Here is a 72,089-nt window from a genome sequence, read left to right as displayed (position 1 = left end):
TAAGAAGGCCGAGCCTCAGCCATAATTCGCAGATTTGTCACTTTTAGCCCATTTTTGATATTTTTAACATTTTAAGCCCGTTTTTCGTGATTTTAAAGCGGGATTTTCTCCAGAAATTTTATTTTAACATAATAAACCCTTAATATTCATAATTTAAACATTTTTTTTTATGAAAATCATTATCTAAATAATAAAGATCTAATGGGGGATTTATTTAAGGTGGAGTGTTGACTTTGCCTTAACTTATGACACAAGCAACCACCCCACACCCACTCTATGACCAGCCATACCTCCCCACCTTACCTATGTCACTTCAATGTTCCCTTACACTCAAATTTCACTCACTCCCACGTTTTTGAGCTGGAACAAACAACCACACTCCTCATTTTCTCTCATTTCTCTCATTCCACTAAGTAACAAACACCACTTTTCTCTCAAACTCTTCTACACAAATTTTCGAGATCCAAGGCCGATTTCAAGTGTTCTTCCACACTTAGTAAGTAAAAATTTATCCTCCCTATTATTATTTCACTTCATTCTACTCAAGTCTTTGATTGCTTACACAAACTCCCTAACTATAATGTTAGATTCTCGAAAACCTTCAAGGCATCTCCAAGTGTTCTTGAATTAAACACTTCCATTCTTCAACAATCATCTACTGAAATCACTTAAGGTGAGTTCATACCCCTACATTTTCATGTTTTCTCAAGTTTTCAGGGGGGGAATACAAGTTAAAATACTAAGAACATAACTAAATTTTTCTAACAGCCTTCATCAGAAAAGTTCAACTCCATTCACGGACTGTTTTGGGCATCTTAAACATTTTTGTTTTCAAAACTGTACAAGGTGCAAATAGTTCAAGTTTTTAGCTTTAAAATGGCTACTTGCACATCTCCATACGATTTTTCTACAATTTATGGTGATTTTTACAAAACTACCTATCATTTCAAACAACAATCCGGACCAGTCTGTGATTTTGGACTTTTTCACCCAAGTTGGAGGTCATTAAAAATTGTGATAAAGATTATGAGTAAACTAGACACATTTTGTGGACTCTCAGAATTTACGGATCTAGTTTTCGACTTCGTATGATTTTTCCAAAAACAGGGCAGAATGGCTAAAGTTAGCCAACAGCATGTAAATATCATAACACTTTGTATTATGTTGAGCAAAGTGTATAATCATAAGTTCAAATATTTGAATGTGTTTCCTTATTAGTTTATCATTATGAGCTGAAACTAAGACATTCATATTAAATATTATTCATTCATTTTGGAACACGTATTATTTAACTATAAAAAGTATAGTTTGAATATATTTATAACACTAATACATTTCCATAAAAGGGTTCATACATATTACATACATTTTAGATAAACTATAATAGGTATAGTTTATGATACATCACTCAACGCACTCGTACAAGAAGGGTACATTCATACAAGAAAGATTTATATTCACACACATTTCACGTAAACTTGTTACCCTATATTGTGAGACTCTCTCTCTCTCTCTCTCTCTCTCTCTCCCCGTACGTCCGAGTGCGGGATATAATTCCTGGTAGTTATAATCAGAATCTCCTTGAGGGAGAACGTGATACTTGTATATAGATCTATATTGGGTTTGACACCCCACACCTTGCTGCTAGCTACAGTGGGACCTGCAGGTCTACGGGTGACAAATGTCATTTCATTTTCGCAACGCCTGAGAAACGTTGTGGTAGGTTCACATAGTCACAGTATGATTATAGCGACTCACCTAGGGAGATAACAATTCATAAAGTTTACGGGGTTTCATAAAACCGAAGTAGGTTTTAGATTGATAAAGAAATTTACTTTCCATATCATTTTAAACTCACGACGTTTCTACTAAGAAATGATGATTTCTTATACATTTTAGTCTTTGGTTATAAGGCTACATTTTTCGGATTTCAAGGAAAATATCGGATTTTTCTGACACAAATGCGACATTTACATGTGATAGACTTCTACTAAGTTTATTAATAAAAGCTTATGAACTCACCAACCTTTGTGTTGACACTTTTCAAACAACTCGTATTCTCAGGGAAACACTAAACAGGTAATCAAGTGCTTTTGAGGATGGGACGTTAAGACGTCAAACTTTTCATATTTTGTCAACATATTGTAATTGATTTTGAAACATGTAATTCATACAAGTGATGTAACTTTTTCAATTATATATATATGTTGGTTGTGTTTGCTTAAATTACTATTGAAATTGTGGTTATGATACTATACATGAAGTCCTCCACCCCCGGACGTTTCCGCCATCCTTGGTTTGGGGGTGTGACACTTTCGTAGTACAATTCGCGTAACCGATCGTCGTTCCGACTTCGATTTCCGATCTTCCGTTTAATTAAGTCATTATCTGGTACACATTTAAAATGACTTAATGGGTGTCTTAATACATTTAAAAACCATTTTAACACTCAACTTTAGTGATCGGAATATTTCTAGATATTACCGTATCGGGTTACGGTAACTTAATCGGGTACGACCAAAAACCCCGTCTAACACCGGTATCGGATAGAATTCCACTGTGTTCAAAACTTAAACACTATATAAACGTGTTTAAGACTTCATTTGAAGCCTTTTGGCAAGTTTCTCACTAAACTCTTACAACCTCTCTCCTCAAGCTAAAATTAAGGTCCAAATCTCAAGTTTAAGGCTTCAAATCTTTAAGGTAACCTCCCTAGCATGTTATTCAGCATCTTTAACCTTCAAATTGATGAAATAATTGAGTTTTCGGTCCAAGAACATGATTTTACGGCCAAGGAACAAGCTTGGGCTGTAAACTCCATTAAATGGGGTTTTAAGCCCTTAAACTCCTTCCTAAACTCAATTGGACTTTAGATATGGCTATGGGACTTCAAGATTTGGACTCTAAACATTTAAAACATAGATTTTGAGCCATTTGAAGGAGTTTATGGCCAAGGAACATTCTTGGGCCGTAAACTCATATAATTAGGGTTTTCATGCCCTTAAAACCTTCCAAATCACTTCTATGGCTTAGATATGAATTATAGGACCTTGGTTTTAGCATTTGGACACTTGAAACATGAATTTTATGGGACTTATGTGAGTTTACGGCCAATGAGAGTGCTTAGGCCGTAAACTCCCCAAAATGTGACATAAATCCAATTCTAAGGTGTTAGAAAGCCATCCAACACCACCAAAAGCCTTGGAATAAATCAAGGGACCAACCAAAAATACTTTAAGGGCCTAAAACACATCATTTGTGGGATTTATAAGAGTTTACAGCCAAGGCTTGTTCTTGGGCCGTAAACTCCAAAACTTTTGGTGTTAGAATGCAAACTAAACACCCCTAAAGCCTTTAGATGAATTTTAGAAGCCCTTCTATACAAGTTTTAGGCCTTGAAACACTTTGTATGACCCTACATAAGAGTTTACGGCCATGAGGAAGGTCTCATGGGCCGTAAACTCCATAACACCCCTCAAATGTCCCATAAAACTCATGTAAGGTCTTGGAATAATTCTAGTAATCACATGTGATTTGTTTTAACAACATTAAACATCATTTTCATGAAGATTAAGGAGTTTACGGCCAGGAGCCTATACTGGGCCGTAAACTCCCATAAAATAATCATTTTTGATGATTTAAACTCATTCCAAGTGTTCCAAGGCAATTTAGATAATCCATTCTAGCAACCCCTATGTCCATTTGAGCCCATAAACCATCAAAACCACACCCATATGAGTTTACGGTCGTAAACTCATGTATGTGTGTGTTCCATACTTGTAAACTCATTTAAATGTTTACTTATGGAGAGTAAACTCAAGTCCCAAGTCCCTAGTGCCATTACAAGTCCGAAGATGTCACCCGGGTCACTCCAAACGCTCGTTTTGAGGTGTTTAACCTCATTGGAGTGTAATGTTCCATATGATTAGTGAATGTGTAACAGCCCGGAATTTCAGGTATTTCTTTAAATTATTTTCGGGGCACATTTAGGGGGGGGGGACTCGGCGAGTTGGTGCATGACTCGCCGAGTAGGGCCATGGTCCTGGTCGCAGATACGCGACTGGACTCGACGAGTCCAAATAGGGACTCGGCGAGTCGACGCTGATTCAGCTGAACCCTAGCCGTTTCAATTCTGGATCGTATATAATGATCTTATGGCCGTCATGTCGCGTCTTTTGGCCGATTGAAGATACCTTGGGAGTTTGTGGGCATCTGGAGCAAGAGTGAGGGCTAGAGGAAGCTTGAAGAGATTGTTAGACAAGGAGGGGCAAGGTGGTGATCAAAGGAAGTCCAAGGAGTCGAGTACTGGAGGTTGGGGACACAGGGAACGCGTTTCCAGGTAATCTTCGGATCATAATCTGTAGCTTTTACGTTGTATGCGAATTTAGGGTTTAGGAAACCCATTTAAGGAATTGTTAGATTATAGTGTTGTTATAAGTGTTTTAAAAACCCCTGTAATAGTATATGTGAAAGTCCAGGAAGCCCCATATCTATATACTTCGAAATCATGCGAAATACAGGAGGCAGATTGACTGCATGGCTAGGACTCGCCGAGTTATTCTTCAGACTCGGCGAGTAGCTTGAAGATTCACTAGGACTCGCCGAGTTGTTCTTCAGACTCGGCGAGTAGCTTGAAGATCTACTAGAACTCGTCGAGTCGTTCTTTAGACTCGGCGAGTGGAGTCGGGGTGCCTATACTCGCCGAGTTGCCCTTTGCACTCGACGAGTCTGGTCAAGATTGACCGTTGACCTGCATGTAACTTAGTAGGGTCAGTTGTCTTGTTTGATAAGATCATTAATAAAGGTATGTGGTATTATAGGGAACCTGCGGATTAGCGGATCGAGTGCGAGTAGCTCGAAGGGTTTATAGCTTGCATACTACGAGGTGAGTCTTCTCACTATACTTCACCCGGAAGGGTTTGACTGTGAGACCGGAAGGTCGTATGTGTTATATTTATGCTATGTCTAGAGAGGTAGATGCTTTATATGTGATGTATGCTTATATGTGATGTATGCTTATACGGGCCGGAAGGCGAGACTTTATGTGATAGAAAGAACGGTATGATGTATGACTTATGTGTTATGTGCGTTATGTTACATGTGTTATGTTTTATTCTATTATGGGCCGGAAGGCAAAATACTATGGGCCGGAAGGCAATTTAATACGGGCCGGAAGGCGATATGTTATGGGCCGGAAGGCGATTATGTTACGGGCCGGAAGGCAATGTTATGTGGACCGAAAGGTCCGGGCCGGAAGGCGTATGTGGGTAAGTCGTATACTGGGGAACTCACTAAGCATTTATGCTTACTAGTTGTGTTTACGTTTTTCAGGTACTAGTGATGACCGTGGGAAGGCGTCGGCGTGACACGTACACACTGCCATTGTTGAAGATCTTGGAGATTTATTATTTATACTTTTGCAATAAACTTGGAATACACTCTTTTGTCGAATAATGATGTTTTGTTTTAAATGAAAATTTTATTTGAAAATTTGAGCCGTTACAATTGGTATCAGAGCCTTGGTTTGAGGGATTCGGGTGTACTTTTGGGTGCAACTGAACTCAGACCGGGGATTTGAGGAAAAACCTTTTTAAATAATAAGGACAACATTTTATAAATGGTAATGCGGTAAAACAAGGATGGAGCAGTGTGTACGAGCAGCCAGCGCCCGAACGGTAAAGATCCCCAGAATACCTTACAATGTTATGTTATGCACTGAATTATGAATTGTTATGCATGCTAGAAGACTAGGTATACATGATAGGACTAAAATTGCCTGTTTTGTGATGCCTTAGTCTAGGGAGATGTTTTTATGAGATACTTGGTAGCGTGCAAGTAGATAGTGCATACTAGAGGTAGAGTACTCATTATTCGGAATTTGGGGAGGAAGATTTGGGACTAATACTGATGCGGTGTGGTCGGTAGTATTGGGCCCGTACTACCAAAGACACTGGATCGGTGGAAGACCCAAGTAAGAATCCCTGGAAATCGGAGACTGAGTAGGGCGCGTATCGAGTACAATTGTACTTGGTGGAGTCTCTGATGAATTTATGTTATATTTCAGAGACATCATGGTCATCACACGCAATGGGGCGAGTTCGAGCGGTGCGAGTGACGAGGAGATTCGGCAGATTATTCAAGAAGAGGTAGCTGCGGCGGTTCGGGCTGAGATCCCGGAGATGTTTGGGTCTATTAAGACCACGCTGATGGAGGAGTTTGAGGAGCGGTACGCCGCACTTACTGAAGCTGCAGTTGCAGCCGCTACCGCAGCTGTGGCTGCTGCTAGGCCGCAAGGGGGTGATTCATTACTATTCAGGGAATTCAGCAACACGAAACCTCCTGAATTTGATGGGACGCAGGATCCGATTGCAGCTATGAGGTGGATCGCCGACATCGAGGGGTGCTTCTATACCTGCTCATGCCCGGAGCACTTGAGGGTACGGTTCGCCTTGAACCAGCTTCGTCTGGGAGCGAAGGATTGGTGGAAGTTCGTGACGGCGAACTTCACTCAGGCAGAGATTTCGGCGGTGACATGGGAGAGGTTTACGGAGATGTTCAGGGATGAGTACGTTCCCCCGGTAGAGAGGGAGCGATTGATTCAGGAGTTCTTGACCCTTAAGCAGGGTACTGATTCCGTGGCAGTGATCACACGGAAGTTTCATGAGAGGGCAATGTTCTGCCCCGAGCTGGTATCTACGGAGCAGTCGCGGATGAGCCGCTATTTGGGTGTTTTGAAGAGGGAGATCCGGGAGTTTGTGTCAAACTCCACCTATCGTACTTTCACTGAGCTTCAGGCAAACGCCAGGAAGCGCGAGATCGAGCTGGAGACTCAAGCGAGGGAGGAGGCTGAGTCTCGGCAGGTGGATCGACGGCCGGCCCAGTCTCAGCCGGCAGCCAAGCGGACTAAGTTCGCTGATTCGAGGATGGGAGGTTCGAAGGGTCGCACTTACGCGAAGTGCGGCAAGAGTCACGAGGGGGCGTGTCGAGCTGGTGGTTGCTACAAGTGTGGCAAGGAGGGACATATTGCCAGGGATTGCCCTAAGGGGTTTATGGTTTGCTTTCACTGCAACCAGACAGGCCATCGGAAGGCCGAGTGTCCGCAACTTCGTCAGGGAGCTACACCTACTACCCGGACTACTGAGACCCGACCGGCGAAGGTCGAGGCCCCGAGGGCTCGCGGGAGAGCCTTTCAGCTGACTGCGGAGGAAGTCCGCGCTGCGCCCGATGTTGTGGCATGTATGTTATCATTCACGTATTTACTTAAAGGTCGAAATGATATGCTTATGTTAATGTATGTGTAGGTACTTTCCTTGTGAACTCTATGCCTGCTCTAGTGTTATTTGATTCGGGTGCGAGTAGATCGTTTGTATCGTTAGCTTTTAGTCAGCACATCGGCATTAGTCGTGAGCCGTTAAGTCGTCCTTTGAGCGTTTCTATTGCGGCTGAGAGGGTGATTTGTGCTACGGAGGTTCTTCGGGGATGTGTACTAGAGATCTTCGGGGTCGCGTTTCCGATTGACCTAATTCCTATTGCGATGGGGGATGTCTGTGTCATCGTAGGCATGGACTGGTTGAGCCGATTCAGCGCTGTCATCGACTGCGAGCGTCAGCTGGTGACTATACGAGACCCTAGTGGGGGAGTTCTTACGGTATACGGCGAGGGTACCCGTTCGAGATCAGCTTTTTGTTCGGCCGCTAGGGCGAGGCAATGCCTACAGCGGGGATGTAACGGTTTTGTGGCGTATGTGATGGATACGCGGGAGAGTTCCGAGAGACCGAAGACACTGAAGGAGGTTCCAGTGGTGTGCGAGTTCCCAGATGTTTTTCCCGAGGATTTGCCGGGAGTACCTCCTGCGAGGCAAGTAGAGTTTGGTATCGATCTAGTTCCAGGGGCTGCGCCTATTGCGAAGGTGCCTTATCGTCTTGCACCTCCAGAGATGCAAGAACTGTACTCGCAACTTCAAGAGTTGTTGGGGAAGGGATTTATTCGGCCGAGTAGCTCGCCGTGGGGAGCACCGATTCTGTTCGTCAAGAAGAAGGATGGTTCACACCGGATGTGTATCGACTACCGGGAGCTGAACAAGGTGACGGTCAAGAACCGCTATCCGTTACCGAGGATCGATGATCTATTCGATCAGTTGCAAGGGGCATCTTGGTTTTCCAAGATCGATCTGAGATCAGGGTACCATCAGGTAAGAGTGCGGGATGAGGACGTCCAGAAGACAGCCTTTAGGATGCGGTATGGGCATTACGAGTTCGTGGTGATGCCTTTTGGGCTCACCAATGCCCCAGCAGTGTTCATGGATCTCATTTAGGGGCACATCCCGGAATTTCAGGTATTTCTTTAAATTATTTTCGGGGCACATTTAGGGGGGGGGGGACTCGGCGAGTTGGTGCATGACTCGCCGAGTAGGGCCATGGTCCTGGTCGCAGATACGCGACTGGACTCGACGAGTCCAAATAGGGACTTGGCGAGTCGACGCTGATTCAGCTGAACCCTAGCCGTTTCAATTCTGGATCGTATATAATGATCTTATGGCCGTCATGTCGCGTCTTTTGGCCGATTGAAGATACCTTGGGAGTTTGTGGGCATCTGGAGCAAGAGTGAGGGCTAGAGGAAGCTTGAAGAGATTGTTAGACAAGGAGGGGCAAGGTGGTGATCAAAGGAAGTCCAAGGAGTCGAGTACTGGAGGTTGGGGACACAGGGAACGCGTTTCCAGGTAATCTTCGGATCATAATCTGTAGCTTTTACGTTGTATGCGAATTTAGGGTTTAGGAAACCCATTTAAGGAATTGTTAGATTATAGTGTTGTTATAAGTGTTTTAAAAACCCCTGTAATAGTATATGTGAAAGTCCAGGAAGCCCCATATCTATATACTTCGAAATCATGCGAAATACAGGAGGCAGATTGACTGCATGGCTAGGACTCGCCGAGTTATTCTTCAGACTCGGCGAGTAGCTTGAAGATTCACTAGGACTCGCCGAGTTGTTCTTCAGACTCGGCGAGTAGCTTGAAGATCTACTAGAACTCGTCGAGTCGTTCTTTAGACTCGGCGAGTGGAGTCGGGGTGCCTATACTCGCCGAGTTGCCCTTTGCACTCGACGAGTCTGGTCAAGATTGACCGTTGACCTGCATGTAACTTAGTAGGGTCAGTTGTCTTGTTTGATAAGATCATTAATAAAGGTATGTGGTATTATAGGGAACCTGCGGATTAGCGGATCGAGTGCGAGTAGCTCGAAGGGTTTATAGCTTGCATACTACGAGGTGAGTCTTCTCACTATACTTCACCCGGAAGGGTTTGACTGTGAGACCGGAAGGTCGTATGTGTTATATTTATGCTATGTCTAGAGAGGTAGATGCTTTATATGTGATGTATGCTTATATGTGATGTATGCTTATACGGGCCGGAAGGCGAGACTTTATGTGATAGAAAGAACGGTATGATGTATGACTTATGTGTTATGTGCGTTATGTTACATGTGTTATGTTTTATTCTATTATGGGCCGGAAGGCAAAATACTATGGGCCGGAAGGCAATTTAATACGGGCCGGAAGGCGATATGTTATGGGCCGGAAGGCGATTATGTTACGGGCCGGAAGGCAATGTTATGTGGACCGAAAGGTCCGGGCCGGAAGGCGTATGTGGGTAAGTCGTATACTGGGGAACTCACTAAGCATTTATGCTTACTAGTTGTGTTTACGTTTTTCAGGTACTAGTGATGACCGTGGGAAGGCGTCGGCGTGACACGTACACACTGCCATTGTTGAAGATCTTGGAGATTTATTATTTATACTTTTGCAATAAACTTGGAATACACTCTTTTGTCGAATAATGATGTTTTGTTTTAAATGAAAAATTTATTTGAAAATTTGAGCCGTTACAGAATGTATCTCTAATTGTATATATATGGACATTATATCATTTTACATAGGGTCATCGCGAGTAATCAAACCCCGAACCGACGTATAGATTTCAAAACCGACACGTTTCCGAGTCCGGTGAGTTCATACCCCTAGCCTTTTTCACTGTTTTCCACTATTTTCAGGGGGGGGGGGGGGGGAACACAAGCAAAGTACAAGGGAATTCTTGTACTCAAAACATGTTTTCAAATGTGTGTTTCATATTCTTATGCTTTTATAATTGATATTACAACTGATAACAGATTAAACATACAGATCACGTAACATATATTTGTGAAATAAGTCTTTAAACTAGTATGTTTTACATGTATTTCACAAATGGTTTTCCACATTTTATCAGTTAAAAGCACGACATTAAAACATTTGAACATAATACCTGTACACTGTTTTGTCCTCGGTAACACTCCCCACACATATACGAGTGGAGGACTATCATATTACTACTAGTAAATTTGTTATTCCTGTATGATTGGAGACACGTCCTCGGAGAACACTCCACCCAGATTACGCGAGTGGAGGACTACACCCATAACCAGAATCTCTGGTATTTAGAGAGCGTGACTTGAGTGTATAGATCTATACGAGGCTGACTACCCCACACCTGGCTGCTAGCTATAGCCGAACCGAAATGGTTCAAGGGTGACAAAAGTCATAAGTATGTGGACGACTTATTGCCACATGTGGACTACTTATTGCCATAGGTTTCAGTCTATTGTATGGTTATGGAACTCGCAATTAGGATAACAGAGATTTACTTACAGTAATAATGGATTACTTTATACATCGTTTACATCTTTGACATCTTTTACATCTTTTACTTACTGTAACCAACATTCAGGAGGGTACGGGACTTTCCTGGGGAAAACATAGAACCTAATCACGATTACATCTTTTACATCTTTAACATCGTTTACATTAGATACATACATACAGGAAAGCATGGGGCTTTCCTGGGTAACATTTACATAACTAGAAAGGGTAACAAATTGGATAACATTACATCTTTTACAATTTGTAACATACAATAAGGAAAGTATGGGACTTTCCTGGTAACACATGATAAGTAAACAGAACAGTTCAACCAGTCAGATAACCAACAATACATTTTCACAGGAATAAACATATTTTCAGTGTACAAACTTACTATACTTTACATTTGTGAAACAATAACTAACTTTTAAGAAAATACGGGATTTTCTTGTTGTACATAACATTTCAGAAACAGAAAGGAAACCGATACATTTTCGTAAAACAAAACCGCTTATGAACTCACCAGCTTTATGCTGATTTTCAAACCACTTGTGTTCTCAGGTCAGCGTTAGAACAGGTACCTGAAGATCCTTTTGCTCGAAGACGGAGTACATGAAGATCCGTTTCATTTTGTCTATATATACTATGTATCACAACTGTACAAACTTTACTTTTGAACAACTGTAAAACTTTTATTATGTAATGTAATGGTTTCTTTACTTTACTTACTATGTACATTGGATTTGATACTCAACGTGGTAGTCAATGTCACACCCCCAAACCAAGGATGGTGGAAATGTCCGGGGGTGGAGGACTTTATGTATAGCATCATAACCACAATTTTAATAGTAATTTAAGCAAACACAACCAACATATATATAATTGAAAAAGTTACATCACTTGTATGAATTACATGTTTCAAAATCAATTACAATATGTTGTCAAAATATGAAAAGTTTGACGCCTTAACGTCCCATCCTCAAAAGCACTTGATAACCTGATTAGTGTTTTCCTGTGAATACAAGTGGTTTGAAAAGTGTCAACACAAAGGTTGGTGAGTTCATAAGCTTTTATTAATAAACTTAGTAGAAGTCTTTCACATGTAAATGTCGCGTTTGTTTCAGAAAAATCCGATATTTTCCTTGAAATCCGAAAAATGTAGCCTTACAACCAAAGACTAGAATGTATGAGGAATCATCGTTTCTTAGTAGAAATGTTGTGAGTTTAAAATGAGATGGAAAGTAAATTTATTTTATCAACCTAAAACCTACTTCGGTTTTATGAAACCCCGTAAACTTTATGAATTATTGTCTCCCTAAGTGAGTCGCTATAATCATACTGTGACTATGTGAACCTGCCACAACGTTTCTCAGGCGTCGCGAAAATGAAATGACATTTGTCACACGTAGACCTGCAGGTCCCACTGTAGCTAGCAGCAAGGTGTGGGGTGTCAAACCCAATATAGATCTATATACAAGTATCACGTTCTCCCTCAAGGAGATTCTGATTATAACTACCAGGAATTATATCCCGCACTCGGACGTACGGGGAGAGAGAGAGAGTCTCACAACATAGGTTAACAAGTTTACTTGAAATGTGTGGGAATATAAATCTTTCTTGTATGAATGTACCCTTTTTGTACGAGTGCGTTGAGTGATGTATCACAAACTATACCTATTATAGTTTATCTAAAATGTATGTAATATGTATGAACTCTTTTATGGAAATGTATTAGTGTTATGAATTTATCAAACTATACTTTTTATAGTTAAATAATCCGTGTTCTAAAATGAATGAATAATATTTAATATGAATGTCTTAGTTTCAGTTCATAATGATAAACTAGCAAGGAAACACATTCAAATATTAGAACTTATGATTATACACTTTGCTCAACATAATACAAAGTGTTATGATATTTACATGCTGCTGGCTAAATTTAGCCATTCTGCCCTGTTTTTGGAAAAATCATAGAAATATCATACGAAGTCAAAAACTAGATCCGTAAATTCTGAGAGTTCACAAAATGTGTCTAGTTTGCTCATAATTTTTATCACAATTTATAATGACCTCTAGCTTGGGTGAAAAATTCCATAATCACAGACTGGTCCGGATTGTTGTTTGAAATGATAGGCAGTTTTGTAAAAATCGCCATAAATTGTAGAAAAATCGTATGGAGATGTACAAGTAGCCATTTTAAAGCTAAAAACTTGAACTACTTGCACCTTGTACAGTTTTGAAAACAAAAATGTTTAAGATGCCCAAAACAGTCCGTGAATGGAGTTGAACTTTTCTAATGAAAGCTGTTAGCAAAATTTAGTTATGTTCTTAGTGTTTTAACTTGTATTCCCCCCCCCCCCCCCTGAAAACTTGAGAAAACATGAAAATGTAGGGGTATGAACTCACCTTAAGTGATTTCAGTAGATGATTGTTGAAGAATGGAAGTGTCTAATTCAAGAACACTTGGAGATGCCTTGAAGGTTTTCGAGAATCTAACATCATAGTTAGGGAGTTTGTGTAAGCAATCAAAGATTTGAGTAGAATTGTAACAGCCCGGATCCCCAGGTACCTTCATTTCTTATATATTTTGGCATTTTGTATGGGGACTCGGCGAGTTGGTGGTTGAACTCGTCGAGTCGGGTCGCGGTTTTTAGCGGGGGTTCGCGTCCGGACTCGGCGAGTCCAAGGGATGGACTCGACGAGTCCGTGCTGTTTAATGAAACCCTAATTCCCCGGCCCTAAGCTCTATTTAAAGGACCTTATGGCCCTCATATGCGGCCACCTTGAACCCTAAGAGCCTCCATATGTCTGTAAGCCCTTGTGTGTGTGTTTGAAGGCCTCTTGTTCTTCATTTTGTGTGTTAGTGCAAGGAAAGGAGGGAGAGGAGCAAGCTTGAAGTGTTGGGGAGCTTAGATCTGTTGCCATTTCATCAAGGGGGGTCTTCTTGAGGTAACTTTCTGAGCCAATCTTCGTGTTTTGTGTTGATGGGCCAAATCTAGGGTTTCTTCTTGCCTTTCTTGGCTTGAATAAGAAGTATGAGAGGTCCCATGGAGACATGGAACCTAGATCTGGACTTTAGCAGGTCCAGGAGACCCCTTATGACAAGCTTTATGCCCATCCATTTGAGTTAGAAGTTATACTTGCCATATTGAAGGTTGTTTCTTCAAAATAAGCCTTGTATGCATTGCATGGCAACCAAGACTGAGACTTTACGTGACAAATAAGCTTGGGAAGGCCAGATCTATGTATTTATGGAACGGATCTGACCGCAAGAGCCAGTTTTAGCTGGTGCATGGCATGGACTCGCCGAGTCTGAAAAACAGACTCGACGAGTCACTTGAAGATTGTCCTTGAGACCATCTTGTGTGTAGACTGGACCGAGTTGTGGGCGACTCAGTGGGTCGCAGAGAGTTGGAAAGGTTTTGACAGGTGGACCGAGTCAGGATGGGACTCGCCGAGTTGGCCTTAGACTCGGCGAGTTGAGTCGCGGTGACCCTGTGATTCAGGCCCAGGTGGAACTCGTCGAGTCAAGGGAGTACTCGACGAGTCAAAGGGAAAATTCTTGAGAGTTGGTAAAAACGCGTAGACTCGCTGAGTCACTATTGTGCACTCGCCGAGTCTAGCCCTAATTAACTAAAGACTGCTGACCGGGTCAACCGGTGTTGACTTGAGCTGAATGGTTCACCTTAGTGGTACAAGTAATATTTATAGATTTATATATATATATCGTAGGAGGATTTCAGCTCGAGGGTTCGAGCCCGAGTGATTCCAGGATTTACGGGTAGCAACTTAGCGAAGCATACGAGGTGAGTCTTCTCACTATACTGTACCCGGAAGGGTTTTGACTATGTGACCGGAAGGTCGAATATGATATGGAATATATGTTTTATGTGTATTAAATTAATTGCTATATGTGATATGTGTGATACGTTCGATATGGGCCGGAAGGCGTGGTCATATGGACTGCAAGAATTGATGTGGGTAGGACCGGAAGGTTTACCCAGTCGGGACGGAAGTCCCCTGAAATACATGGACCGGAAGGTCAAGGCCTGGAAAGGCGTATGTGCGTATGTTGTATTTTGGGAACTCACTAAGCTTTATGCTTACAGTTGTTGCTTATGTGTTTCAGGTGCGAGTGAGGACCGTGGGAAGGCGCCAGCGTGATCGTACACACACTCGGGGAAAACTATTTTATTTTTGTTATGTAATCGTTGGAGACTACGACGTTATTTTGGAAATCTAAATTAATTACTCCTATCTTAATGGTTGTAAAAATGAAAATTTTGGGTGGAAATTTTATGACGTAACAAGTTGGTATCAGAGCCTTGGTTTGAGGGATTCGGGTACACCTTCGGGTGTAACTGGACTCAAACCGGGATTGAAGAAAATTGTTTTTACAAAAATTTAATTTAAGTAAATAAAATTTAAATTTTGAAGGATGAGACGACCAAAGAAGAGAAAGTGTGTACGGTCAGCCAGCGCCCGAACGGTAAAAATCCCCAAAATACTCTTATTATATGTGTTACGATATATGATATGATATGATACGCATGCTAGTAGACTAGGTATACATATTAGGGCTAGAGTGGCCTGATTTTGTGATGCCTTAGTCTAGGAAAAAACTTGCTTCTATGGGGTGCTCGAGAGCGAGTGAGTAACAAGAGTATGAAAAGAATAGTGTGCTCAGGATTCGAGGATGGGGAGGATGACTTGGGTGAATACCGACGCGGGGTAACTGGCAGTATTGGGCCCGTACTGCTAAGGACACCGGGTCAGTAGGCAGCCAAGCGGGAACCCCTGAGTGTCGAAAACTGAGCAGGACTGCGTTATCGAGTGCGATTTTTGCCGATAGGGCCTCTGATATTCTTTTGTTGTATTTCAGAGACATCATGGTGGGACCACGACACAGACCTGGCACGAGTGGGGTGACTGACGAGGAGCTCCGTCAGATGATCCATGAGGAGGTAGCCGCAGCAATCCGGGCCGAGATTCCAGAAATGTTTGGGTCTATCAAGACCACGCTGATGGAGACGTTTGATGAGCGGTATGCCGCGTTGTCTGAGGCTGCCGCTGCTGCAGCTACCGCAGCTGTGGCTGCTGCCAGGCCACAGGGGGGTGACTCGTTGCTGTTCCGGGAGTTCAGCAACACGAAGCCACCAGAGTTTGACGGGACTCAGGATCCGATTGCTGCGATGAGGTGGATTGCCGATATTGAGGGATGCTTCTATACTTGTTCATGTCCGGAGCATCTGAGGGTGCGGTTCGCCCTGAACCAGCTCCGCCTGGGAGCGAAGGATTGGTGGAAGTTCGTGACGGCGAACTTCACTCTCGCGGAGGTTTCAGCCTTGACTTGGGAGAGATTCACTGCTATGTTCAGAGACGAGTATGTTCCCCCGGTAGAGAGGGAACGGTTGGTTCAGGAGTTCTTGACCCTCAAGCAGGGTAGTGATTCGGTTGCAGTGATCACGCGGAAGTTTCATGAGAGGGCGATGTTTTGCCCCGAGCAGGTGACCTCGGAGCAGGCTCGGATGAGCCGGTATTTGGGAGTGCTGAGGAGAGACATCCGGGAGTTCGTATCGAACTCATCATATCAGACTTTTGCTGAGCTTCAGGCGAATGCCAGGAAGCGGGAGATCGAGTTGGAGACCCAGGCCAGGGAGGAGGCCGAGTCTCAGCGGATGGATCGGCGGCCGATGCAGTCGCAGCCGGCAGCCAAGCGGACCAAGTCCGCTGATTTGAGATCTGGAGGACAGAAGAGCCGTACGTGTGGGAAGTGCGGCAAGGGTCATGAGGGGGCGTGTCGATTGGGTGCTTGCTACAAGTGTGGCAAGGAGGGGCACATTGCGAGGGATTGCCCCAAGGGATTTATGGTTTGCTTCCATTGCAACCAGACTGGCCATCGGAGGGCCGAGTGCCCCCAGCTTCGCCAGGGATCTTCGCCTGCTGCCAGGGTTCCTGAGGTTCGGCCAGTGAAAACCGAGGCCCCGAAGGCTCGTGGGAGAGCTTTCCAGTTGACTGCGGAAGAGGTCCGCGCGGCGCCTGACGTAGTGGCCGGTATGTATTCTTTCACGTATTTATATTTACGCTGAGACATTATGCTTATATTCCTATATGCGTAGGTACTTTTCTTGTGAATCATGTGCCTGCTTTGGTATTGTTCGACTCAGGTGCGAGTCGGTCCTTTGTTTCGCTGGCCTTTAGCCAGTACATCGATATCGATCGGGAGACGATGAGTCGTCCCCTGCGAGTTGCTATAGCAGACGAGAGAGCAATATATGCCACCGAGGTGATTCGAGGATGCGTACTTGAGATTTTTGGGGTCGAGTTTCCTATAGACTTAGTCCCTATAGCTATGGGGGATGTTTGCATTATCGTGGGCATGGATTGGTTGAGTAAGTTTGGAGCTGTCATTGACTGCGAGAGACAGCTGGTGATGATTAGAGACCCTAGTGGGGGAGTGCTCACGGTTTATGGCGAAGGGACCCGGTGTGGGTCAGCATTTTGTTCGGCGGCCAGGGCAAGGCAGAGTTTGCAGCAGGGCTGTGATGGATTCATAGCCTATGTGATGGATACTCGTGTGACCGCGGAGAGGCCCAATTCGATTGATGACGTTCCGGTTGTACGCGAGTTTGCAGATGTGTTCCCCGAGGAGTTACCAGGCGTGCCTCCGGAGAGGCAAGTGGAGTTTCGTATCGATTTGGTTCCGGGGGCGGCGCCCATCACCAAGGCGCCTTACCGTCTCGCTCCACCGGAAATGCAGGAATTATCCTCGCAGCTTCAGGAGCTGTTGGGGAAGGGATTCATTCGACCCAGTAGCTCGCCTTGGGGAGCGCTGATTTTGTTCGTTAAAAAGAAGGATGGTTCACATCGGATGTGTATCGATTATCGGGAGTTAAACAAGTTGACGATTAAGAACCGGTACCCGTTACCTAGGATCGACGATCTATTCGATCAGTTGCAGGGGGCATCTTGGTTTTCCAAGATTGACTTGAGGTCGGGATATCATCAGATGAGGGTTCGCGAAGAGGATATCCAAAAGACTGCCTTCAGGACTCGTTATGGGCATTATGAGTTTGTAGTGATGCCTTTTGGGCTCACCAATGCCCCGGCTGCATTCATGGATCTCATGAACAGGGTGTGCCGACCGATGCTGGATCGGTCGGTGATCGTATTCATCGATGATATTTTGGTATATTCGAGGACTAGGGACCAGCATGAGGGGCATTTGCGGGAGATTCTTCGGGTTTTGAGATCAGAGAGGCTGTATGCCAAGTTCTCCAAGTGTGATTTCTGGTTGCGAGAGGTCCAATTCCTCGGGCATCTTGTGAACCAGAAGGGGATATTGGTCGACCCGGCCAAGATTGAGGCGGTGTTGAGGTGGGAGGTACCGAGATCGCCCACCGAAATCAGGAGTTTTCTGGGTTTGGCTGGATATTACCGCAGATTTATCAAGGATTTCTCCAAGATCGCTGTGCCACTTACTAGGATGACCCGGAAGGGTGTTGCGTTTTCATGGGGTCCGGAGCAGCAGTCTTCGTTTGAGACGCTGCGTCAGAAATTGTGCGAGGCTCCAGTGCTTGCACTCCCGGAAGGGATGGAGGATTTTGTGGTATATTGTGATGCCTCTATATCGGGTTTGGGGGCGGTACTTATGCAGAGGGGTCATGTGATAGCGTACGCTTCGAGGCAGTTGAAGCCTCATGAGTCGAGATATCCCACGCACGACCTGGAATTGGGGGCGGTGGTGTTTGCCCTCAAAATCTGGCGACACTATTTGTACGGGGTTCGGTGTACGATTTACACGGATCATAAGAGCTTGAAATACTTGATGGATCAGACATTTGTATGAGATTGACGGTTTTGACCCCGATTCTGGATATTATTCGAGGGGCTCAGATGGAGGCTTCAAGGCCGGAACACCAGAAGAAGGAGCGGGTGGTAGGTCAAGTACCAGGATTTATCACGGATGGTCGGGGGCTTATGACTTTTCAGGGGCGGATTTGGGTGCCGTTCGTGGGCGGTGCGCGCACTATTTTGATGGAGGAAGCACATCGATCGAAATTCTCGATTCACCCTGGTGCCACGAAAATGTATTTGGATCTCAAGAAGGAGTATTGGTGGCCATGTATGAAAAGGGATGTCGCTTGGTTCGTCGAGAGGTGCTTGACTTGTCGGCAGGTCAAGGCCGAACACCAGCGACCGCACGGTAAGCTGCAACCGCTAGAGATCCCCGAATGGAAGTGGGAACAAATCTCTATGGATTTCATTACCAAGTTACCGCGAACGGCGAGAGGAGTCGATGCGATTTGGGTAATCGTGGATCGACTAACAAAGAGCGCTCATTTTCTAGCTATAAGTGAGAGCTCTTCTGCGGAAAAGTTGGCTGAGTTATATGTGAGGGAAGTAGTATCGCGGCATGGGGTGCCAATCTCGATTATTTCAGACCGCGACGTACGTTTCACTTCCAGGTTCTGGAAGAAATTCCATGAAGAGTTGGGTACTAGGTTACATTTCAGTACGGCATATCATCCTCAGACAGACGGCCAGAGTGAGCGGACCATTCAGACGCTCGAGGACATGCTTCGGGCATGTGTGTTGGATTTCGGAGGGTGCTGGGATACCTACCTACCTTTAGCAGAGTTCTCGTATAACAACAGCCATCATTCGAGCATTGGTATGCCGCCTTTTGAGCTGTTGTACGGGCGGAGGTGTCGCACCCCCATCTGTTGGGGTGAGGTGGGACAGCAGGTTATGGGTAGCATGGAGATCGTGCTTCAGACGACCGAGTAAATTCAGATGGTCAGGCAGAGGTTGCTGACCGCTCAGAGCCGGCAGAAAAGTTATGCAGACAGGCGACGGTCCGAGCTTGAGTTTCAGGTTGGTGATCTCGTGCTCCTGAAAGTCTCTCCTTGGAAAGGAGTGATTCGATTCAGGAAGAGGGGCAAGTTGGGGCCCCGGTATATTGGTCCTTTTCGTGTGGTTGCAAGGGTGGGACGGGTATCCTACCGTTTAGACTTGCCAGTAGAGTTGGGACAGATTCACGACACTTTCCATGTGTCGCAGCTGCGGAAATGTATAGCCGACGAATCAGCGGTGGTTCCGCTAGGAGATATTCAGGTGGATGCAAGTCTGAATTATGCAGAAAAACCTGTAGCCATCAGAGATAGGAAGATCAAGGTTTTGAGAAACAAGGAGGTGCCCCTGGTATTGGTTCAGTGGCAGCATCGGAAGGGATCAAAGATGACTTGGGAGCCGGAGCGGGAGATGCGGGAGCAGCATCCGGAACTTTTTGACTAAGCGGGACTTCGAGGGCGAAGTCTTATTCTAGTGGGGCAGATTTGTAACAGCCCGGATCCCCAGGTACCTTCATTTCTTATATATTTTGGCATTTTGTGAGGGGACTCGACGAGTTGGTGGTTGAACTCGTCGAGTCGGGTCGCGGTTTTTAGCGGGGGTTCGCGTCCGGACTCGGCGAGTCCAAGGGATGGACTCGACGAGTCCGTGCTGTTTAATGAAACCCTAATTCCCCGGCCCTAAGCTCTATTTAAAGGACCTTATGGCCCTCATATGCGGCCACCTTGAACCCTAAGAGCCTCCATACGTCTGTAAGCCCTTGTGTGTGTGTGTTTGAAGGCCTCTTGTTCTTCATTTTGTGTGTTAGTGCAAGGAAAGGAGGGAGAGGAGCAAGCTTGAAGTGTTGGGGAGCTTAGATCTGTTGCCATTTCATCAAGGGGGGTCTTCTTGAGGTAACTTTCTGAGCCAATCTTCGTGTTTTGTGTTGATGGGCCAAATCTAGGGTTTCTTCTTGCCTTTCTTGGCTTGAATAAGAAGTATGAGAGGTCCCATGGAGACATGGAACCTAGATCTGGACTTTAGCAGGTCTAGGAGACCCCTTATGACAAGCTTTATGCCCATCCATTTGAGTTAGAAGTTATACTTGCCATATTGAAGGTTGTTTCTTCAAAATAAGCCTTGTATGCATTGCATGGCAACCAAGACTGAGACTTTACGTGACAAATAAGCTTGGGAAGGCCAGATCTATGTATTTATGGAACGGATCTGACCGCAAGAGCCAGTTTTAGCTGGTGCATGGCATGGACTCGCCGAGTCTGAAGAACAGACTCGACGAGTCACTTGAAGATTGTCCTTGAGACCATCTTGTGTGTAGACTGGACCGAGTTGTGGGCGACTCAGTGGGTCGCAGAGAGTTGGAAAGGTTTTGACAGGTGGACCGAGTCAGGATGGGACTCGCCGAGTTGGCCTTAGACTCGGCGAGTTGAGTCGCGGTGACCCTGTGATTCAGGCCCAGGTGGAACTCGTCGAGTCAAGGGAGTACTCGACGAGTCAAAGGGAAAATTCTTGAGAGTTGGTAAAAACGCGTAGACTCACCGAGTCACTATTGTGCACTCGCCGAGTCTAGCCCTAATTAACTAAAGACTGCTGACCGGGTCAACCGGTGTTGACTTGAGCTGAATGGTTCACCTTAGTGGTACAAGTAATATTTATAGATTTATATATATATATATATATATATATATATATATATATATATATATATCGTAGGAGGATTTCAGCTCGAGGGTTCGAGCCCGAGTGATTCCAGGATTTACGGGTAGCAACTTAGCGAAGCATACGAGGTGAGTCTTCTCACTATACTGTACCCGGAAGGGTTTTGACTATGTGACCGGAAGGTCGAATATGATATGGAATATATGTTTTATGTGTATTAAATTAATTGCTATATGTGATATGTGTGATACGTTCGATATGGGCCGGAAGGCGTGGTCATATGGACTGCAAGAATTGATGTGGGTAGGACCGGAAGGTTTACCCAGTCGGGACGGAAGTCCCCTGAAATACATGGACCGGAAGGTCAAGGCCTGGAAAGGCGTATGTGCGTATGTTGTATTTTGGGAACTCACTAAGCTTTATGCTTACAGTTGTTGCTTATGTGTTTCAGGTGCGAGTGAGGACCGTGGGAAGGCGCCAGCGTGATCGTACACACACTCGGGGAAAACTATTTTATTTTTGTTATGTAATCGTTGGAGACTACGACGTTATTTTGGAAATCTAAATTAATTACTCCTGTCTTAATGGTTGTAAAAATGAAAATTTTGGGTGGAAATTTTATGACGTAACAAGAATGAAGTGAAATAATAATAGGGAGGATGAATTTTTACTTACTAAGTGTGGAAGAACACTTGAAACCAGCCTTGGATCTCGAAAATTTGTGTAGAAGAGTTTGAGAGAAAAAGTGATGTTTGTTACTTAGTGGAATGAGAGAAATGAGAGAAAATGAGGAGTGTGGTTGTTTGTTCCAGCTCAAAAACGTGGGAGTGAGTGAAATTTGAGTGTAAGGGAACATTGAAGTGACATAGGTAAGGTGGGGAGGTATGGCTGGTCATAGAGTGGGTGTGGGGTGGTTGCTTGTGTCATAAGTTAAGGCAAAGTCAACACTCCACCTTAAATAAATCCCCCATTAGATCTTTATTATTTAGATAATGATTTTCATAAAAATATGTTTAAATTATGAATATTTAGGGTTTATTATGTTAAAATATAATTTCTGGAGAAAATCCCGCTTTAAAATCATGAAAAACGGGCTTAAAATGTCAAAAATATCAAAAATGGGCTAAAAGTGACAAATATGCGAAATCTGGCCGAGGCTCGGCCTTCTGGTGCTGAACCGAGAGAGAGGGAGGCAGAAACCGAGAGAAGAAGAAGAGAGAAGGGAAGGAACCGAGAGGGGAGAAGAGGGAGAGAAGGAACCGAGCGCGCGAAGAGAACCGAGAGGAGAGAAAGGGAACCGAGCGCGGAGGCGGACCGAGAGGCACCGAGAGTGGAGGCGGACCGAGAGGCACCGAGAATGGAGGCGGACCGAGAGGCACCGAGAGGGACCGATCGCTCAGTTGGTCTCGGGTCTCTTAGCCACCAGAGGCTCGGTCTCTGGTCTCTTAGCCACCAGAGGCTCGGTCTCTGGTCCTAAGAAGCCTCTCATTCCGGTTTCGGTTCCTAAAGCCTATTTTTCTCGTTTTCGCCCCGTTTTAAGCCGTTTTTGACCCGGTTAAGGGCCGGAATGATCCGAATGATTCTAAAAAGTTACGGGAAACTTTTGAGAGAGATTTGGGAGAGATTTCTCACACTTGGAGAGATTTGGGAGAGTTTTGACATTCTTGGAGAGATTTCTCGTACGAAGAGATATTTGAGAGAGGTTTCACATACTTGGAGAGATTTGAGAGAGATTTGACATTCTTGGAGAGATTTCTCATACAAAGAGATATTTGAGAGAGATTTCACATACTTGGAGAGATTTGGGAGAGATTTGACATTCTTGGAGAGATTTCTCATACAAAGAGATATTTGAGAGAAATTTCACATACTTGGAGAGATTTGGGAGAGATTTGACATTCTTGGAGAGATTTCTCATACAAAGAGATATTTGAGAGAGATTTCACATACTCGGAGAGATTTGGGAGAGATTTCAAATAGAGAGAGGTAGAGTGAAAACGATTGAGAGAGGTTTCGAGTGTGGCATGTGTGAGTGTCCGGCTTCACAATGCAAGGTTTGTAAACCCTATTAGGCCTTGTTTAAGGATCTTACACACTCCCGATGAGTATGCATCATTGTTTTTATCAGTTTAGTTCATTGATTAGCATTAGGGCTTAGGAAATTTTTAACACAAGACTTTTCTCAAGTGATGTTTTCCCATTAATATAGCAAGTTATACAGTACGAACATAACACAAACCCTAATACACAAGGTTTAATAGAGTTGACCGGATTGACTTGATGACTTGACTTGACTCAAGATTGACGATTGTCACATCATCCCCCCGTTAGAGGGAATTTCGTCCTGAAATTTAGATTCGGCTGGGACTTCGAGGGTTTGGGAAAAGATGTGGATACTTTTGCTTCATTTGATCTTCACGTTCCCAGGTAAACTCAGGCCCTCGTTTCGCGTTCCAACAAACCTTCACTATGGGAATGCGACTTTGTTTTGTTCTCTTGATCTCTCGATCCATGATCTCGACGGGTTCCTCCACAAAGTGGAGATTTTCATTAACTTCGATTTCTTCGAGTGGTATTACGAGTGTCTCGTCAGACAGACATTTCTTTAAGTTGGACACGTGGAAGGTAGGGTGTACATTACTAAGTTCTTGTGGTAGTCAGAGTTTGTATGCCACAGGACCAATCCTAGCAAGGATTTCGAACGGACCGATGTATCTTGGGTTTAGTTTCCCTCGTTTACCGAAACGTATCATCCCTTTCCAGGGGGAAACTTTTAGTAGTACCCAGTCTCCAACCTGGAATTCTAAAGGTTTGCGTCGCCTATCCGCGTAACTCTTTTGTCGATCACGAGACGCTTTTAGTCTTTCCCGAATTTGAATGATCTTTTCTGTGGTTTCCCTTATGATTTCCGGCCCAGTAAGGGTGCTATCAAGGATTTGCCCTCTGGCTAGCTGAGTATCTCCAACTTCGGCCCAACACAGTGGTGATCTACACTTGCGACCGTAGAGAGCTTCGAATGGAGCAACTCCAATGCTAGTGTGATAACTGTTATTATAAGAGAATTCGATAAGCGGTAGATGGGTATCCCATGCCTTACCGAAATCTATCACGCAGGCTCTCAGCATGTCTTCCAACGTCTGGATGGTTCTTTCGCTTTGTCCGTCCGTTTGTGGATGGTAGGCCGTACTCATGTCTAGCCTGGTTCCCAGAGACTTCTGTAGGGACTGCCAGAAACGTGAGGTGAATCTACTATCTCGATCAGAGATAATGGATGTTGGTACACCATGTAGTCGCACGATCTCTTTAATGTACGTCCTGGTTAACTTCTCCATCTTGTCTGTTTCCTTTATTGGCAGGAAGTGCGCGGACTTGGTCAATCTGTCCACAACCACCCATATGGTATCCATCCCACCTAATGTCTTAGGCAGTTTGGTTACGAAGTCCATGGTTATTCGCTCCCATTTCCACTCGGGTATATCCGGTTGTTGAAGTAGTCCTGATGGTTTCTGATATTCCACCTTGACCTTGGCGCAAGTGAGGCACTTGCTCACATAAGTAGCAATTTCAGCCTTCATGTTTGGCCACCAGTATAACCTTTTGAGGTCTAGGTACATCTTATCTAACCCCGGATGAATGGAGTATCGAGTCTTGTGGGCCTCGTTCATTACAACGTCTCGGTACCCACCGAACTTCGGTGTCGAAATTCGATTCATGAGATAACGAGCTCCATCCCCTTTGACTTCCAAGTTCTTATCCATCCCTCTTAGTGCTTCGCTTGCCACGTTTTCTGGTTTCAGGGCTTCTAATTGGGCGTCCTTGATCTGGGTGGCCAGTTGGGAATGGATGGTCATGGTTAGGGATTTTACTCGGCGACCCGAGTATTCCTTCCTGCTTAAGGCATCGGCTACTACATTAGCCTTGCCCGGGTGGTAGCGAATTTCACATTCGTAGTCATTCAGCAATTCCACCCATCTCCTTTGGCGCATGTTAAGTTCTTTTTGATTGAGAATGTGCTGAAGACTTTTGTGATCAGTGAAGATGGTGCACTTGGTGCCGTAGAGGTAGTGCCTCCAGATCTTCAGGGCAAACACCACAGCTCCCAATTCAAGGTCGTGGGTTGTGTAATTAACTTCATGTGTCTTCAGTTGCCTTGATGCATAAGCGATGACCTTTCCCCTTTGCATGAGCACACAGCCGAGGCCTTGATTTGAAGCATCGCAATACACCACAAAATCATCAGTTCCTTCTGGAAGAGACAAGACTGGTGCGCTGCATAGGGCTTGCTTTAGTGTCTGGAAGGCGGCTTCTTGTTTATCTTCCCATTCGAACACCACCCCTTTCTGAGTCAAGGTGGTGAGAGGCTTAGCGATTTTGGAGAAGTTTTGTATGAATCTTCGATAGTAGCCTGCGAGTCCCAAAAACTGTCGGATTTCTGTTGGCGTTGTAGGTGTTGACCAATCTTCGATTGCTTTGATCTTCGAGGGGTCCACATGTATTCCTTCCTTGCTTACTACGTGGCCAAGGAATCCTACTTCTCGGAGCCAAAATTCACACTTTGAGAATTTAGCGTAAAGCTTCTCGGTCCTTAAAACCTCCAGAACTAGTCGTAGGTGATGTCTGTGCTCTTCTTCGCTCCTCGAATAGACCAGGATATCGTTGATGAATACGATGACGAATTTATCTAAGAAGGGTCGACACACTCGATTCATCAAATCCATGAACACCGCAGGCGCATTTGTTAACCCGAATGGCATCACTACAAACTCATAGTGCCCATAATGAGTGCTGAATGCCGTCTTGGGGATATCCTCTTCCTGAACTCGCAGTTGATGATAGCCCGACCTCAGGTCGATTTTTGAAAAGTAGCTGGCTCCTTGGAGCTGGTCGAAGAGGTCGTCGATTCGGGGTAGGGGATAACGGTTCTTGATAGTGAGCTTGTTTAGTTCTCGATAGTCTATGCACATGCGAAAAGACCCATCCTTCTTCTTTACAAATAAGACTGGTGCTCCCCAGGGCGAGAAGCTTGGCCTGATGAACCCTTTGCTCAATAGTTCATTCAACTGGCTGGATAGTTCTTGCATTTCTGCCGGTGCTAAGCGATAGGGAGCCCTGGCGACGGGGGTAGCTCCTGGGATTAAGTCGATCCGAAATTCGACTTGTCGTGCGAGTGGTACACCAGGCAGATCGTCTGGGAAAACATCAAGGAAGTTGCATACTTCTGGAATTTCTTTGATGTCCTTCACCTGCTGTTTCTTGTCTACGATGTGGGCTAAGAAAACATGGTATTGCTTTCGGAGGTACTTTTGGGTTTTAACACAAGAGATGATTTGTAGGTTCGCACTAGGTTTATTGCCATAAACGGTGAGAACGTTGCCATTCGGTAGATTGAGGCGGACGGCCCTTTCGTAACATAAAATGTCGGCACGATGAAGGCTTAGCCAATCCATACCAATGATTATATCGAAGCTTTTAATGGTGACCGGCATAAGGTCGATTTTGAATAAATGGTTGTCTAGAGTGAGAGTACACCCTATGTAAATATCATTAGCGCGCTCAACCTTTCCATTTGCCATTTCTACGATGTAAGAATCTTCTAGTGGTTGAGAATTTTGCTTAAGTATATGTTTGAATTGGTGACTTATGAAGCTTCTTTCTGCCCCACTATCGAAAAGTACGCATGCATAAGAGTTATTGAGGAGGAACGTACCAGTAACCACAGAGGGATCCTTGACTGCTTCTCCCTGCCCTAAAGTTAGGACTCTCCCTACACCCCCAGCATTAGGGGCTCGTGCCTTGGGGAAGTTCCTCCTGAAGTGTCCCGTTTCACCACATCCATAGCAGGCTTGGCTTGCTCCAGTGTTGGCGGTCGTAGCGACTTGTGTGGCGGGTTGGGTAGTCGCTCTACAGCATCGTGCAGTGTGTCCCTTCTTGTTGCAGTTATTACAGTGCAACTCTCGACAAGCACCGTTATGGTGGTAGTTACACTTGTTGCACTTGGGAAGAGTTCCTGTATACTGTTTCGGTGGCGCTGGAGCGACAGCTGTAGTGGCGGCACGCACAGCAACAATCGGTTGCTTTTTGGCGGGGTCTTGAATTGGTTGTTTCCTTTTATTGCTCCAGAACTTCCTCTTGTTGTTCCCTCCTTTTGTTCGGTCGGTGGTGGTTATCACGGTACCACGGCTAGCCCTGTGATCTATGAGTTGTTGTGCCAATTCCTTGGCACTCTCAAAGGTAGTGGGTTTCGAGGCCAAGACACTATCTTGAATCTGGGATGATAGGCCCCAGAGATATCGTTCCACCTTCTTCTCTTCTGGAGTGACCATTGTTGGACAGAGGAGGGCTAGGTCGTTGAAACGGGCAGTATAAGTTTCAAGATCAGTGCCTGTCATCCTGAGGTTCCAAAGTTCTTCTTCAAGTTTTTGTATTTCGCCCCTCAGGCAGTATTCCTTTAACATTAGGGCTTTCAAATCCTCCCAGCTGATCGCGTTAGCTACTGCAGGAGTAAGTGACTTAACTCGGCCATTCCACCAAGTAAGTGCTTTTCCAGTGAAAGTGAATGCCGCATACTTGACCTTGCTCGCTTCGGGACAAGCGCAAATTTCAAAAACTGCCTCGGTCCTTTCGAACCATTGCACCAGTGTGATAACGCCCCCGCTTCCATTGAAAGGATCGGGTTTGCCATTCGTGAAGTCTTTGTAAGAGCACTCCCTCGTACGCCCCGTGCTGTCCCCATGAATGGAATTGGTAGCCCCGGATCCAGAACCGCCAGAACCATTGGTTCCCATTTGCGACATTGCTGCCACGGCTGCCGTTACTGCAGCCTGGAACATTGCAGGATCAAACTGCGGAGGTGGTGGTGGAGGCGGCACTGGGTTGCTGGAAGGCCTTGGTCTTTTCCTTGGTGGCATGGTTCTATCACAAAAAAAAAAATATGACTAGTCGGTAAGACTTCAATAGTGATAACGAGTCGAGTGATACTGGTTTCATCCCTCTTGTATTTTATCATAACTTTATTATTCGTAAACTGTTTGTGTGATCAGGTTATGATGTATAGTGCCAAACATTCAATAAATAAAACACATGCCAAATTTCATTGATAACTTTTAGTACATAACGTTTAGAGGGAAGAGTTTGACCTCATAAGGGTCTACATTACATCGTTACAAAAGGTAGTTTTTGGCATTACAAAAGCCCTTTGAATAGTGTAATCACATAGTCGCAGGGTCGACCTACATACAAGGAGTAGCACCAACGCGTACTCATAAAATTCTACTACCAAGACGGGAGAATAGCAACAAGTTCTAATCACTGCGACCCTTCTTTGACGGAGGCTGCGATGATGTCGATGCGCCCTGTAGTTCCGCCAATTTGCGTTCTACTGCAACCATTCTCTCTTCGAGTGCCATGTATCTTTCCCGATACTCTGTTGTTTCTGCTTGAGCCGCGAGAAGGTCTCGAATGAGTTGGTCTCGGTGGTGGGAGTCTCGTTCCAGGTTTCTGGTGCGATCCGTAGTAGACTGTACAATGGCACTTAACTCCCGGACCTGATCTGTCGTTGTCCTACCACGATCATCCATTCTTGCCATTCGTTGTATCGTGACGGGGAGAGCCATGTCAGCCGGTCCACCATGAGTGAGATCATAGTAACCTCGTTGGTAGCCATATGGTGACTGTTGGCGTTGTTGTCGGCTCCATCTTTCGATCGTTGTTACCCAAGGGGGTTCAGGTCCGTTGTAACCAAAATGGTGCGCGGGTACCCTCGCGATGTAGGGAGGGTTGAATACTTCTGGTGGTTCCTCCGCTTCGTTCCCAACCATGACTACCTCATCACCTTCCTCTTCTTCCTCTTCTTCTTCTTCTTCTTCTTGGTCGTCTTCCTCCTCGGGCTCCTCCTCGGGATCCTCTTCGGGATCCTCTTCGGGATCCGCTTCGGGATCCTCCTCGGGATCCTCCTCGGGTTCCTCTTCGGGATTCTCCTCGGGCTCGTCTTCGATCCATCCCGCGTTTCTCTGATTGGGAAAGTAGGGGTCCCCGAGTATGTGAAATCCTGCCATGTCGTCTGCACGAGAAACGGGGTTAAGAAGTACGTATCGGAAAATAATAATTTGGCGCTATAGAAACGTACAAATACTCCTATAGTATTTTTAAATGTTTATATTTGGTTCTTAGCGTGTTCTTTATGGAGTGTTATTAGGTTTTCAGATTTGTCGCTCATTACGACTATTCCTTAGTGTGTGTAAGTTACTTCTTGGACGGATATAGTTGATCAGGCTATATCCTTCCCAGAACTGATTACACATGCTAAGGCGTATTAATAATGTTCGACTCCTCCTCTTTCAATTTATGTTCTCCTAAGTTATGACACCATGCTATTATAGAATGCATGCAAGTATACTTTAAAACAAGAAATTATTTGTTTTCTAAAAGTACAACTCTTTAAATCACTTTAAGAATCAGAGACTTTTAGTCCCAAATGTGTTTATAGTTTGTATATCTTATGTGATTGACATACTTAATTCACTATAAACCGTGCTCTGATACCAATCTGTCACACCCCCAAACCAAGGATGGCGGAAACGTCCGGGGGTGGAGGACTTCATGTATAGCATCATAACCACAATTTTAATAGTAATTTAAGCAAACACAACCAACATATATATAATTGAAAAAGTTACATCACTTGTATGAATTACATGTTTCAAAATCAATTACAATATGTTGTCAAAATATGAAAAGTTTGACGCCTTAACGTCCCATCCTCAAAAGCACATGATAACCTGATTAGTGTTTTCCTGTGAATACAAGTGGTTTGAAAAGTGTCAACACAAAGGTTGGTGAGTTCATAAGCTTTTATTAATAAACTTAGTAGAAGTCTTTCACATGTAAATGTCGCGTTTGTTTCAGAAAAATCCGATATTTTCCTTGAAATCCGAAAAATGTAGCCTTACAACCAAAGACTAGAATGTATGAGGAATCATCGTTTCTTAGTAGAAATGTTGTGAGTTTAAAATGAGATGGAAAGTAAATTTATTTTATCAACCTAAAACCTACTTCGGTTTTATGAAACCCCGTAAACTTTATGAATTATTGTCTCCCTAAGTGAGTCGCTATAATCATACTGTGACTATGTGAACCTGCCACAACGTTTCTCAGGCGTCGCGAAAATGAAATGACATTTGTCACCCGTAGACCTGCAGGTCCCACTGTAGCTAGCAGCAAGGTGTGGGGTGTCAAACCCAATATAGATCTATATACAAGTATCACGTTCTCCCTCAAGGAGATTCTGATTATAACTACCAGGAATTATATCCCGCACTCGGACGTACGGGGAGAGAGAGAGAGTCTCACAACATAGGTTAACAAGTTTACTTGAAATGTGTGGGAATATAAATCTTTCTTGTATGAATGTACCCTTTTTGTACGAGTGCGTTGAGTGATGTATCACAAACTATACCTATTATAGTGTATCTAAAATGTATGTAATATGTATGAACTCTTTTATGGAAATGTATTAGTGTTATGAATTTATCAAACTATACTTTTTATAGTTAAATAATCCGTGTTCTAAAATGAATGAATAATATTTAATATGAATGTCTTAGTTTCAGTTCATAATGATAAACTAGCAAGGAAACACATTCAAATATTAGAACTTATGATTATACACTTTGCTCAACATAATACAAAGTGTTATGATATTTACATGCTGCTGGCTAAATTTAGCCATTCTGCCCTGTTTTTGGAAAAATCATAGAAAAATCATACGAAGTCAAAAACTAGATCCGTAAATTCTGAGAGTTCAAAAAATGTGTCTAGTTTGCTCATAATTTTTATCACAATTTATAATGACCTCTAGCTTGGGTGAAAAAGTCCATAATCACAGACTGGTCCGGATTGTTATTTGAAATGATAGGCAGTTTTGTAAAAATCGCCATAAATTGTAGAAAAATCGTATGGAGATGTACAAGTAGCCATTTTAAAGCTAAAAACTTGAACTACTTGCACCTTGTACAGTTTTGAAAACAAAAATGTTTAAGATGCCCAAAACAGTCCGTGAATGGAGTTGAACTTTTCTGATGAAAGCTGTTAGCAAAATTTAGTTATGTTCTTAGTGTTTTAACTTGTATTCCCCCCCCCCCTGAAAACTTGAGAAAACATGAAAATGTAGGGGTATGAACTCACCTTAAGTGATTTCAGTAGATGATTGTTGAAGAATGGAAGTGTCTAATTCAAGAACACTTGGAGATGCCTTGAAGGTTTTCGAGAATCTAACATCATAGTTAGGGAGTTTGTGTAAGCAATCAAAGATTTGAGTAGAATTGTAACAGCCCGGATCCCCAGGTACCTTCATTTCTTATATATTTTGGCATTTTGTGAGGGGACTCGGCGAGTTGGTGGTTGAACTCGTCGAGTCGGGTCGCGGTTTTTAGCGGGGGTTCGCGTCCGGACTCGGCGAGTCCAAGGGATGGACTCGACGAGTCCGTGCTGTTTAATGAAACCCTAATTCCCCGGCCCTAAGCTCTATTTAAAGGACCTTATGGCCCTCATATGCGGCCACCTTGAACCCTAAGAGCCTCCATACGTCTGTAAGCCCTTGTGTGTGTGTTTGAAGGCCTCTTGTTCTTCATTTTGTGTGTTAGTGCAAGGAAAGGAGGGAGAGGAGCAAGCTTGAAGTGTTGGGGAGCTTAGATCTGTTGCCATTTCATCAAGGGGGGTCTTCTTGAGGTAACTTTCTGAGCCAATCTTCGTGTTTTGTGTTGATGGGCCAAATCTAGGGTTTCTTCTTGCCTTTCTTGGCTTGAATAAGAAGTATGAGAGGTCCCATGGAGACATGGAACCTAGATCTGGACTTTAGCAGGTCCAGGAGACCCCTTATGACAAGCTTTATGCCCATCCATTTGAGTTAGAAGTTATACTTGCCATATTGAAGGTTGTTTCTTCAAAATAAGCCTTGTATGCATTGCATGGCAACCAAGACTGAGACTTTACGTGACAAATAAGCTTGGGAAGGCCAGATCTATGTATTTATGGAACGGATCTGACCGCAAGAGCCAGTTTTAGCTGGTGCATGGCATGGACTCGCCGAGTCTGAAGAACAGACTCGACGAGTCACTTGAAGATTGTCCTTGAGACCATCTTGTGTGTAGACTGGACCAAGTTGTGGGCGACTCAGTGGGTCGCAGAGAGTTGGAAAGGTTTTGACAGGTGGACCGAGTCAGGATGGGACTCGCCGAGTTGGCCTTAGACTCGGCGAGTTGAGTCGCGGTGACCCTGTGATTCAGGCCCAGGTGGAACTCGTCGAGTCAAGGGAGTACTCGACGAGTCAAAGGGAAAATTCTTGAGAGTTGGTAAAAACGCGTAGACTCGCCGAGTCACTATTGTGCACTCGCCGAGTCTAGCCCTAATTAACTAAAGACTGCTGACCGGGTCAACCGGTGTTGACTTGAGCTGAATGGTTCACCTTAGTGGTACAAGTAATATTTATAGATTTATATATATATATCGTAGGAGGATTTCAGCTCGAGGGTTCGAGCCCGAGTGATTCCAGGATTTACGGGTAGCAACTTAGCGAAGCATACGAGGTGAGTCTTCTCACTATACTGTACCCGGAAGGGTTTTGACTATGTGACCGGAAGGTCGAATATGATATGGAATATATGTTTTATGTGTATTAAATTAATTGCTATATGTGATATGTGTGATACGTTCGATATGGGCCGGAAGGCGTGGTCATATGGACTGCAAGAATTGATGTGGGTAGGACCGGAAGGTTTACCCAGTCGGGATGGAAGTCCCCTGAAATACATGGACCGGAAGGTCAAGGCCTGGAAAGGCGTATGTGCGTATGTTGTATTTTGGGAACTCACTAAGCTTTATGCTTACAGTTGTTGCTTATGTGTTTCAGGTGCGAGTGAGGACCGTGGGAAGGCGCCAGCGTGATCGTACACACACTCGGGGAAAACTATTTTATTTTTGTTATGTAATCGTTGGAGACTACGACGTTATTTTGGAAATCTAAATTAATTACTCCTGTCTTAATGGTTGTAAAAATGAAAATTTTGGGTGGAAATTTTATGACGTAACAAGTTGGTATCAGAGCCTTGGTTTGAGGGATTCGGGTACACCTTCGGGTGTAACTGGACTCAAACCGGGATTGAAGAAAATTGTTTTTACAAAAATTTAATTTAAGTAAATAAAATTTAAATTTTGAAGGATGAGACGACCAAAGAAGAGAAAGTGTGTACGGTCAGCCAGCGCCCGAACGGTAAAAATCCCCAAAATACTCTTATTATATGTGTTACGATATATGATATGATATGATACGCATGCTAGTAGACTAGGTATACATATTAGGGCTAGAGTGGCCTGATTTTGTGATGCCTTAGTCTAGGAAAAAACTTGCTTCTATGGGGTGCTCGAGAGCGAGTGAGTAACAAGAGTATGAAAAGAATAGTGTGCTCAGGATTCGAGGATGGGGAGGATGACTTGGGTGAATACCGACGCGGGGTAACTGGCAGTATTGGGCCCGTACTGCTAAGGACACCGGGTCAGTAGGCAGCCAAGTGGGAACCCCTGAGTGTCGAAAACTGAGCAGGACTGCGTTATCGAGTGCGATTTTTGCCGATAGGGCCTCTGATATTCTTTTGTTGTATTTCAGAGACATCATGGTGGGACCACGACACAGACCTGGCACGAGTGGGGTGACTGACGAGGAGCTCCGTCAGATGATCCATGAGGAGGTAGCCGCAGCAATCCGGGCCGAGATTCCGGAAATGTTTGGGTCTATCAAGACCACGCTGATGGAGACGTTTGATGAGCGGTATGCCGCGTTGTCTGAGGCTGCCGCTGCTGCAGCTACCGCAGCTGTGGCTGCTGCCAGGCCACAGGGGGGTGACTCGTTGCTGTTCCGGGAGTTCAGCAACACGAAGCCACCAGAGTTTGACGGGACTCAGGATCCGATTGCTGCGATGAGGTGGATTGCCGATATTGAGGGATGCTTCTATACTTGTTCATGTCCGGAGCATCTGAGGGTGCGGTTCGCCCTGAACCAGCTCCGCCTGGGAGCGAAGGATTGGTGGAAGTTCGTGACGGCGAACTTCACTCTCGCGGAGGTTTCAGCCTTGACTTGGGAGAGATTCACTGCTATGTTCAGAGACGAGTATGTTCCCCCGGTAGAGAGGGAACGGTTGGTTCAGGAGTTCTTGACCCTCAAGCAGGGTAGTGATTCGGTTGCAGTGATCACGCGGAAGTTTCATGAGAGGGCGATGTTTTGCCCCGAGCAGGTGACCTCGGAGCAGGCTCGGATGAGCCGGTATTTGGGAGTGCTGAGGAGAGACATCCGGGAGTTCGTATCGAACTCATCATATCAGACTTTTGCTGAGCTTCAGGCGAATGCCAGGAAGCGGGAGATCGAGTTGGAGACCCAGGCCAGGGAGGAGGCCGAGTCTCAGCGGATGGATCGGCGGCCGATGCAGTCGCAGCCGGCAGCCAAGCGGACCAAGTCCGCTGATTTGAGATCCGGAGGACAGAAGAGCCGTACGTGTGGGAAGTGCGGCAAGGGTCATGAGGGGGCGTGTCGATTGGGTGCTTGCTACAAGTGTGGCAAGGAGGGGCACATTGCGAGGGATTGCCCCAAGGGATTTATGGTTTGCTTCCATTGCAACCAGACTGGCCATCGGAGGGCCGAGTGCCCCCAGCTTCGCCAGGGATCTTCGCCTACTGCCAGGGTTCCTGAGGTTCGGCCAGTGAAGACCGAGGCCCCGAAGGCTCGTGGGAGAGCTTTCCAGTTGACTGCGGAAGAGGTCCGCGCGGCGCCTGACGTAGTGGCCGGTATGTATTCTTTCACATATTTATATTTACGCTGAGACATTATGCTTATATTCCTATATGCGTAGGTACTTTTCTTGTGAATCATGTGCCTGCTTTGGTATTGTTCGACTCAGGTGCGAGTCGGTCCTTTGTTTCGCTGGCGTTTAGCCAGTACATCGATATCGATCGGGAGACGATGAGTCGTCCCCTGCGAGTTGCTATAGCAGACGAGAGAGCAGTATATGCCACCGAGGTGATTCGAGGATGCGTACTCGAGATTTTTGGGGTCGAGTTTCCTATAGACTTAGTCCCTATAGCTATGGGGGATGTTTGCATTATCGTGGGCATGGATTGGTTGAGTAAGTTTGGAGCTATCATTGACTGCGAGAGACAACTGGTGATGATTAGAGACCCTAGTGGGGGAGTGCTCACGGTTTATGGCGAAGGGACCCGGTGTGGGTCAGCATTTTGTTCGGCGGCCAGGGCAAGGCAGAGTTTGCAGCAGGGCTGTGATGGATTCATAGCCTATGTGATGGATACTCGTGTGACCGCGGAGAGGCCCAATTCGATTGATGACGTTCCGGTTGTACGCGAGTTTGCAGATGTGTTCCCCGAGGAGTTACCAGGCGTGCCTCCGGAGAGGCAAGTGGAGTTTCGTATCGATTTGGTTCCGGGGGCGGCGCCCATCGCCAAGGCGCCTTACCGTCTCGCTCCACCGGAAATGCAGGAATTATCCTCGCAGCTTCAGGAGCTGTTGGGGAAGGGATTCATTCGACCCAGTAGCTCGCCTTGGGGAGCGCCGATTTTGTTCGTTAAAAAGAAGGATGGTTCACATCGGATGTGTATCGATTATCGGGAGTTAAACAAGTTGACGATTAAGAACCGGTACCCGTTACCTAGGATCGACGATCTATTCGATCAGTTGCAGGGGGCATCTTGGTTTTCCAAGATTGACTTGAGGTCGGGATATCATCAGATGAGGGTTCGCGAAGAGGATATCCAAAAGACTGCCTTCAGGACTCGTTATGGGCATTATGAGTTTGTAGTGATGCCTTTTGGGCTCACCAATGCCCCGGCTGCATTCATGGATCTCATGAACAGGGTGTGCCGACCGATGCTGGATCGGTCGGTGATCGTATTCATCGATGATATTTTGGTATATTCGAGGACTAGGGACCAGCATGAGGGGCATTTGCGGGAGATTCTTCGGGTTTTGAGATCAGAGAGGCTGTATGCCAAGTTCTCCAAGTGTGATTTCTGGTTGCGAGAGGTCCAATTCCTCGGGCATCTTGTGAACCAGAAGGGGATATTGGTCGACCCGGCCAAGATTGAGGCGGTGTTGAGGTGGGAGGTACCGAGATCGCCCACCGAAATCAGGAGTTTTCTGGGTTTGGCTGGATATTACCGCAGATTTATCAAGGATTTCTCCAAGATCGCTGTGCCACTTACTAGGATGACCCGGAAGGGTGTTGCGTTTTCATGGGGTCCGGAGCAGCAGTCTTCGTTTGAGACGCTGCGTCAGAAATTGTGCGAGGCTCCAGTGCTTGCACTCCCGGAAGGGATGGAGGATTTTGTGGTATATTGTGATGCCTCTATATCGGGTTTGGGGGCGGTACTTATGCAGAGGGGTCATGTGATAGCGTACGCTTCGAGGCAGTTGAAGCCTCATGAGTCGAGATATCCCACGCACGACCTGGAATTGGGGGCGGTGGTGTTTGCCCTCAAAATCTGGCGACACTATTTGTACGGGGTTCGGTGTACGATTTACACGGATCATAAGAGCTTGAAATACTTGATGGATCAGCCAAATCTGAATATGCATCAGAGGAGGTGGTTGGACGTGGTAAAGGATTACGATTGTGAGATCCTGTACCACCCGGGCAAGGCTAATGTGGTAGCTGACGCTTTGAGCCGTAGGACGGATAGCGCCCCGATCCGAGACATTTGTATGAGATTGACGGTTTTGACCCCGATTCTGGATATTATTCGAGGGGCTCAGATGGAGGCTTCAAGGCCGGAACACCAGAAGAAGGAGCGGGTGGTAGGTCAAGTACCAGGATTTATCACGGATGGTCGGGGGCTTATGACTTTTCAGGGGCGGATTTGGGTGCCGTTCGTGGGCGGTGCGCGCACTATTTTGATGGAGGAAGCACATCGATCGAAATTCTCGATTCACCCTGGTGCCACGAAAATGTATTTGGATCTCAAGAAGGAGTATTGGTGGCCATGTATGAAAAGGGATGTCGCTTGGTTCGTCGAGAGGTGCTTGACTTGTCGGCAGGTCAAGGCCGAACACCAGCGACCGCACGGTAAGCTGCAACCGCTAGAGATCCCCGAATGGAAGTGGGAACAAATCTCTATGGATTTCATTACCAAGTTACCGCGAACGGCGAGAGGAGTCGATGCGATTTGGGTAATCGTGGATCGACTAACAAAGAGCGCTCATTTTCTAGCTATAAGTGAGAGCTCTTCTGCGGAAAAGTTGGCTGAGTTATATGTGAGGGAAGTAGTATCGCGGCATGGGGTGCCAATCTCGATTATTTCAGACCGCGACGTACGTTTCACTTCCAGGTTCTGGAAGAAATTCCATGAAGAGTTGGGTACTAGGTTACATTTCAGTACGGCATATCATCCTCAGACAGACGGCCAGAGTGAGCGGACCATTCAGACGCTCGAGGACATGCTTCGGGCATGTGTGTTGGATTTCGGAGGGTGTTGGGATACCTACCTACCTTTAGCAGAGTTCTCGTATAACAACAGCCATCATTCGAGCATTGGTATGCCGCCTTTTGAGCTGTTGTACGGGCGGAGGTGTCGCACCCCCATCTGTTGGGGTGAGGTGGGACAGCAGGTTATGGGTAACAAGGAGGTGCCCCTGGTATTGGTTCAGTGGCAGCATCGGAAGGGATCAGAGATGACTTGGGAGCCGGAGCGGGAGATGCGGGAGCAGCATCCGGAACTTTTTGACTAAGCGGGACTTCGAGGGCGAAGTCTTATTCTAGTGGGGGAGATTTGTAACAGCCCGGATCCCCAGGTACCTTCATTTCTTATATATTTTGGCATTTTGTGAGGGGACTCGGCGAGTTGGTGGTTGAACTCGTCGAGTCGGGTCGCGGTTTTTAGCGGGGGTTCGCGTCCGGACTCGGCGAGTCCAAGGGATGGACTCGACGAGTCCGTGCTGTTTAATGAAACCCTAATTCCCCGGCCCTAAGCTCTATTTAAAGGACCTTATGGCCCTCATATGCGGCCACCTTGAACCCTAAGAGCCTCCATACGTCTGTAAGCCCTTGTGTGTGTGTTTGAAGGCCTCTTGTTCTTCATTTTGTGTGTTAGTGCAAGGAAAGGAGGGAGAGGAGCAAGCTTGAAGTGTTGGGGAGCTTAGATCTGTTGCCATTTCATCAAGGGGGGTCTTCTTGAGGTAACTTTCTGAGCCAATCTTCGTGTTTTGTGTTGATGGGCCAAATCTAGGGTTTCTTCTTGCCTTTCTTGGCTTGAATAAGAAGTATGAGAGGTCCCATGGAGACATGGAACCTAGATCTGGACTTTAGCAGGTCCAGGAGACCCCTTATGACAAGCTTTATGCCCATCCATTTGAGTTAGAAGTTATACTTGCCATATTGAAGGTTGTTTCTTCAAAATAAGCCTTGTATGCATTGCATGGCAACCAAGACTGAGACTTTACGTGACAAATAAGCTTGGGAAGGCCAGATCTATGTATTTATGGAACGGATCTGACCGCAAGAGCCAGTTTTAGCTGGTGCATGGCATGGACTCGCCGAGTCTGAAGAACAGACTCGACGAGTCACTTGAAGATTGTCCTTGAGACCATCTTCTGTGTAGACTGGACCGAGTTGTGGGCGACTCAGTGGGTCGCAGAGAGTTGGAAAGGTTTTGACAGGTGGACCGAGTCAGGATGGGACTCGCCGAGTTGGCCTTAGACTCGGCGAGTTGAGTCGCGGTGACCCTATGATTCAGGCCCAGGTGGAACTCGTCGAGTCAAGGGAGTACTCGACGAGTCAAAGGGAAAATTCTTGAGAGTTGGTAAAAACGCGTAGACTCGCCGAGTCACTATTGTGCACTCGCCGAGTCTAGCCCTAATTAACTAAAGACTGCTGACCGGGTCAACCGGTGTTGACTTGAGCTGAATGGTTCACCTTAGTGGTACAAGTAATATTTATAGATTTATATATATATATATATATATATATATATATATATATATATATATATATATATATATATATCGTAGGAGGATTTCAGCTCGAGGGTTCGAGCCCGAGTGATTCCAGGATTTACGGGTAGCAACTTAGCGAAGCATACGAGGTGAGTCTTCTCACTATACTGTACCCGGAAGGGTTTTGACTATGTGACCGGAAGGTCGAATATGATATGGAATATATGTTTTATGTGTATTAAATTAATTGCTATATGTGATATGTGTGATACGTTCGATATGGGCCGGAAGGCGTGGTCATATGGACTGCAAGAATTGATGTGGGTAGGACCGGAAGGTTTACCCAGTCGGGACGGAAGTCCCCTGAAATACATGGACCGGAAGGTCAAGGCCTGGAAAGGCGTATGTGCGTATGTTGTATTTTGGGAACTCACTAAGCTTTATGCTTACAGTTGTTGCTTATGTGTTTCAGGTGCGAGTGAGGACCGTGGGAAGGCGCCAGCGTGATCGTACACACACTCGGGGAAAACTATTTTATTTTTGTTATGTAATCGTTGGAGACTACGACGTTATTTTGGAAATCTAAATTAATTACTCCTGTCTTAATGGTTGTAAAAATGAAAATTTTGGGTGGAAATTTTATGACGTAACAAGAATGAAGTGAAATAATAATAGGGAGGATGAATTTTTACTTACTAAGTGTGGGAGAACACTTGAAACCAGCCTTGGATCTCGAAAATTTGTGTAGAAGAGTTTGAGAGAAAAAGTGATGTTTGTTACTTAGTGGAATGAGAGAAATGAGAGAAAATGAGGAGTGTGGTTGTTTGTTCCAGCTCAAAAACGTGGGAGTGAGTGAAATTTGAGTGTAAGGGAACATTGAAGTGACATAGGTAAGGTGGGGAGGTATGGCTGGTCATAGAGTGGGTGTGGGGTGGTTGCTTGTGTCATAAGTTAAGGCAAAGTCAACACTCCACCTTAAATAAATCCCCCATTAGATCTTTATTATTTAGATAATGATTTTCATAAAAATATGTTTAAATTATGAATATTTAGGGTTTATTATGTTAAAATATAATTTCTGGAGAAAATCCCGCTTTAAAATCATGAAAAACGGGCTTAAAATGTCAAAAATATCAAAAATTGGCTAAAAGTGACAAATATGCGAAATCTGGCCGAGGCTCGGCCTTCTGGTGCTGAACCGAGAGAGAGGGAGGCAGAAACCGAGAGAAGAAGAAGAGAGAAGGGAAGGAACTGAGAGGGGAGAAGAGGGAGAGAAGGAACCGAGCGCGCGAAGAGAACCGAGAGGAGAGAAAGGGAACCGAGCGCGGAGGCGGACCGAGAGGCACCGAGAGTGGAGGCGGACCGAGAGGCACCGAGAGGGACCGATCGCTCGGTTGGTCTCGGGTCTCTTAGCCACCAGAGGCTCGGTCTCTGGTCTCTTAGCCACCAGAGGCTCGGTCTCTGGTCCTAAGAAGCCTCTCATTCCGGTTTCGGTTCCTAAAGCCTATTTTTCTCGTTTTCGCCCCGTTTTAAGCCGTTTTTGACCCGGTTAAGGGCCGGAATGATCCGAATGATTCTAAAAAGTTACGGGAAACTTTTGAGAGAGATTTGGGAGAGATTTCTCACACTTGGAGAGATTTGGGAGAGTTTTGACATTCTTGGAGAGATTTCTCATACGAAGAGATATTTGAGAGAGGTTTCACATACTTGGAGAGATTTGAGAGAGATTTGACATTCTTGGAGAGATTTCTCATACAAAGAGATATTTGAGAGAGATTTCACATACTTGGAGAGATTTGGGAGAGATTTGACATTCTTGGAGAGATTTCTCATACAAAGAGATATTTGAGAGAAATTTCACATACTTGGAGAGATTTGGGAGAGATTTGACATTCTTGGAGAGATTTCTCATACAAAGAGATATTTGAGAGAGATTTCACATACTTGGAGAGATTTGGGAGAGATTTCAAATAGAGAGAGGTAGAGTGAAAACGATTGAGAGAGGTTTCGAGTGTGGCATGTGTGAGTGTCCGGCTTCGCAATGCAAGGTTTGTAAACCCTATTAGGCCTTGTTTAAGGATCTTACACACTCCCGATGAGTATGCATCATTGTTTTTATCAGTTTAGTTCATTGATTAGCATTAGGGCTTAGGAAATTTTTAACACAAGACTTTTCTCAAGTGATGTTTTCCCATTAATATAGCAAGTTATACAGTACGAACATAACACAAACCCTAATACACAAGGTTTAATAGAGTTGACCGGATTGACTTGATGACTTGACTTGACTCAAGATTGACGATTGTCACAGTCAACCCCTAAAATGTTTTCCGCCTTCGGTTTTCGGGGTGTGACAGATTGGTATCAGAGCCCTTGTTTATAGTGAATGAAGTATACCAAACCTTACATGGTATAAAACTATAAACACTAAAGGGCCTAAGTGCTCTGAATTAAAAGTATCTTCAAACTACAAGTATTTTCAAAAGTATATAACTATACCGAACCGTCGTCATCCGTAACCACAAGTAGAACAGAACATAAGTAAATGGGTGTTATGTACTACGGTTAAACCTGGGCAGTTATGTAGTCGTGTCTAGGGTCAATATAGCCTGGCCAACTATATTCATTCGAGACATGGCCAACATGTGCTTGGGAGTGACTGTGGTATGTGGCATGCCTAAAACTTACCCTAATATCCCAACATCGAATCATTGTCGTAGACAATTCATGAAATACTATAGGAGTGTTTCTCGATTCCAATCCTCTGTAGTAATCCTCATTCGAGTAGTTTTCTGTGATTACTCTTAGCGATAAATTATCTGTTCGATAACTCTTTCCTGCTTTATTGCTTACTCGAATCATATAACTGTCATGTCTATCGATTCAATGTAGAGGACTTACCATCCTCTTTTCCTTGATCTTATTAGATCAAGATGCCTCCCCGAAAGAGACCTAGCTCAAAGAACGACAACAATCCTTCCTCGCCGCCACCTCCTCCTCAGTTCGATCTAGCATCACTCAAGACGATGATGACAGCTGCAATGGTAGCAGCTATGTCACAAATGAACCCTAGTGGTTCAAGTGGCGGTCCTCAATCTCAAAACCCTGAAGGTAGCCAGGGACACCAAAGAGGGGGTTCCTACAAGGATTTCATGAACGCAAAACCAACATCCTTTAATGGCGCTGGAGGTGTCATTTCCTTATCTCGATGGTTCGAGAAAATAGAGTCCATCTTTGAAATCTGTACTTGTGCGGAGTCCGATAAAGTCAAGTTTGCAGCCTGTATCTTCGTTGATAAAGCCTTGACTTGGTGGAATGGCCGAGTCAAATCTCTGACCTTACCCGTAGCCAATACCATGGGTTGGGAAGCCATGAAAAAACTTCTCATTGCCGAGTACTGCCCCCGTGGTGAAATGCAGAAATTAGAGCACGAGCTTTGGAACCTGAAGACGAAAGGTTCCGACATTGCTGCATATACTTCTCGATTTGATGATCTCGCACTGCTATGCCCGGGACTAGTCACTCCTGAAAACAAAAAGATCGAAAGGTTCGTTTGGGGGTTATCTCAACCAATAAAGAGTCACGTTTTGGCTGCTCGTCCGGATACCTATGATAGTGCCAAGACCTTAGCTCAAATCCTGATTGATCATAGCGATGATGTTAAGGAAATCACTACCACTTCTGAGCTGACTCAAAGGAGTGGTGAAAAGAGGAAATTCTGGAAGAAGAAGAAGGGTCAATCTTCTTAAGGATCATCTAAGAAACAACAGACTGTAGCAGTCCATGCTGCTACTACTACCCCTATTGCTGCTGTTTCTGCCATGGGATCCACAGCCTCAACTCCTACCAGTAAATATGCTGGTAACCTCCCTCTGTGTGACAAGTGTAAATACCATCACCATCCCGGTCCCTGTCGAGAGTTGTCTTGCACCAAACTGTGGTAAGAAAGGGCACACAGTTCGATACTGCAGAACTCCTACCCAATCAGCCAACCAATCATCGGGAGCAGGCGTTAGTCAAGCCTGCTACAACTGTAGGGAAGTTGGGCATTTTAAAAGGAACTTTCCTAAGAAGTCAACTGCCGATAACACTGGAAGGGTTCTAACCATGGGACGGGAGGAAGCAGTTGCTGATCCCACTGTTGTTTCGGGTACGTTCCTTATCGACAACTCATATGCTAGTATTCTTTTCGATTCGGGTGCTGAAAGGAGTCAAGTCATGCATTCAAACATAATCTAAAACCAAATCCTCAACCACTAACTGAAACGTTTACCGTCGAGATGGCTAACGGTGAGAAAGAAAGCGCTAACGATGTATTCATAGGTTGTACGCTTACCTTAGACAATCACTCATTTCCCATAGATCTCATGCCCGTTTCCATTAAGAGCTTTGATGTTATCATTGGCATGGATTGGTTGAGTCCCAATCATGCTGACATTCTTTGTTACGAAAAAGCTATTCGTCTCAATCTTCCTTCGGATCAAACTCTCATAATTTATGGCGATAAACCCAGTTCCAATCTTCATATCATTTCTTACATCAAAGCTCGAAAGCTCCTTCAAAAGGAGTGTGTTGCATTCTTAGCTCATGTGATCAACGAGAAACAAGAAGTTAGAGACCTCGCGAGCATCCCCGAAGTCTGTAACTTTCCCGATGTGTTTCCCGAAGAACTTCCAGGAATTCCTCCCGAACGTCAGGTCGAGTTCCGTATTGACCTAATTCCTGGAGCTACTCCCGTAGCAAAATCCCCGTATTGCTTAGCTCCGGCAGAAATGCAGGAGTTATCCAGTCAACTCAATGAGTCGCTCAGTAAAGGATTCATTAGACCGAGTTCCTCACCCTGGGGAGCTCCGATTCTGTTTGTCAAAAAGAAAGATGGATACTTTCAGATGTGTATCGACTATCGTGAACTGAACAAGTTAACCGTCAAGAACCGATATCCTCTTCCAAGAATAGACGACCTCTTCGATCAACTCCAGGGAGCCAGCTACTTTTCTAAGATAGACCTTCGGTCAAGGTACCACCAGTTACGAGTCCAGGAGGATGATGTTCCCAAGACAGCTTTTAGGACTCGGTATGGACACTACGAATTCGTAGTAATGCCCTTCGGTCTAACCAATGCACCGGCTGTGTTCATGGACCTGATGAACCGGGTGTGCCGTCCCTTATAGACAAATTCGTCATCATGTTCATTGATGACATTCTCGTTTACTCCCGAAGCAAGGAAGACCACAAGCAACACTTGTCACACCCCCGAACCAGACGGCGGAAACGTCCGGGGGCTTGCCGTGACTCAATTGTATACCATAACATTGAATATATATGAAACATAACATTCGTTACCATTCATCAACATAGTACAACCAGTAGTGTTTACATATCAAACATTGTTAAACATTACATTCCCAAAAATTAAATTGTTTGATTCACGCATAAATAAACTGCAACCGTCATTGATTGTGATTTCCCTTGATTCACTGGTTCCCTGAGAATACAAGTATTTTGAAAAACGTCAACATATGAAATGTTGGTGAGTTCATAAGTAGTGTTTAAAATCGAATGTTTGTATTGTTTGAGAAACCACCAGAAAATCCGATATTTTCTGAAAAGGAAAGCTTTCGAAAAAGGTTTGTGAAGATCCATAGGTATGCTTTGTTTGTTTCTATACTAAAAAAAAAATGTTCATTGAAGTTGTATGCCTTTCAAATTTGTATGTATTGAAAACCCTAGGAAAACCCGATGTTCTCCTAGTACCTTGAGTTACACGAAGTTACATTGAAACCATTGCATAGCGTAGAGTGTCAGTCCCGGGCGACGTTGGAAGGTTCTCGAGCATTGATTATTTACTGCAAACCCGCGTTACACAAACGCCCAGTTTGTAGTTATACTAACGACTCCGAAGGCGTCGTCAGTACTAATCACGTTATCCAATCGCCCTGACTATGAGTGGTCCCACATCCGAAGAGAAAGAGGCCACGAAGACCCCGGTAACTCCATTAGCCGGTTGGGGATAAAATGTACGAGGGGTCCCAGACCCGCCTCGCATAAAATGTAGACCTTACTAGCAAGACCAAAGGACCCTTGGGGACCGGTGGTAAACAAGCCATTGAAAGTCCATTTACGTTGTGTCGGATCGGTAAAACCCAACACTCCGTAAAAAAAATGTCTTCGGGCCTTAAGATCAGGTCATTGGGCTAGCTAGGCTCAACGAACAAGATTTTACACTTGTGGGGCCCAAAGATGGTGCATAGACGTCTGCGCACACTCGCATGTGTATGTATAACCAAACGTTACTTGTATGAGTTGTAGTGTTAGTAGTTGTAGATTTTTATTGGCTCGAGACCGAGCCAATTCGTTTAACAACGACTTTTGGTATTGTAATGTATTGTATTTCGTTGATAGTCGCGATGCCATTATTTGATCAAATTGTGTATATTGAACTAGCCTTGAAATATTCCTGTTTTCAGCCCCTCATCATTTGTAAAAATTACATTTTCAACCCTTTATATAAAATACTTCCCGGTTTAGTCCTTAAACTATTTTTCTTGACATTTTAACACCAAAAATTATTGAAATTAATATTTTTCAACATATTTTTCATAAAAACAGCTTAAGTTCCTGAAAATGCAATTTTTACGGTTTTAACCCCTTCTTTTCGCAACTTTTACAATTTTGGCCCAATTTGGAAAATTTTTTGCAACTTTGGTCCTTTTTAAATTTAAAAAGCATTTTTAACCTTTGAAAAGGAGTTGGAACACTTATGGTCCACTGTTTTACAGAAAGTTACAGTTTTGGCCCTCCAAAACAGAAAAATTCGCATAATGGGCCTTATTGGGCCGAAAATTACATTTTTAACCCATTAAGCTTAAAATTTATGATTTTAGTCCCCTAAATGAGTATATTTCCAGAAATTTACTAATGAAAACTGTTTTGGCACACTTCATCCATCAGAATCTGTGAAATGTCGTTTTGGGCCCTTATTTTTGCATTTTTCACATTTTAGGCCCAAAATTTGTGTTTTTAACCCAAAGAAATTATTACTAAACTACTTAGCCAATTTTTCTTGAAGCACTTTGTGTTTAGAAATATTTTTGAAGTTAAAACCATGTAGCACAAGTTATATCTCGGTTTTGATGAGTTTTGAGGCTAGATCCAACATAAAAACACATAAAAGCATACATATAAGCATGGAAATCATACAAGGCATACAAACACATATAGATCTACACTTATGACTTGTATTCTCCCCCCAAAAACAAGTGAAAATAGAAATCAAGGGGGTATGAACTCACCTTGGGGTGTTGGTTCGGTTTTTGCAAGGAAATGGAAGGAAAAATGAAGTGTTTTTGGTCTTGGCTCCCTTTGATGAAGATCTCGAGTTTTGAGATGTTCTAGGATGCTAGATCACGATTTTTGCATAGATTAGGAAAGGATTTTGATAACAAAAGAATTTAAACCATAGATCTATGCATAATCTTACCTTAGATGATGATTTACTTGCAAAATCCTCTTGGAAAGTCCTTAGATTTCGAGATCTTTGGAGGGGGAAAGGAGAGAGTTTCTTGAGTGAATCTAGAGAGAAATGAAGATATTTTTGGTGTGTGTGGTGTTGCTCTCGGCCGAACAAGAAGAGAAGAGGGAGAAGAAGTGATCTTTGATATGATGTTTGCTTGGAAACATGAGTTGCATGCATGGAAATCCAACATGTAAAGGTGAGGTGTCAACCCAAGGTCAACTCTCCCTTTTCCTTGGGCTTGGGCCGAGAATGGAGAGAGGAGAAGGAAAAATTTGGGCTTTTGCCCCTAAGCCCAACATTAGAGGTAGTTTAGGGTATTTATTGGACTTATAAAATAAAATTGTGATTTTTATGCTTTATTAAGCTAGGTTAGGTTAAATTATGGATCAAAACTTGTGTTTTATTTCATCCTAGGTTCTACCTAGCCCAAAATATTGAAATAAACGAGTGTGGGTCTAATTAGAGCCCAATTAGGGTCCTAAACCCATGATAGTCAAATTGGAAGGTCATTGGTCCATTTGGATCCAATAAGGAAGTCCTAGTCCTAAATGGACTTAACAAGAACTTCTAGGGTCTCCAATTGTTTGATGACTACTTATAGTACTTGTATCTTGTGTTTGATTGAAGTTTTTGATTCACATTAAGTTGAATGCATAGGTTACATGGCTCAAAATTTACAGTTGTGACATCATCCCCCCGTTAGAGGGAATTTCGTCCCGAAATTCTGTTTGAAAGCTAGATTTGAGAAAACTAGAATAGGTGAGGGTACTTTTGTTTCATTTGATCTTCGCGTTCCCACGTGAATTCTGGCCCACGCTTTGCGTTCCACCGTACCTTCACGATCGGGATGCGACTCTGCTTAGTACGCTTCACCTCCCTGTCCATAATTTCGATTGGTTCTTCGACGAACAGGAGATTCTCATTGATTTCGATTTCGTCGAGAGGAATGACAAGAGTTTCATCTGATAGGCACTTTTTCAGATTAGAAACATGAAACACGGGGTGTACACCGTTTAGCTCTGCGGGTAGTTGTAGTCTGTATGCTACTGGACCTACTCGGGCGACGATTTCGAAAGGTCCAACGTATCGCGGGTTCAGCTTTCCCCGTTTTCCGAAACGTATAACCCCTTTCCAGGGTGAGACCTTCAACATTACTCGATCACCGACCTGGAACTCTAAGGGCTTTCGCCGTTTATCAGCGTAGCTCTTTTGCCGGTCACGCGATGCCTGTAGTCGAGCTTTGATCTGGACAATCTTTTCTGTAGTCTCGCGAATAATTTCCGGTCCCGTTAATGCTCTGTTCGACGCATGTGTTCCTGCTAGCTGGGTGTCACCTACTTCAGCCCAACATAACGGTGATCTACATTTACGCCCGTACAGTGCTTCGAAAGGGGCCACCTTGATGCTCGAATGATAACTATTGTTATATGAAAACTCGATCAACGGTAGGTGGGTATCCCAAGATTTTCCGAAGTCTATCACACATGCACGAAGCATGTCTTCAAGCGTCTGAATGGTTCGTTCGCTTTGACCGTCCGTTTGTGGGTGATACGCTGTGCTCATATCAAGATGAGTTCCCATTGCCTTGTGGAGCGACTGCCAAAAGCGTGACGTGAACCTACTGTCCCTATCCGAGATGATAGATTTTGGAACTCCATGAAGTCTTACAATCTCTCGTAGGTACAACCGCGTCAGCCTCTCCATCTTGTAGGACTCTTTGATCGGCAGGAAATGGGCAGATTTCGTCAGTCGGTCGATGATTACCCATATGGTATCCAGTCCGTCCGACGTCTTGGGTAGCTTGGTGACGAAATCCATTGAAATCCCTTCCCATTTCCATTCGGGGATTTCCGGTTGCTGCAACAATCCGGAAGGTTTCTGGTATTCCACTTTTACTTTGGCACACGTAAGGCACTTACTAACATAAGTGGCGATTTCCGCCTTCATGTTAGGCCACCAATAGTGCTGCTTGATGTCCAAATACATCTTGTCCGAACCAGGATGAATGGAGTATCGTGTCTTGTGGGCTTCCTTCATAACGATCTCCCTGAATCCTCCGATTTTTGGAACCCAAATACGGTCCATGAAGTAGTATACCCCATTCTCTTTGACTTCCAGGTTCTTCTCCATACCGCGCAATGCCTCGCTAGTTCTATTCTCCGCTTTCATAGCCTCTGCCTGGACTGATGCAATTTGAGTGGTCAGATGAGACTGAATGGTTATCGAGTGTGTTTTCGTACGGCGATTTGGGTACTCCTTCTGACTTAATGCGTCAGCTACCACGTTGGCCTTGCCTGGGTGGTACTTGATCTCGCATTCGTAGTCGTTTAACAACTCCACCCATCTTCGTTGTCTCATGTTTAGCTCCTTCTGATTCAAGATGTGCTGAAGGCTTTTGTGGTCTGTGAAGATGGTGCACTTTGTACCGTACAGGTAGTGCCTCCAAATTTTTAGGGCGAAGACCACAGCTCCCAGTTCTAGGTCATGGGTTGTGTAATTTACTTCGTGCGTCTTTAGTTGACGGGATGCATATGCTATCACTCTTCCACGTTGCATGAGAACGCAACCTAAGCCTTGATTTGACGCGTCACAGTAAACTACAAAATCTTCCGTTCCTTCGGGTAGAGATAGTACAGGAGCGCTACAAAGAGCTTGCTTCAAGGCTCGAAACGCAAACTCTTGTCGGTCTGTCCACTTGAATGGCACACTCTTTTGCGTAAGCAAGGTAAGTGGCTTGGCAATTTTAGAGAAGTTTTGGATGAATCTTCTATAGTAGCCTGCTAGGCCTAAGAACTGACGAATCTCTGTGGGCGTAGTCGGAGTTGCCCATCCTTCCACCGCTTTGACCTTAGAAGGATCCACATGAATTCCGTCTTGGCTTACTACGTGGCCTAGGAAATTCACACTCCGGAGCCAGAACTCGCACTTGGAGAGTTTGGCGTACAGCTTTTCCGTTCGCAGGGTCTCTAGGATTTGTCGGAGATGTTGGCCATGCTCCTCTTTGCTTCGAGAATAGACGAGGATGTCATCGATAAACACAATGACGAAGTTGTCCAAGAACGGTCGACAGATTCGGTTCATTAGGTCCATAAATGCGGCGGGTGCATTTGTTAGACCGAAGGGCATTACGACGAATTCATAATGTCCATAGCGGGTTCGGAAAGCAGTTTTAGGGATATCTTCTTCTCGGACCTTGAGTTGATGGTATCCGGACCGTAGATCAATTTTAGAAAAATAGCTAACTCCTTGGAGCTGGTCGAATAGATCATCGATTCGTGGAAGTGGGTAGCGGTTTTTAACAGTGAGTTTATTCAACTCTCTGTAATCGATGCACATTCTGAAAGATCCGTCCTTCTTCTTGACAAAGAGCACCGGAGCTCCCCATGGCGAGTAGCTAGGTCGGATAAATCCCTTGTCCAGAAGCTCACTGAGTTGGCTGGACAATTCCTGCATTTCCGCAGGTGCCAATCGATATGGTGACTTAGCGAGAGGAGTTGCTCCTGGGACGAGGTCGATTCGGAACTCAACCTGTCTCTCTGGGGGTACTCCTGGAAGATCTTCAGGAAACACGTCCGGGAATTCACACGCCACCGGAATGTCTTGGAGGTTAATTTCTTCTTTAGCCTTGTCCACTATGTGGGCCAAGAACGCTAAGTTGTTCTTTCGCAGATGTTTTTGTGCTTTGATGCACGAGATAAGACGAAGATTCGTGCTAGGTTTGTCTCCGTAAATTACTAGGGTTTCGTGATTCGGGAGACGAAGGCGAATGGCCTTCTCGTGGCACAAAACCTCAGCATGGTGGGGGCTTAACCAATCCATGCCGATAATCACATCGAAACTCCTAATCGACACTGGCATCAGATCTATTCGTAAGACGTGTTGGTTAAGGGTTAGGGTACATCCAGTGTAAATTTCCCTAGTGGATTCGGTCTTCCCATTGGCCATTTCCACTGTATAGGTTTCATTTAGCTTTTGGGGTTGTTGTTTTAATAAGTGTTTAAACTTCTTGCTAACGAAACTCCGCTCCGCTCCGGTATCAAATAAGATGCATGCATAAGTGTGGTTTAGGAGGAACGTACCGGTCACAACTGCGGGGTCCTGAACTGCATCACTCTGACCCATAGTCAGCATTCTTCCTGCTCCTCTGTTTCCTGAGTTGTTGTTGTTAGGGCAATCTCGGCGGACGTGTCCAGTTTTCCCGCATCCGTAGCAGGTGTAACTAGGTCCTGCGTGTTGCCGCTGGCATGAGGGTTGTTGTTGTAGCGAGGGTTATTGTTGTTCTGGTTGTTTCCCTGACTCTGGTTCTGAGAAGGATAAGTCCTGCAGAACTTTGCAGTGTGTCCCCTTCGGTTGCAACTGGTGCAATGGAACTCCCTACATTCTCCTTGGTGATGGAAACCGCACTTGTTGCATTTGGGATGCGTACCGGAATAGGGTCTTGAAGTGTTTGAAGCAGCTGAGGCTGGAGCATGTGGTGTGGCTGGTACCGGTGCAGTGACAGCGTTAACTGCCACTGTTTGTTGCTTTTTAGCGGCCTCGGGGCCCTGACGCCCCTTTCTCTTGTTGTTCCATCCTTTCTTACCATCACCCTCCTTTTTCTTCTCAGTCTCTACCGGTTTCTCGCCCTTCTTGTGGTTATGATCATATAGCCTCTTTGCCAGTCTCTTCGCACTGTCAAAAGTTTCAGGATTCGCAGCTATCACATTTCCTTGGATGGGGGATGTCAGTCCCCAAACGAATCGTTCAATCTTCTTTCCCTCTGATGTGATCATACCCGGGCACAAAAGAGATAGTTCGCTGAATCTCGATATGTAAGCATCGATGTTCCCATTCTGCACCGTGAGATTCCATAGTTCCTGCTCCATCTTCTGTATTTCGCCTCGGGGGCAGTACTCAGCCGTCAACATCTCTTTCATCTCTGCCCAGGGAATAGAGTTGGCGACCGGAAGTGTCATAGCTTCCACATGACCATTCCACCAAGTGAGTGCTTGGTCCACCAAAGTGCAGGCCGCGAACTTCACTTTCATCTGCTCGGGGCACTCGCATATCTCGAATACCGACTCTACCTTCTCGATCCATCGCTTTAGGGCGATCACTCCTCCGGTACCGTTGAAAGTTCGGGGTTTAGCGTTCGCAAAATCCTTGTAGGTGCACGTTTTAGTGAGTCCTTGGTTCGCCCCGTCGTTCGAACTTCCAGATCCTTGCCCGTTACCTCCTCCGTTGTTCCCTCGGTGAAGTTGTGCCATCGCTGCTGTGACTGCAGCAGACACGGCTGCCTGGAAAGCAGTGGAATCAGCTTCGGGCGGGGTTGGTCCTGGGTTTCCGCGAGTAGTTGGGCGAGGCATCTTTCTGTCATGAAACGGAAAGATGTTGAGTGTTCGTGGTTTCTGGGAGATTGCGACCCTACTATCTAGGTGTATGGTGCGAACCTAAACATTTCTATCATCAAGCATGCAATCATAATGTCTCAACACATAGCAACTAAGAATAATTTAGCAAAACACACAAAATTTCATTAATATTATCCGCATTTAGTACAAGAAAATTTGCTCGTAGGAGCATACATAGATAACGCTAATCTGACAACATAACGGCTCCATGAGTAGTGTAGTCACTTAAACATAGAGCCGGAGTACATAACATAGTTCCTAATAACCTACTATAATAAGTCTATTCCTAACCGCGATGAGCTGCGTCAGGAGATGGTGCCGAAGTCATATGCCGAAATGTTGTGCCAGTAGCTGCGCCATCTCTGTCATGTCTCCTATAACCTCATCCCTCTCATGCTCTGCTTGCACTGCCCGAGCCTCCATCGCATACAGCTGTTGTCGCAGTGCGGCGATCTCAGCTTCGAGGGAACGGTTCTCTCTTGGGGTGTTCGCTGGTGGGGCAGGGTGATCTGGTTGTGCCTCGTCCTCGCATGGCGGGGTGGGGTCCTGGTCCCCGACCCGGCCGTCTTCGTCGTCATCGTCAAGCTCCCTAAATTCGAAGTCAGTGTCTATGTATTCGTCGGGTCCGACATCGTGTGCTTCGCCTGGATTCCCTCCTGGCTCATCCACAAGCATCCCGTGAGCTACTAAGGCCTGATAAAACTGAACACCCTGCTGCTCCTCCTCTAGCCACCCGTTGTTTCCCTGATTAGGGAAGTAGGGGTCTCTCGGGTGATGAAAGCCAGCCATGCTGTCTGCGCGAGTACGTAAATATGCTACATTATCCTAGGATGCTACATCTATCATACATACTAAGCAATATTCTCTTTTTGGGTGATAAGGGTATAGTTTTTGGTTACCTGGCTATCCCGATCTCATCAAGACGTGTGTTAGTTTTACCTTGGAGGGAATGTAGTTGATCAGGCTACATTCACTCCTTGGTATCCCTAAGAACAGTCCCGAATTAACCAAGATATCAGCATTATTGTGTTTGATTCAGCGTTAGGTCCTTATTCCTAATGCAAGAAAGAGTGTTTTATTTACTTGTTCCGTTCAGAGTTATGTTAGTCCCTCTTTTTGGTTTATAGTTGCATATCAATGTATGGCTCGACATGCTAGTTCACTATAAACAAAGCTCTGATACCAACCTGTCACACCCCCGAACCAGACGGCGGAAACGTCCGGGGGCTTGCCGTGACTCAATTGTATACCATAACATTGAATATATATGAAACATAACATTCGTTACCATTCATCAACATAGTACAACCAGTAGTGTTTACATATCAAACATTGTTAAACATTACATTCCCAAAAATTAAATTGTTTGATTCACGCATAAATAAACTGCAACCGTCATTGATTGTGATTTCCCTTGATTCACTGGTTCCCTGAGAATACAAGTATTTTGAAAAACGTCAACATATGAAATGTTGGTGAGTTCATAAGTAGTGTTTAAAATCGAATGTTTGTATTGTTTGAGAAACCACCAGAAAATCCGATATTTTCTGAAAAGGAAAGCTTTCGAAAAAGGTTTGTGAAGATCCATAGGTATGCTTTGTTTGTTTCTATACTAAAAAAAAATGTTCATTGAAGTTGTATGCCTTTCAAATTTGTATGTATTGAAAACCCTAGGAAAACCCGATGTTCTCCTAGTACCTTGAGTTACACGAAGTTACATTGAAACCATTGCATAGCGTAGAGTGTCAGTCCCGGGCGAAGTTGGAAGGTTCTCGAGCATTGATTATTTACTGCAAACCCGCGTTACACAAACGCCCAGTTTGTAGTTATACTAACGACTCCGAAGGCGTCGTCAGTACTAATCACGTTATCCAATCGCCCTGACTATGAGTGGTCCCACATCCGAAGAGAAAGAGGCCACGAAGACCCCGGTAACTCCATTAGCCGGTTGGGGATAAAATGTACGAGGGGTCCCAGACCCGCCTCGCATAAAATGTAGACCTTACTAGCAAGACCAAAGGACCCTTGGGGACCGGTGGTAAACAAGCCATTGAAAGTCCATTTACGTTGTGTCGGATCGGTAAAACCCAACACTCCGTAAAAAAAATGTCTTCGGGCCTTAAGATCAGGTCATTGGGCTAGCTAGGCTCAACGAACAAGATTTTACACTTGTGGGGCCCAAAGATGGTGCATAGACGTCTGCGCACACTCGCATGTGTATGTATAACCAAACGTTACTTGTATGAGTTGTAGTGTTAGTAGTTGTAGATTTTTATTGGCTCGAGACCGAGCCAATTCGTTTAACAACGACTTTTGGTATTGTAATGTATTGTATTTCGTTGATAGTCGCGATGCCATTATTTGATCAAATTGTGTATATTGAACTAGCCTTGAAATATTCCTGTTTTCAGCCCCTCATCATTTGTAAAAATTACATTTTCAACCCTTTATATAAAATACTTCCCGGTTTAGTCCTTAAACTATTTTTCTTGACATTTTAACACCAAAAATTATTGAAATTAATATTTTTCAACATATTTTTCATAAAAACAGCTTAAGTTCCTGAAAATGCAATTTTTACGGTTTTAACCCCTTCTTTTCGCAACTTTTACAATTTTGGCCCAATTTGGAAAATTTTTTGCAACTTTGGTCCTTTTTAAATTTAAAAAGCATTTTTAACCTTTGAAAAGGAGTTGGAACACTTATGGTCCACTGTTTTACAGAAAGTTACAGTTTTGGCCCTCCAAAACAGAAAAATTCGCATAATGGGCCTTATTGGGCCGAAAATTACATTTTTAACCCATTAAGCTTAAAATTTATGATTTTAGTCCCCTAAATGAGTATATTTCCAGAAATTTACTTATGAAAACTGTTTTGGCACACTTCATCCATCAGAATCTGTGAAATGTCGTTTTGGGCCCTTATTTTTGCATTTTTCACATTTTAGGCCCAAAATTTGTGTTTTTAACCCAAAGAAATTATTACTAAACTACTTAGCCAATTTTTCTTGAAGCACTTTGTGTTTAGAAATATGTTTGAAGTTAAAACCATGTAGCACAAGTTATATCTCGGTTTTGATGAGTTTTGAGGCTAGATCCAACATAAAAACACATAAAAGCATACATATAAGCATGGAAATCATACAATGCATACAAACACATATAGATCTACACTTATGACTTGTATTCTCCCCCCAAAAACAAGTGAAAACAGAAATCAAGGGGGTATGAACTCACCTTGGGGTGTTGGTTCGGTTTTTGCAAGGAAATGGAAGGAAAAATGAAGTGTTTTTGGTCTTGGCTCCCTTTGATGAAGATCTCGAGTTTTGAGATGTTCTAGGATGCTAGATCACGATTTTTGCATAGATTAGGAAAGGATTTTGATAACAAAAGAATTTAAACCATAGATCTATGCATAATCTTACCTTAGATGATGATTTACTTGCAAAATCCTCTTGGAAAGTCCTTAGATTTCGAGATCTTTGGAGGGGGAAAGGAGAGAGTTTCTTGAGTGAATCTAGAGAGAAATGAAGATATTTTTGGTGTGTGTGGTGTTGCTCTCGGCCGAACAAGAAGAGAAGAGGGAGAAGAAGTGATCTTTGATATGATGTTTGCTTGGAAACATGAGTTGCATGCATGGAAATCCAACATGTAAAGGTGAGGTGTCAACCCAAGGTCAACTCTCCCTTTTCCTTGGGCTTGGGCCGAGAATGGAGAGAGGAGAAGGAAAAATTTGGGCTTTTGCCCCTAAGCCCAACATTAGAGGTAGTTTAGGGTATTTATTGGACTTATAAAATAAAATTGTGATTTTTATGCTTTATTAAGCTAGGTTAGGTTAAATTATGGATCAAAACTTGTGTTTTATTTCATCCTAGGTTCTACCTAGCCCAAAATATTGAAATAAACGAGTGTGGGTCTAATTAGAGCCCAATTAGGGTCCTAAACCCATGATAGTCAAATTGGAAGGTCATTGGTCCATTTGGATCCAATAAGGAAGTCCTAGTCCTAAATGGACTTAACAAGAACTTCTAGGGTCTCCAATTGTTTGATGACTACTTATAGTACTTGTATCTTGTGTTTGATTGAAGTTTTTGATTCACATTAAGTTGAATGCATAGGTTACATGGCTCAAAATTTACAGTTGTGACATCATCCCCCCGTTAGAGGGAATTTCGTCCCGAAATTCTGTTTGAAAGCTAGATTTGAGAAAACTAGAATAGGTGAGGATACTTTTGTTTCATTTGATCTTCGCGTTCCCACGTGAATTCTGGCCCACGCTTTGCGTTCCACCGTACCTTCACGATCGGGATGCGACTCTGCTTAGTACGCTTCACCTCCCTGTCCATAATTTCGATTGGTTCTTCGACGAACAGGAGATTCTCATTGATTTCGATTTCGTCGAGAGGAATGACAAGAGTTTCATCTGATAGGCACTTTTTCAGATTAGAAACATGAAACACGGGGTGTACACCGTTTAGCTCTGCGGGTAGTTGTAGTCTGTATGCTACTGGACCTACTCGGGCGACGATTTCGAAAGGTCCAACGTATCGCGGGTTCAGCTTTCCCCGTTTTCCGAAACGTATAACCCCTTTCCAGGGTGAGACCTTCAACATTACTCGATCACCGACCTGGAACTCTAAGGGCTTTCGCCGTTTATCAGCGTAGCTCTTTTGCCGGTCACGCGATGCCTGTAGTCGAGCTTTGATCTGGACAATCTTTTCTGTAGTCTCGCGAATAATTTCCGGTCCCGTTAATGCTCTGTTCGACGCATGTGTTCCTGCTAGCTGGGTGTCACCTACTTCAGCCCAACATAACGGTGATCTACATTTACGCCCGTACAGTGCTTCGAAAGGGGCCACCTTGATGCTCGAATGATAACTATTGTTATATGAAAACTCGATCAACGGTAGGTGGGTATCCCAAGATTTTCCGAAGTCTATCACACATGCACGAAGCATGTCTTCAAGCGTCTGAATGGTTCGTTCGCTTTGACCGTCCGTTTGTGGGTGATACGCTGTGCTCATATCAAGATGAGTTCCCATTGCCTTGTGGAGCGACTGCCAAAAGCGTGACGTGAACCTACTGTCCCTATCCGAGATGATAGATTTTGGAACTCCATGAAGTCTTACAATCTCTCGTAGGTACAACCGCGTCAGCCTCTCCATCTTGTAGGACTCTTTGATCGGCAGGAAATGGGCAGATTTCGTCAGTCGGTCGATGATTACCCATATGGTATCCAGTCCGTCCGACGTCTTGGGTAGCTTGGTGACGAAATCCATTGAAATCCCTTCCCATTTCCATTCGGGGATTTCCGGTTGCTGCAACAATCCGGAAGGTTTCTGGTATTCCACTTTTACTTTGGCACACGTAAGGCACTTACTAACATAAGTGGCGATTTCCGCCTTCATGTTAGGCCACCAATAGTGCTGCTTGATGTCCAAATACATCTTGTCCGAACCAGGATGAATGGAGTATCGTGTCTTGTGGGCTTCCTTCATAACGATCTCCCTGAATCCTCCGATTTTTGGAACCCAAATACGGTCCATGAAGTAGTATACCCCATTCTCTTTGACTTCCAGGTTCTTCTCCATACCGCGCAATGCCTCGCTAGTTCTATTCTCCGCTTTCATAGCCTCTGCCTGGACTGATGCAATTTGAGTGGTCAGATGAGACTGAATGGTTATCGAGTGTGTTTTCGTACGACGATTTGGGTACTCCTTCCGACTTAATGCGTCAGCTACCACGTTGGCCTTGCCTGGGTGGTACTTGATCTCGCATTCGTAGTCGTTTAACAACTCCACCCATCTTCGTTGTCTCATGTTTAGCTCCTTCTGATTCAAGATGTGCTGAAGGCTTTTGTGGTCTGTGAAGATGGTGCACTTTGTACCGTACAGGTAGTGCCTCCAAATTTTTAGGGCGAAGACCACAGCTCCCAGTTCTAGGTCATGGGTTGTGTAATTTACTTCGTGCGTCTTTAGTTGACGGGATGCATATGCTATCACTCTTCCACGTTGCATGAGAACGCAACCTAAGCCTTGATTTGACGCGTCACAGTAAACTACAAAATCTTCCGTTCCTTCGGGTAGAGATAGTACAGGAGCGCTACAAAGAGCTTGCTTCAAGGCTCGAAACGCAAACTCTTGTCGGTCTGTCCACTTGAATGGCACACTCTTTTGCGTAAGCAAGGTAAGTGGCTTGGCAATTTTAGAGAAGTTTTGGATGAATCTTCTATAGTAGCCTGCTAGGCCTAAGAACTGACGAATCTCTGTGGGCGTAGTCGGAGTTGCCCATCCTTCCACCGCTTTGACCTTAGAAGGATCCACATGAATTCCGTCTTGGCTTACTACGTGGCCTAGGAAATTCACACTCCGGAGCCAGAACTCGCACTTGGAGAGTTTGGCGTACAGCTTTTCCGTTCGCAGGGTCTCTAGGATTTGTCGGAGATGTTGGCCATGCTCCTCTTTGCTTCGAGAATAGACGAGGATGTCATCGATAAACACAATGACGAAGTTGTCCAAGAACGGTCGACAGATTCGGTTCATTAGGTCCATAAATGCGGCGGGTGCATTTGTTAGACCGAAGGGCATTACGACGAATTCATAATGTCCATAGCGGGTTCGGAAAGTAGTTTTAGGGATATCTTCTTCTCGGACCTTGAGTTGATGGTATCTGGACCGTAGATCAATTTTAGAAAAATAGCTAACTCCTTGGAGCTGGTCGAATAGATCATCGATTCGTGGAAGTGGGTAGCGGTTTTTAACAGTGAGTTTATTCAACTCTCTGTAATCGATGCACATTCTGAAAGATCCGTCCTTCTTCTTGACAAAGAGCACCGGAGCTCCCCATGGCGAGTAGCTAGGTCGGATAAATCCCTTGTCCAGAAGCTCACTGAGTTGGCTGGACAATTCCTGCATTTCCGCAGGTGCCAATCGATATGGTGACTTAGCGAGAGGAGTTGCTCCTGGGACGAGGTCGATTCGGAACTCAACCTGTCTCTCTGGGGGTACTCCTGGAAGATCTTCAGGAAACACGTCCGGGAATTCACACGCCACCGGAATGTCTTGGAGGTTAATTTCTTCTTTAGCCTTGTCCACTATGTGGGCCAAGAACGCTAAGTTGTTCTTTCGCAGATGTTTTTGTGCTTTGATGCACGAGATAAGACGAAGATTCGTGCTAGGTTTGTCTCCGTAAATTACTAGGGTTTCGTGATTCGGGAGACGAAGGCGAACGGCCTTCTCGTGGCACAAAACCTCAGCATGGTGGGGGCTTAACCAATCCATGCTGATAATCACATCAAAACTCCTAATCGACACTGGCATCAGATCTATTCGTAAGACGTGTTGGTTAAGGGTTAGGGTACATCCAGTGTAAATTTCCCTAGTGGATTCGGTCTTCCCATTGGCCATTTCCACCGTATAGGTTTCATTTAGCTTTTGGGGTTGTTGTTTTAATAAGTGTTTAAACTTCTTGCTAACGAAACTCCGCTCCGCTCCGGTATCAAATAAGATGCATGCATAAGTGTGGTTTAGGAGGAACGTACCGGTCACAACTGTGGGGTCCTGAACTGCATCACTCTGACCCATAGTCAGCATTCTTCCTGCTCCTCTGTTTCCTGAGTTGTTGTTGTTAGGGCAATCTCGGCGGACGTGTCCAGTTTTCCCGCATCCGTAGCAGGTGTAACTAGGTCCTGCGCTGTTGCCGCTGGCATGAGGGTTGTTGTTGTAGCGAGGGTTATTGTTGTTCTGGTTGTTTCCCTGACTCTGGTTCTGAGAAGGATAAGTCCTGCAGAACTTTGCAGTGTGTCCCCTTCGGTTGCAACTGGTGCAATGGAACTCCCTACATTCTCCTTGGTGATGGAAACCGCACTTGTCAAAAAGAAAGATGGATCCTTTCGGATGTGTATCGACTATCGTGAACTGAACAAGTTAACCGTCAAGAACCGATATCCTCTTCCAAGAATAGACGACCTCTTCGATCAACTCCAGGGAGCCAGCTACTTTTCTAAGATAGACCTTCGGTCAGGGTACCACCAGTTACGAGTCCAGGAGGATGATGTTCCCAAGACAGCTTTTAGGACTCGGTATGGACACTACGAATTCATAGTGATGCCCTTCGGTCTAACCAATGCACCGGCTGTGTTCATGGACCTGAGGAACCGGGTGTGCCGTCCCTTCTTAGACAAATTCATCATCGTGTTCATTGACGACATTCTCGTTTACTCCCGAAGCGAGGAAGACCACAAGCAACACTTGAGGCTAGTGTTGGAAACCCTTAGATCCGAAAAGCTATACGCGAAATTTTCCAAATGTGAATTCTAGATACGGAAGGTAACTTTCCTCGGTCACGTAGTAAGCGAGGAGGGTATTCATGTAGATCCTTCCAAGATTAAAGCGATAGAGAATTGGTCGGCACCGAAAACACCCACAGAAATTCGTCAATTCTTGGGTCTCGCCGGCTACTATCGACGATTCATTCAGAACTTTTCCAAAATCGCCAAACCTTTAACCACTCTGACACAGAAAGGTGTACCCTTTTGTTGGAGTGATAAACAAGAAACTGCATTCCAAACGTTGAAGAGAGCCTTATGCAGCGCGCCTGTTCTGTCTCTGCCTGAAGGGACATAGGATTTCGTTGTCTACTGCGATGCGTCTAATCAAGGTTTAGGCTGTGTGCTTATGCAAAGAGGAAAGGTGATTGCCTATGCCTCGAGACAGCTGAAAACACACGAGGTCAACTATACCACACATGACTTGGAACTAGGAGCAGTAGTCTTCGCATTGAAGATTTGGAGACATTATCTCTACGGAACCAAGTGCATAATCTTCACTGATCACAAGAGCCTGCAACACATCTTTAATCAGAAAGACTTAAACATGAGGCAACGGCGATGGGTAGAATTACTCAGTGATTATGAGTGTGAAATCCGTTACCACCCCGGCAAGGCCAATGTGGTAGCAGATGCCCTTAGCCGAAAGGATAGTGCAGGCCACAAAGTGAGGAACCAGACGATGACCATCCATTCCAACTTACCAATGCAAATCCGAGAAGCTCAGGAAACAGCCCTCAAACCTGAGAACGTGTCAGATGAAACCTTGAGAGGGATGGAAAAGAAGCTTGAGATCAGAAGTGACGGAGTTCACTGTTTCATGAATCGAATCTGGATTCCCAAATCCGGAGGATTTAGGGAAATAGTCATGGAGGAAGCACACAGAACCAAATACTCTGTTCACCCGGGTTCGGACAAGATGTACCTGGATCTCAAGAAACAATACTGGTGGCCAAACATGAAAGCTGAGATAGCTACATTCGTGGGCCAGTGTCTGACTTGCGCCAAAGTCAAAGTCGAACATCAGAAACCTTCAGGTCTACTCCAACAACCCGAGATTCCCGAGTGGAAATGGGAGATGATTACCATGGACTTCATCACCAAACTACCCAAGTGTTCTAATGGGTACGATACCATTTGGGTAATTGTCGATCGTTTGACAAAGTCCGCTCACTTCATCCCGGTCAAAGAATCATACAAGATGGAGAAACTTGCGCAAATCTACATCCAGGAGGTAGTACGTCTTCATGGTGTACCTGTATCCATTATCTCCGATCGAGATAGTAGGTTTACCTCCAGATTTTGGCAATCCCTTCAGAAAGCCCTTGGAACCAAACTAGATATGAACACGGCGTATCATCCTCAGACCGATGGACAGAGTGAGAAACAATCCAAACCCTGGAGGACATGCTTCGAGGATGTGTCATTGACTTTGGAAAGTCGTGGGATACACATCTATCCTTGATTGAGTTCTCGTACAACAACAGTTACCACACCAGCATTAGGGCTGCTCCATTCGAAGCCCTGTACGGTCGTAAGTGCAGATCCCCTCTATGCTGGGCCGAGGTGGGGGATACACAGTTAGCCAGGAGTCGAGTCCCCGACAGTGCTCTCACTGGTCCTGAAATCATCCGCGAAACCACCGAAAAGATCATTCAAATCCGTAACCAACTGAAAGCCTCACGTGATCGTCAAAAGAGTTACGCTGATAATCGTCGGAAACCACTAGAATTCTAGGTTGGAGACCGTGTTCTGTTAAAAGTCTCGCCCTGGAAAGGCACTGTACGCTTTGGTAAGCGTGGGAAACTTAATCCAAGGTATATTGGACCCTTTGAGATCCTTTCCAGGATCGGTCCAGTTGCCTATAAACTCCACTTACCTCACGAACTCAGTAACATTCATCCTGTCTTCCATGTTTCAAATCTCAAAAATTGCCTATCCGATGAAACCCTAGCCATTCCTTTAGACGAGATCGAGATCAATGAAAACCTCAACTTTGTGGAGGAACCGATCGAAATCATGGATCGAGAAGTCAAACGTACAAAACAAAGTCGCATCCCATTAGTGAAGGTTCGCTGGAATGCCAAGCGGGGACCGGAATTCACTTGGGAACGGGAAGACTCAATGAAACAGAAGTATCCACAACTCTTTTCTTATCCATGATTTATATTTTGTCTTATGTTCTAAACTTGAATTTCGGGACGAAATTCCCTTTAACGGGGGGATAATGTAACAACCCGAAATTTCCGTATCATTTATAGTAACTCTTTCGTAGTACAATTCGCGTAACCGATCGTCGTTCCGACTTCGATTTCCGATCTTCCGTTTAATTAAGTCATTATCTGGTACACATTTAAAATGACTTAATGGGTGTCTTAATACATTTAAAAACCATTTTAACACTCAACTTTAGTGATCGGAATATTTCTAGATATTACCGTATCGGGTTACGGTAACTTAATCGGGTACGACCAAAAACCCCGTCTAACACCGGTATCGGGTAGAATTCCACCGTGTCCAAAACTTAAACACTATATAAACGTGTTTAAGACTTCATTTGAAGCCTTTTGGCAAGTTTCTCACTAAACTCTTACAACCTCTCTCCTCAAGCTAAAATCAAGGTCCAAATCTCAAGTTTAAGGCTTCAAATCTTTAAGGTAACCTCCCTAGCATGTTATTTAGCATCTTTAACCTTCAAATTGATGAAATAATTGAGTTTTAGGTCCAAGAACATGATTTTACGGCCAAGGAACAAGCTTGGGCCGTAAACTCCATTAAATGGGGTTTTAAGCCCTTAAACTCCTTCCTAAACTCAATTGGACTTTAGATATGGCTATGGGACTTCAAGATTTGGACTCTAAACATTTAAAACATAGATTTTGAGCCATTTGAAGGAGTTTACGGCCAAGGAACATTCTTGGGCTGTAAACTCATATAATTAGGGTTTTCATGCCCTTAAACCCTTCCAAATCACTTCTATGGCTTAGATATGAATTATAGGACCTTGGTTTTAGCATTTGGACACTTGAAACATGAATTTTCTGGGACTTATGTGAGTTTACGGCCAATGAGAGTGCTTAGGCCGTAAACTCCCCAAAATGTGACATAAATCCAATTCTAAGGTGTTAGAAAGCCATCCAACACCACCAAAAGCCTTGGAATAAATCAAGGGACCAACCAAAAATACTTTAAGGGCCTAAAACACATCATTTGTGGGATTTATAAGAGTTTACAGCCAAGGCTTGTTCTTGGGACGTAAACTCCAAAACTTTTGGTGTTAGAATGCAAACTAAACACCCCTAAAGCCTTTAGATGAATTTTAGAAGCCCTTCTATACAAGTTTTAGGCCTTGAAACACTTTGTATGACCCTACATAAGAGTTTACGGCCATGAGGAGGGTCTCATGGGCCGTAAACTCGATAACACCCCTCAAATGTCCCATAAAACTCATGTAAGGTCTTGGAATAATTCTAGTAATCACATGTGATTTGTTTTAACAACATTAAACATCATTTTCATGAAGATTAAGGAGTTTACGGCCAGGAGCCTATACTGGGCCGTAAAATCCCATAAAAAAATCATTTTTGATGATTTAAACTCATTCCAAGTGTTCGAAGGCAATTTAGATAATCCATTCTGGCAACCCCTATGTCCATTCGAGCCCATAAACCATCAAAACCACACCCATATGAGTTTACGGCCGTAAAATCATGTATGTGTGTGTTCCATACTTGTAAACTCATTTAAATGTTTACTTATGGAGAGTAAACTCAAGTCCCAAGTCCCTAGTGCCATTACAAGTCCGAAGATGTCACCCGGGTCACTCCAAACGCTCGTTTTGAGGTGTTTAACCTCATTGGAGTGTAATTTTCCATATGATTAGTGAATGTATCTCTAATTGTATATATATGGACATTATATCATTTTACATAGGGTCATCGCGAGTAATCAAACCCCGAACCGACGTATAGCTTTCAAAAACGACACGTTTCCGAGTCCGGTGAGTTCATACCCCTACCCTTTTTCACTGTTTTCCACTGTTTTCAGGGGGGGGACACAAGCAAAGTACAAGGGAATTCCTGTACTTAAAACATGTTTTCAAATGTGTGTTTCATATTCTTATGCTTTTATAACTGATATTACAACTGATAACAGATTGAACATACAGATCACATAACATATATTTTTGAAATAAGTCTTTAAACTAGTATGTTTTACATGTATTTCACAAATGGTTTTCCACATTTTATCAGTTAAAAGCACGACACTAAAACATTTGAACATAATACCTGTACACTGTTTTGTCCTCGGTAACACTCCCCACACATATACGAGTGGAGGACTATCATATTACTACTAGTAAATTTGTTATTCCTGTATGATTGGAGACACGTCCTCGGAGAACACTCCACCCAGATTACGCGAGTGGAGGACTACACCCATAACCAGAATCTCTGGTATATAGAGAGCGTGACTAGAGTGTATAGATCTATACGGGGCTGACTAACCCACACCTGGCTGCTAGCTACAGCCGAACCGAAATGGTTCAAGGGTGACGAAAGTCATAAGTATGTGGACGACTTATTGCCACATGTGGACTACTTATTGCCACAGGTTTCAGTCTATTGTATGGTTATGGAACTCGCAATTAGGATAACAGAGAATTACTTACAGTAATAATGGATTACTTTATACATCATTTACATCTTTGACATCTTTTACATCTTTTACTTACTGTAACCAACATTCAGGAGGGTGCGGGACTTTCCTGGGGAAAACATAGAACCTAATTACGATTACATCTTTTACATCTTTAACATCGTTTACATTAGATACATACATACAGGAAAGCATGGGGCTTTCCTGGGTAACATTTACATAACTAGAAAGGGTAACAAACTGGATAACATTACATCTTTTACAATTTGTAACATACAATAAGGAAAGTATGGGACTTTCCTGGTAACACATGATAAGTAAACAGAACAGTTCAACCAGTCAGATAACCAACTATACATTTTCACAGGAATAAACATATTTTCAGTGTACAAACTTACTATACTTTACATTTGTGAAACAATAACCAACTTTTAAGAAAATACGGGATTTTCTTGTTGTACATAACATTTCAGAAACAGAAAGGAAACCGATACATTTTCGTAAAACAAAACCGCTTATGAACTCACTAGCTTTACGCTGATTTTCAAACCGCTTGTGTTCTCAGGTCAGCGTTAGAACAGGTACCCGAAGATCCTTTTGCTCGAAGACGGAGTACATGAAGATCCGTTTCATTTTGTCTATATATACTATGTATCACAACTGTACAAACTTTACTTTTGAACAACTGTAAAACTTTTATTGTGTAATGTAATGGTTGCTTTACTTTACTTACTATGTACATTGGATTTGATACTCAATGTGGTAGTCAACCCCGAAAATGTTTTCCGCCTTCGGTTTTCGGGGTGTGACAGTCATCACTGTGATCGATTAGGATTTGTGCTTAACATTTGGCGCTGTTGTACGTATCCGGCCTCGCAGCTATGACATTTCCTTTCGTTGGCTGAGTCAGTCCCCAGATAAATCTCTCTATCTTCTTACTTTCCAGGGTAACCATTCCCGGACAAAGTAGTGCCAAGTCGTCAAACCTGGAAGTATAAGCAGCAATGTCGGAACCTTTCATCTTCAGGTTCCACAGTTCATGTTCTAACTTCTGCATTTCTCCTCGATGGCAGTACTCAGCCAGCAGAAGTTCCTTCATGGCTTCCCAACCCATGGCGTTAGCTACAGGTAAGGTTAGGGATTTGACTCGGCCATTCCACCAAGTCAGAGCTTTGTCGAGAAAGGTGCAGGCGGCAAACTTCACCTTGTCTGAATCTGAACAAGCGCAGATTTCAAAGATAGATTCGATCTTCTCGAACCATCGGGTAAGGGAAATAACACCTCCAGTGCCATCAAAAGACGTGGGTTTGGCGTTCATGAAATCCTTATAGGAACCCTCTTTCCGGCATCCCTGGCTATCTTCTGGGTTTTGGGATTGAGGACCACCTCCTGAACCGCTAGGGTTCATTTGTGACATGGCTGCCAGCATTGCAGTTGTCATGACTGTCTGGAGTGATGCTAGGTCAAACTGAGGAGGAGGTGATGGCGGAGGAGGATTGTCGTTGCTCTTCAAGCTGGATCTCTTTCTCGGAGGCATCTTGATCTAAAAAGATCAAGAAAGAGAGGATCATAAGTCCTCTGAATTGAATCAAGGAATATGGAACAGGGGATATCTCATCAAGACAGATATAGCATCATACTAAGCGATTAAGTAGGAAAGAGTTATCAAGACAAAACATTTTATCGCTAGAGGAATGTTCAAGTAACATCGCATATACGAGGATTTTCTACGAAGGATTGGCTCGAGAAATACTCCCATAGTATTTCATGGTTCACTGCAGCGATGATTCGTTGTTTGAAATATTAGGTAAGTTTTAGGCATGCTGCGTACTACAGTCACTCCCAAGCACATGTTGGCCGTGTCTCGAATGAATATAGTTGGCCAGGCTATATTGATCGTAGACACGACTACATAATTGCCCAGGTTTAACCGCAATGTACAACATCCATTTACTTATGTTTTGTTCTACTTGTAGTTACGGATTTCGGCGGGTCGGTATACTTGTATACTTTTGAAAATACTTATAGTTTTGAAGATACTTTTAATTCAGAGCACTGAGGCCCTTTAATGTTTATAGTTTTATACCATGTAAGGTTTGGTATACTTCATTCACTATAAACAAGGGCTCTGATACCAATCTGTCACACCCCAAAAACCGAAGGCGGAAACATTTTCGGGGTTGACTCCACGTAGAGTATCAAATCCAATGTACATAGTAAGTAAAGTAAATCAACCATTACATTACATATATGAAAGTTTTACATTTGTTTCAAAAGCATAAGTTATACAAGTGATACATAGTATATATGAACAATACAAAATGAGTCTTCTGAGAACTCCGTCTTCACACAAAAGGATCTTCAGGTACCTGTCTAACTCGGACCTGAGAATACAAGTGGTTTGAAAATCAGCATAAAGCTGGTGAGTTCATAAGCGGTTAGTTTTTCTGAAAATGTACGAGTTCCTTTGTTTTCTTGAAAAGTAGTTATCCAAGAAAATCCCATATTTTCTTATGTAAAGTTAGTTTCCAAATCCGAAAGTAAAGTAAACGATGTTTAATTAAAACATGATTGTTCTTGTGAAATGTAATTCAATTGTTTAACTTATTACACTTCTCTAATTTCGTACTACTATTACTCAGGAAGAACCCCATGTTCTCCTGACTGTGTGTGTGTGAACTGTTACTAGTTTCTGACTATGTTCGGTGTCCTTCCCAGGAAAACCCCATGTTTCCCTGACTGTGTGTATATCTTTACCGGTTTTGTTTATGTTCAGTGTTCTCCCCAGGAAAACCCCATGTTTCCCTGACTGTGTGTGTGTGTCTTTACTGGTTATGGTTATGTTAAGTGTTCTTCCCAGGAAAACCCCATGTTTTCCTGACTGTGTGTGTATCTAAAATCCCTAAATGTACATTAGCTTTACTACGTACATAAAGCTAGTAAATGAATCTGAAACGTTAATAATCTAGATTGCGAGTCCTTAACCATACTTAGACTGGATATGACTCGGACCATGGTCAGTATCCTATTTATGACTTTTGTCACCCTTGAACCATTCGGTTCGGCTGTAGCTAGCAGCCAGGTGTGGGATTGTCAGTCCCGTATAGATCTATACACTTAAGTCACGCTCTCCTACGAACGGAGATTCTGGTTACAGGGTTAGTCCTCCACTATCTCGTGCCATGGAAGTGTTACAAGGACATGTCTCCAATCACTAAGATTACTCTTTACTTTTCGACTAGGAAAGTAGTATTTACAACTGACTTTAATCTACGTACCTGTCCTTTACACTCGAGCCTAGGTGTTTTATTAAGGACATTACACTCGAGCCTAGGTGTTATTTAATGATGGTTGTCCTTTTACACTCGACCCTAGGTGTATTATTAAGGACATTACAGTGGTTTGTGCGTTATGATGGTATTTATCTATCACACTCGAGCCTAGGTGTATTGTTAAGGACATATAGTTGTTTCATGTTTTCTAATGGAGTCTGTCTTTTACACTCGAACCTTAGTGTTTTATTACAGACATTACAATGGTTTATGTATTCTATCAGTTTAAATGTGAACAATCAATTACCAAGTACACAATATAACAGTGTATAATAAGAATTGAAAATCGGGTTAAAAACAAACAACTCTGCAAGTTAAAACGGTTTGTTTAAAAAGGTTTTCAATTCTTAAAGTGTACAATTATGAAACCATTTAATTGAAATCATGTGATTGAGTACAAGATATACTTGTACTTTTGCTTGTATTCCCCCCTGAAAACATTGAAAAACCATTGAAAAAGGGTAGGGGTATGAATTCACTGGACGAGATATGAGACGGTTTGGATGCTAAGAGTTGATCCGGGACTTGTAAACACACGAGGTTCTTAATTATAAGGTAAAGATACACATTTGTATCTAATTAGAACTTAGATTGATTGTTGGATAGGGACAAATGCTTCAAGTCGCGATAACACTCCGATACAAGTGTTTGGAGGGACCCGGGTGGCGTTTAGGGACATGAATGATGCGAGGGACTTAGGAAATGAGTTGGGACCTCAAAGGAACACCCCCTTTAGGGAGTTTACGGCCACAAGACCCATTCCCCATGAGTTTACGGCCGTAAACTCATGGTGGGGTCAAATATGGGCAAAATTGAGTCATAAATGGATATGGACACTTGGAAATGCTTGGATTAATTTTTCTTAAGGCTTGGATTGAATTAAAAACATCATTTACAATACAAAAGGGAGTTTACGGCCTAGGCATGGGGTCTTTGGCCGTAAACTCTCAAATTTCCAAGATTTAGTGTTTTTAAGGTGTTAAAATCAATCACATGTGATTATAAAAATTCCCACAAGCCTAGAAATGAGTTTAAGGCACCATTTGACACCTTTTTATGAGTTTACGGCAATGAGACATGTTCTATGGCCATAAACTCTCAAATGTGGGGTTTTGATGTTTGTAAAGCCTTAAAACTATTTTTGGTTGGTCCTTTGATTTATTCCAAGGATTTTGGTGGTGTTGGATGGCTTTCAAACACCCTAGAATTGGATTTGTACCATGTTTCATGGAGTTTACGGCCCAAGCACAAGCCTTGGCCGTAAACTCATGTTAGTCCTCCAAAAATTGTGTTTCAAGTGTCCAAATGCAAAGATCTATGTTCTATAACTCATAACTAAGACAAAGGAGTGGTTTGGAAGGGTTTAAGGGCATGAAAACCCTAGTTTAATGAGTTTACGGCCCAAGAATGATCCTTGGCCGTAAACTCCTTCAAACTTCACAAATTTCATGTTTTAATTGTTTCGGGTCCATATCTTGAAGTCATTTAGCCATATCTAAGTCTCAAACTTGCCAAGGAGGGGTTTAAGGGCTCAAAAACCCACTATATATGAGTTTACGGCCCAAGAGGGTTCCATGGCCGTAAACTCATGAATGATGTCTTAATCCATGCTTTGAATTCGAATTTGAAGGCTAGGAATGTTACATAACAAGCTAGGGAAAGTACCTTGGTGATTTGAAGCCTTAAACTTGAGATTTTGACCCAAAAATCTAGTTTGAGGAGAGAGGTTGGAGTGATAGTTGTAACATGGAGCAAAAGCTTCAAAATGGAGACTTGAATCACTTTAAATAGTGTCCAAGTTCGGGATATGGTAGAATTCTACCCGATACCAGCGTTAGACGGGGCTTTTGGTCGCACCCGGCCAATTTGCCGTAACCCGATATGGTTGGTTCTAAAAATGTTCCGATCATTAATATGAGACATTAGAATGAGTTCTAAGGGTATTAAGACACTTATTAAGTCATAAAATAAAATTCACATTAACGACTTAATAAAAGGTCGGAAACGGAAACAAAATCGGAGACGGCGATTTGATGATCGGAACGAGTCGCGAAAAGGGGTTACAATCAAGGATATGAATTTTGGGTTGTTACACCCGGGTGACATCTTCGGACGTGTAATGGCATTAGGGACTTGGGACTTGAGTTTACTCCCCAAGAGTAAACATTTTAAAGAGTTTACAACTATGGAACACACACATACATGAGTTTACGACCGTAAACTCATGTGGGTGTGGTTTTGATGGTTTAAGGGCTCAAATGGACATGGGGATTGCTAGAATGGATTATCTAAAATGCCTTGGAACACTTGGAATGAATTTACATCATTTAAAACATGCGTTTACGGCCACACTCTTAGAGTTTATAGCCGTAAACTCACCCATGGCTAAGAATGGCTAATTTGAACGATATAGGACAATCACATGTGATTCTAACTAATTTTCTAAGCATTGTTATGAATTTAGGTTACCATTTTACAAACTTTTAGGAGTTTACGGCCTAGAGGCATGTTCTATGGCCGTAAACTCTCCTTATGCTCTTGAAAAATTAGTTTTTGATGTTTAAAACACTCACATGCCATTCTAGAAATCTTTCCAAGCTTTTAGGGTGGTTTAAGACATCATTAGCCACACTTATAGGAGTTTACGGCCTAGGAGGAGTTCTTTGGCCGTAAACTCACTTATGTAGGGTATATGTTGTGTTTAAGGTCTCCAAATCATTTTTAGATGAATCTAGGATTCACCACAAGGCCATTGGTTGAGTTTGAAAGCATTTTGACATGTTTTAAGCACTAAATCACCATTTAAGAGGAGTTTACGGCCCAAGAGTATGTCTTGGCCGTAAACTCACTTTTATTACCCAAAAATCATGTTTGAAGTGTTCCAAGTCTAGATTAGCAAGCCCTAATGTCATGTCTAAGTCCCAACTATGATTTGGAAGGGTTAATTGGCTCAAAAACCCCTTGAATATGAGTTTACGGCCCAAGAATGTGTCTTGGCCGTAAACTCACTTTTGTCCCTTAAAATCATTGTTTTAATTGTTATAAGTCCCTTACATTAAGCCATTAAGTCATATCTAATGTCCAAAATGCTAAGGAAGGGTTTTAGAGCTTAAAAACCCCATTGATAGGAGTTTACAGCCCAAGCTAGTTCCTTGGCCGTAAACTCATGTTCTTGGTCCCAAATCACAAATTAAACACAAATTTGAAGGCTAAAGAGGTTGAATAACAAGTTAGGGGTGTTACCTCTTTGATTTCAAGCCTTAAATCTTTGTTTTAGACCTTGATTTTGGGTTGAGGAGAGAGGTTGTGAGTGTTAAGTGAGAAATTGACCAAAGGCTTCAAATGAAGGCTTAAACACGTTTATATAGTGTTTAAGTTTTGGACACGGTGGAATTCTACCCGATACCGACGTTAGACGAGGCTTTTGGTCGTACCCGATTGAGTTACCGTAACCCGATACGGTAATTTCTAGAAATATTCCGATCACTAAAGTTGGGTGTTAAAATGATTTCTAAATGTATTAAGACACCCATTAAGTCATTTTAAATGTGTACCAGATAATGACTTAATTACACGGAAGATCGGAAATCGAAATCGGAAACGACGATTGGTTGCGCGAATTGTACTACGAAAGAGTTACAATAAATGATACAGAAATTTCGGGTTGTTACAGAATTGTACTACAAAAGAGTTACAATAAATG

Source organism: Lactuca saligna, chromosome 5, assembly GCF_052625555.1.
Source record: "Lactuca saligna cultivar CGN05327 chromosome 5, ASM5262555v1, whole genome shotgun sequence".
Lineage (NCBI taxonomy): Eukaryota > Viridiplantae > Streptophyta > Magnoliopsida > Asterales > Asteraceae > Lactuca > Lactuca saligna.
The sequence above is the reverse complement of the archived record's forward strand: the minus strand, read 5'-3'. Positions refer to the sequence as shown.